Raw genomic sequence first — 70,638 nt, 5'->3', positions numbered from 1 at the left:
AAATTTTGTAATTCCATCATATTAATTTACCTTTAATGTGTAAGTCTTTTTCTGACAAAACATCCCAAGCTCTGAGCGCACGTGTCACATTTAGTCCAAACTCCTCGCTGGCCCTCGGCGGTAAAAGCGCGGGTATCCATCCACATTTTTGCACCAAAACAGGCTAATCGACATAAACGCCGGCATTAAATATGCGGATATCTCCCGAAGATTTATGCGTCAAAATCAATTCTGCTTCCACCAGAATGTCATCTTTCAAAATTTGTCCGAAACGAAACTGCATATCAACCGTGGAGTATTTCCTTATGGTGCCTGCGAAAGATAACAAAGTAAGTCACAGTCAGTATTTTCCGGCCCGGCATCGGTGCACTGCACACACTCCCTGTTCTATTCTTTGATCCATGGTCGCGGGGAGATCATCACACCCTTTAGCGATTAAAATTCGTGGTTTGGTACCTCTTAGGGTGCTTAAATGTAAAATTACTTTCGTCAAAGGCATGGTGGTACCTTTTTGGGGGTATTGAAGTGAAAATATGAGAGGAAGTTAATGCCAGTCAATTGATTTGGTACCTCTTATAAGGTAAAAAAGTGTTGAGACCACGCCTATAAAACATTTCTGGTACCTTTTTTAGGGGTTCCTTTTAAAATTTCAGACGATCACCGCCGTCACTTTTCATATGGCATTCTCTACCCCCAACTCCGCCCTCCTCCACCCCTTGAGGAGGATACTTTGCTTTGGTCTTATTCATAACTAAGAAAAAGAAGAAAATACACTTAAAGTTCATGATCGATTCCTTGTACTTTCCTACCTAGCAAAAGATGAGGAATGTCTCGTCGGTGGACATATTCAAGGAGTAACACTGCAACAGCGAAAAAGGTAAAATTTGCCTTTTTCTGCGGTGGACCTTTGTGTAAACAGCTTTAGTCACGGGCGTTTTAGAGGGCCGGACAAAAGCGCTCACGTTTTTCTCAGAAACAATCGTTTCACCTTTGATATCAAAACTTCTTTCTGAAAAGTATATGCGTGTTTAAAAATATATTTATTTACAGCTCTTGTAACCCATCGAAATAGAAACATATGGTCAGAGATATTAAAAACTTAATAAAATAAATTGAGTTAAGAAATATCTCTATATTTAGAAAAATCGCTTGTCTGTCACGCGCCGTTTTCATTTAGGGTTTTTTTTCGAAATCATTAGGAGATTCATTATTCAAGTAATATCTGCAACACAATTTTATGAAAAGGTGCAATTTTCTGAGCAAGTTCCAAAAATATTAAGAATGACGGCTTTGTTTGGTTGTTTACTTTTGAATGTTTGTTTCCATTGTTTCAGAAATTGACTTTGACAGTTCCTGCCCGCCCATAATTCCTAACTTGTTTGACAGATGTGAGTGCAACGAATAATCCGAAAGCATGAAGTTTAAGTTGATTTTCTTCTTTTCTGTGGTCTCTGCGACTGTTGCAGTAACAAACACAACATACCGCGACCATGGATCAAAGAATAGAGCAGGGAGTGTCTCACAACATTCCAAGGAGATTGGGAGGTTTCCGCTTCACTCTTACATGAAACAAATTTACTACACTCGAGCTCGAGGCAATAGAAATGGAAGTTTTACGGTTTCAGTACGAAACCAGAAGATTCTCGCTACTTCAATTCGTGGTTTTCAACCAGAAATGAACGGTAGGTTTCCTTTCGCACGTTCAGTAAATAAGGTTGTTGTTCCATTGCCGTTAAGAACCATCGCCATTATCTTGTTAGTGGTGACTTTTTCATTTGGTGTTCATAAATAGGAAATTCACTCCTGAAAAGTTTTATTTCTAAAGTGGGATGAAAATGTACTGTGTTTAATCTGTGTTTCCTCAACCGAGAGTATTACATGTAAATAAAGTTAGCATGCTCTAAAATTGTCGTTTGGATTAAATTAAATCAATGGTCATAATTCGCTCCTCGTTTTACACGGTTGGAAATGTGTCAACATTGCTATTCTGTTTTCCAGCCAATGTGTTTCTTCAGTAATTTGTGTGTAAAATATGTTCTTCGTCAACGTTATTGCAAGTACGGATTTTCTCGGGCGAACACGGATGCAAACCTTTCTTTGATTTGGTAATGCTCCATGTTTACACGCCAGATAAGACAGATGTCACGATAAAAAGTAAAAACTTCTGGAAATTTACACAATTAAGTCGCGAATAGGTATTAAACATTTAGGAAACACAAACTTGTGCATACTTAACCTTAGGCGAGTGCGTGTTTATAGGGCCCTGAAACCGGAAAGAGCGGAGCGTTGCCATTTTAAATGAATGTCGGTGTTCTCCAACACGTCTTTAACATATCTAAATAGTCTAAATACGACAGCATCTTTCATGGAAGCAAAATTTGCTTCTGAAAAGGCAAAACATTTACAATTTCTTTCCACAAAACATGTGGGAAGGACTTAAATTGGGAATATTTTGGAAGGCTATGTTGCCTATAAAAAATGGAGCATTTTAATCTCACAAAAATATTCTGTGATGCATCCATAGGAGATCGGAAAATAATTGTTGGCACATATTTTATTATCTTTCGCAGGCACCAGAAGAAAATACTCCGCGGTGGATATGCAGTTTCGTTCCGGACAAATTTTGCAAGATGACATTGTGGTGGAAGCAGAATTGATTTTGACGTCTAAACGTTCGCGAGTGAGCCGCAAATTTAATGTCAGCGTATATGCTGATCAACCTGTTTCAGCGCCAATTGACAACATGTGGATAGATTCCCGCGCTTTGCCGCGGAGAGCCAACGTGGAGTTTGGACTAAATGTGACACCTGCGCTGAGAGCTTGGAGTCTTTTGTCAGAAAAGATTTACACTTTTAAGGTAATTTAACTTAATGGGATTACAAAATTTTAAATAAACAAGCAAAAGAAGGAAGAAACAGAGTGAATTTTTAGTGTTTCTTCAAGGGTCTAGGCAGTCATCAAAGCTATTTTAATTAGCTATTTTACTTGAGCTTTGAGTTGAGAGGCTGTGAACAAGTATGACACGTTTTCTTAACAGCATCTAACGGCTTCAGGGTGCCATAACTTACTATAGTTTCCTTGAAGCAATAAAATAATTGAGATGATTTCTGGGCATTGGAAATTTAAGGGAAAGGTTGCAAATTCTTTGAGTGAATAGTGCACATGAAGGTCAGAATCTGCAATTCAAAGCTATCGAAGTCAAACACGTTTGTGTTAGAGTGTTGATAACTTTGATACCAGTTTCCATAAATGTTTAGGGCTGGGGCTGGAGGGGGTCTGGGCTGCACCCTCCCACCCTGGCAACCCCCCTCCCCCACCCCCACCCACACACATTATTATGAAGAATTATGAAGAAATCAATTTTTTTAATTTTTTTTTGGGGGGGAAAACTGGTATGGTATATTTTCATCATATCAATTAGACATAATTATTATGATGAAAATCTGCTACCCAAATGCCATACCAATAAAGAGTAAAAAACCAACCGTACGCTTTGTAAAGAAGAAAAGGATCGAAGGAACACTTGTTTACTAATAAAAGAGCACGTAGAACTTATCAATTACTTTCAATCCACCCAAAAGTGGTACTGAGTTTAGCCTGCACCCTACGATCTGATAAAAGTAAATATCAGATACACTGTTGACAGAAACTTAACATAAAAAAAAGAAAACTTCAGGAAAGCAATGTCCACAGAGAAAAAAGAGTTGAGTTGCCAAACAAAAATTTAGAAAAAAATATTGAAAAAGGGCCAATAGCATCAGGGCGCAGTTATTCAAAGCCCGATTAAGCTAATCCTGGATTAACGTGAACTTTGATTTGAGTTTAATACCTAATCAATAAAGATTCTTCCAAAAGATTTTTGTCCTTCAATATATAGACTTAGACTTCTCTTTACCTTCAGCATGACATCAGCCTTTAAACCAATTTTTTACGAGCGTGATGAAGACCTTGATTAACTTGTAATCGTGGATTAGCGTTAATCGGCTTTCGAACAACTGGACCCAGGTCTATTGATAATTTTTGACCAGCTTAAAGACTGTAATGAACCATCTATGACAACCATGAAGACATAATTCAGTTTTTGTACTCTACGTTCCAGAAAGCACTGATTTAAGACAGTTAAATAAGTGAAAAAATAATAACCCAAAGAATTTCAAGAATTTCAAAGATTAGGGAGTGCGTTCGGTGATCTCGATCCCAGGCTCCCTCTCTCTCTCTTTTGCCAAGTTGGTGCTGATGTCATTTGCGGGGCCAGATACGCATTCCAAAATCTATTTATTCATTCGTTGATCGATTGATTGTCCCATACAATCTAGACTCCAAACGCAATAATGAGTGCGTTCTTTTAACGTCGAACGCAATTAGTAGATGTTAGGTTATAGAGTTGCCAATAAGTCGAGCTCAGGAAAATTTTTTTTTAAGAAAAACTAGATACAGTCCACACACCTGCGCTTGGGGTATCGAGGAGCGCGAGCAAGATGGGAAGTTAGGGTTCAACTTTCATACCAGTTGCTGTTTGACCAGCAGTGAGAGACAAAGGATTTTGTGACATTAGACCTTGAAAAATTTATACGGGTGCTTAGTAGTTTACGATCCCATGAGGCCCATGCAGCTCTATCTATCCCTATAACGTTTGCAATAGCTATTGCAATATGACAATTTAAATATAGAAACAGGCAAGGGGCCAAGAAATACTCATTAAAGAAAGCTCCATCAAAAAAAAGCTCTACTGTATTCATATGAAAGTTTCATATGAATAAGAGCTACAAAGACATGAAAGCTCCGTCCCTGTGCACCAGCGGCCAGCAGGTTTCATTTTGGTAAATTAGGTTCAACACAACCCCCTTTCCAGTGAAAAAAGTTTGCTCGTACGCTGATCTGGCTGTTTTTACGAAACCGTACACTTTTTACACGGTCATTTTGGGGTTGTAAAAATTAGAATTGGCAGAAAAGGTGGTCCACTATAACTCCCTTGAATACCTGTTAATGAATTCACTATCCAGCAACTTGAAACTCTTGTAAATTCGGAATTCCAATCATTACGTGGAATCTAAAGTCCAAGAATTTATTAGATTACCTTTTGAGGGTAAGGGTTACAATTTTATGTTGGAGGAATGCCTGATTAAGGATATGTTCTTATATCCCTAGTTGAAGGTGGAAAACATCCATAAGAACAGCAACGATACAGCTTCCATGTTAAATTTTTGGAGGTGTTTCAAACATGGTTATGAACATGGACCTTTCCTGGTGCTGTACACACAATCCAAGAACCCACAAAGCAAAGATGATACTTGGAAGTTGGTGACAGTCAATCCACACGCATTTTATCCCAATCCAGTGAATACTACTGAGGCCAGGAACAGCAGCGACATTACACAGAATCGAAAACATCCTGGAAAAGGTGATGGCAGGTATCCACGGAATCCAACCCTGATATGTTACCAGGTGTCATTTGCGATCAAAATGAGAGACTTTTATAGTAATGTGATCCTGCCAAACATTGGTTTTCTTAACTACTGTGATGGTTACTGCCATTTCCCAATCCAAAATCACTTGACACCCACCATCCATGCCGTCATCTGGGCATTGTGGTGGAAAAGGAATAGCGCCAATTCGTATCCACCAAAGAAGCCACTGTGCGTTCCTACTAAGCTGGATTCACTAACGATTATTCTTTCTGACCCAGAAACTGGGCAGCTTATACAGAAAGAGTGGCTGGAATTTTCAGCCAAAGAGTGTGGCTGTCGTTAATATTACAGTAGTTGACTGCTGGCGTTGTGTTAAATGTCTGTCAGCTTAAAACCCCACTTTTACAGAGGTTTTCCCAAAGAAAGGGGGTGGAGTTAAACAGTTCACCCTCCTATACCCAAGAGACACTAAATTTGAACGAATCATACAGAACTTTTAAAAATACCAACTAAAGAGCTCGAAATATTTTTCTTATCGTTGTATTGGTTAAAGGACGTTGTTACCGAAAAGGTCCATTTAAACGTGCCCAAAGGATTTCACCCTAGCTCCAAAGCACCTTCCACAGCTTAATCAATAGCCGTTAGGTAAATTGAATTCCTTTTTAGTGAATGAATTTGAGGCTGTTATCTGCTGATTAAGACTAAAAGCTCAATCAAATTTTGATCTCAGTAGTGAACGGTCCAGTTTTGCCTTAATTGTTCAACAACTTCTGTTAATCTTGATTAGAGCGAACCTACGTAACAGGAAGACACAAGAAAGAGGCACATCTTGTGTTTCTATCGTGAAGTCCACTTTATACGCACCTATCCAATCACAAACGACAAGAGATAGGCTGTAATAGAAATTACAAATTATCCTGAGAAAAAAAAAAAAACAAACAACGGACAGTTTCCCGTCGCGGTTCTCAACAAGTGGAAGCTCACTAATACGCCGCCATGTTGACTCTTACCTCATACTTTCACTGTTCTGGGAAATTTAATGTTGTGTTCCTCAAGAAAGATCCTCGCAGTTATTTACGCAACGCAAGTAGTTGCGAAAAGAAAGCCCTAAAAACATTCAGGCCTGAACGGGATATGTGTTTCGAGTCCCGTTCAAACTTGAATTTTTTTTTAGGTTTTCTTTTTGCAACTGCTTAAGTTGCGTAAATAATTGAAAGGGTCTTTCTTCTATTTAATATTTCATCCGCAGTCCAAATATATGTTTGTATTCCCCTTTTCACTTTGTTGAGGTCGGCTTCACTCTAGCGTCATAAAAAGATGGACATAACGGCACAGAGAAAGCATCAGCTTTTTCTTCATGTCGTTATGAAAACGTCATTAGGTTTCTGCTATATCGTTAAGTTGTTCACACTTGTGACAAAACATTGGCATGAATGTTTTTTGTTGTTGTTTTGACGGCCTTGGGCTTATGTCGTTATGTAGCGTGGTAGTTAGTGCCAGACTTACTAACAGACCTCGTACAATACGTACGTGATGAACTGTTGTCGTCCATCTCAGTTCCAATTAAGGCCTTAATCGTGAGTTCTGTGTTAAAAGTATTTAGTAGCTGCAATAGTATTGATGAGAAGTTGGTTTGGAGTTTGTTCTTAGGATAACGAGGTCGCTTCTTTTTCAAAACGTTTTGTTGAGTTCACATGGAAAAAAGAAGTGATTAGGGAAAAGAAATGTGTTCAAAGGTTTGGAAGTAAACAAGTCAATAAACTAAATGAGGTACGTTTAGGGTGACAAGAAGGGAAAGTGTGACTGCAAGGGATTTTTTTAAGGTAATTTAACTTTGCGAGTTAGATACTTCTTGAATTTAGTGTTTTTCTTATTCTTATCGAATACGCTAAAATTGTTACTTTTTAAGAATCTTTGACACGTACAATAACAAAGAAAGCCAAGCCAGACATACAAAAATAAAGTGTAGATGTTTATCTTATTTACTTCGCTTTTTGTTGTCAGTTTGTTTTCTGTCCTGTTTGTTTATTTTTCCTGAGCAATATACCTAGCACGCTGTGTATAATTAAACCGTTTTACTTAAGATAGGTTATTAAATTAAAATGGATACTTTGCCAGGTCGTACGTGGAAAGAAAGAAACTTTCGTCCACAACTAATTAATCCAGTATTTCTCTGCCATTCCGGGAGAAAGGAGGGGGGGGGGGGGGGGGGGGATGCAGTGGACTCGGAATTTTTGGTCGGGGGCGTGTGGCTCGGTTTTCCAAACCATGATCCTATTCCAGACCAAAGTATGTAATTTAAAATACAGACCCATTTTCATTCTTTCAGACCAAGCTGTTTCAAATCGATACCCTATTTTAGACACAACCGCTTCAAACCCATACCTTTGGCGCCTCACATACCTATGTAGCTTATATAGGGAAATAAACACCCCCCCCCCCCCCCCACCCTTACCCTCCACACACACCCAAGTGGGGTCTGCAATATTTAAACCAACACTTCAATGTTAGGCCAGCTGAGGTACCTTCTTCGCTTAGACATTGCTTAACGTTCGTTTTCCGTAAGTTGGGAAATAATGTGATGCTTATTAAAATAAGATCATTGAACTTTAAAGTATTAATGAATCAATATTTTGCTCGACTCAGTTTCCTACTTGACTTGGAAACAAAAAAAGAGAAAAAAATATGGCGACAAACGATATCTCATTATTTAGAGCGTTAACTTTACTTTAATTGTTCAACAACGTTTAAACCGCTCTAAAAAAAAAAAGACATGAAAAAATGCTTCTTGCCATTCGTTGGACATTCATTGTTACTTAGCTTTTTGTCGCCCCTGAAGAAGGTTAGTTTTTGTCTAACCGAAATATTGGGCAATAAAGTTATTTTAGCTGTCCGATCAGCTTTGCATTTAATTTTACATTCATTGTTACGTTGGATGTTTTTTTCCCCGAAGTTTTACAGCGGTTACCAATAACACGCGACCTACTGTCTTCAAAAGAGTTGGATATAGTTACGTTTTGTTGGACGTCAAAAAAAGAAAAGCCGTTGAAATTATTTTGAATGCTGGCTAGATTCCAAGGTAACCCGGCAGGAAACTAAGAATGTTACCTCGCTAAGAGAAGGTAAACTTTATTTAAATTGCCAGATCAAGGGAAAATGAAAGGTGTTTTTAAATTAAAAGTTTTAGTTTTCACAGCTGCACGTGATAATTTGCCCACTTGCACAAATCGCTGATTTTGCAAAATTATTACGGTAGCGATTAAAATTGTTTTTTTTTTTTTTTAATACGGCTCCATCTAAACCGAATGCCCCTTCTTTTAGATAAACTGGCCTGGAAATCAACTTTCATAAAGTTTACCATGTATAAGCGGATAAAACTGCCAATTTCTTTGTTCTGTTGCCTTCAAATGTTCTCAGAATTCAAAATAATTTCAATGGCTTTTCTATGATTGACGTCCACCAAAACGCAACTTTATCGGAGTTTTTTGAAAGCGATAGGCCGCGTGTTATGGTAACCGCTTTAACAGCTGACATTTTGCTGTCGTTTGTGGTTAACTCTATTGATTCTGCGTTCTGAAATTTCGCTTCGAATTTCATGTTATGTCATCGTTTGTTCATCTGTATTTCAATTAAGATTATGCATAATAAAAAGAAAGTTATCAGAATTCGATTAATTTATCACGGTGACGATCATTCTACGTACGTTTGCGACTGCTGAATCGAAAGCTCTACCATGGGCGTTCTTCTCGTTCAATTGCTACTAATTTTATACGCCCTGAAGTTAAGCACTGCAGACTGTCAAGGGAAATGTGAGCAGAGTAGTGGCAGCTTTGGCCAAACAGGAATAAAACATCGTGCCATACTGGGTCACAGCTTTAAGAACTTCACCGTGAAGAAAACGTTTGACTGTCATGTGAAATGCTTCGATGAGAGATGCAGGTGCCAAGCATATCAAATGTGGAACAATCGATGTGAGTTACTGGATGAAGACAGGAGTTCGGCTCCAGATGATTTCGCCAATAAATGGGGATACTCCTACTTTGATATGGATAATGAGTTTGTAAAACAGGTAAGGGATATGAATTCCATATTTAAGAATTAGATCATGGGCCGACCTTTCTTATGAATAAAAAGTCAACGAGGTGTCTTCGAGTTGTAAATGTGCTGAAAGAAAAGCAAAATTCGTATTTAAATTGTAAAAGCTAAGTGGCACTGAGTTGTGGCAAACTAAACCATTTACGGTGTATCTTCAAAAAAAATAATGAAGAGAAATTTTACAACATTTCACAACATTCACGACACTCACGAATTAACAGAACGTAACGATGAATGTTTCTTAAACAGTAATTTTGTAGTATACATATGTCAATGTGCTTATGCAAATTTTTAACTAGCAAACTAGTGTACCAAAATCAGTTCGGCTAAATGGTCCAGGGCTTAGTTCCTCAGTTGAAATGTAGGAGGTTTTCTCTTAAAATTAAACCGAAATATTGGAGGGTCACTTTCCAACTTTTGTTAACGATTCTTATAAAATTTAAATTCAGACTTCTGGTCATTTGAGTAGCAATATGACAGTTATAACGTGGCGCTAGCGCTTATACCGCATACGTCTTCAAAAACGTTTTTAAATGGATGGTAAATTGGAAAATGGAAGAAAATGTCTTACAAGTTACAGGTGACTTCGCCTCCATTTGAAAACAAATTTTCGTTGGAGAAAATTTTATCTAAGTTCCAGAGTAAACATTTCTCGTTAAAAATGGCAGCTCTGTAAACAGCTATTTTCCTAAACGTGAGTTGAATAACTTTAAAATTCCATTTTAAAATAACACTCTGAAGGCAAGTTTATCAAAGCAATGCCCACCTATTCGGCACGCACTAGGCGCGTAATGTTTTGCAAATAATTTTATTTGTGGCAATGGAAACTAGGCTTACTTTGTACGTTGTGCTAGCAGATTTTCGAGAAATTTTAGTGAAGTTCACGAAAACATTTAACAATTATTCCACAAGCGCGCGTTGGATATTTAACAATTAGATTATGAGTTCGAAATTTCTATCGCGTGTTTGCCCTCATCAACTATCACGCGATAGAAATCTAATTGTTTTAGTAAAACTCTAATAGTCGTTCAAAACTTAAAAACAAGCTAAGACAGGTTCTAAACACCAATGAAATACCAGTTGAGCCTTCGCGCGACTGAACGTGATATCTTCACACGTGAAAAGATCGCCGCTGCTATGGTTACATGATAAACCGCGCCTTTGCAATGATTTGGTATTTCGTTGGTGTTTATATAATAAACAGAACATTAAATGGCCGCTTGGAGGTACAAAATTTCTCTTCTCGTGTTGAAAAATATTTTACTCGTTCGCAGCGCTCACTGGTGAGATATTTTTCAACAATTGAAGAAAAATTTCGTATCTCCGCGCGGTCATGTAATATCCTCTATAAATAAGTCACGCCAGGCATTACTTACTCAACTCACTGTCTATTTTTAAAATAAATAGATCCCAAGTTGCCGTGCGCCTGTTCAGTAATAGATCACAGGTGACGTCAAAATGTGAAAAGAACAACACGAGTTGGAGGCGAGAGTGTCACTGATGTTCTTACCGCAATTTGACGTCTTCGGTGATCTATTACGGAACAGCCGGACGGCAACTTGGAATCTATTTGTTTTAGACAATTAACAGAAAGGAAACATGACAAACTTGCCTCGCAGCGCTTGGCTGTTCGATTTGTGCCAGTTCAGGCATTTTCAAAGTCACCAACGCTACTTTCTGTGTCGGCTTCTTCTTTTCTTCTTTATCGTACTTGTAAACAGCTGCTTCCTCTAACTTTATTCCGAGGCCTTCGCTTACTCAAAGCAGAATAATCGAGTAAATATTTTCAAAACTGTGAGTCTTTTCGTTGCGATAACATCTGCTTTGGAGATTTGTTTCGGGCAATTTTGTTTTAGGCAATTTCAAATAGACAAGAACACTGTACTTTCGCCTTAGTTTCTTCTTTTTCTTGTTTGTAAAAAGCTCCTACCAACCTTTTCTAGAGGCCTTCACTTGCTCAATTCGAAATAATCTCGCAAACATTTTCAAAACCGCGCGCCATGTTGGACAAAACAAAGAAAACAATTTTCCCGTGACGTCATCCGTGTCTGTACTCTAATAGATCATAGACAACGACCAATCACAGCGCGCATAGTATTCATTGCATTTTATAAAACAGAATAGGTAGTGAGTAGCGTAGCCAATAAGAGAGCAGCATTAGTGATAGAACACTAGTAGATTTATATTAAGAGATGATAGATCGCCAACGAGGCGCGTAGCGCCGAGTTGGCTATAATCATATCATATCCAACAAGCGCGCTATTGGAATAATAGTTTTTTTTTTTTTTTTAAAAACAATTAAGAAATATTGCTAGATCTTGCTGATTTCACTTTGCAAGTACAACCAGAAGATAATTTAATGGCCGCTATTTCTCGGGCATGGTATAATAGTTCATATACCATGACCGCTGAGCCAATCAAATGCCTGGAATTGCATTATAGAATGATCCAGATTTTAATCATAAGTGTTATTTGGTCATTTTACTCTCGTTTTTTTGTTTCTTTTTTTTTTTCTGTAAAATTTATTGTTTCGAGGAAACAAAAGCAAAAGGAAAACTGAACTTGAAATAGATTTGAAAAAATTCAAATGTCAAGCAACTCGAGCCCTAATAGCGGAGTGACATATCTGGGGTGTTCAGTAATGAAAGACTGAAGGCATTTTTGTTTGATTATGTTGCTGGTACTTCACATTTATGTCGTATCTAGAGTTACAATCATGAACATGTGCAAAATGAGCATTATACAACCATTTGGGTACCTTTTTGGGTTAACCGAGCATCTCAGTGGACTGACAAATAAGCTAAAGCATGTCAATGGGGAACCAAAACCATAATCTATAAAAGCCTTATACAAATGCAATCTATCTCGAACTTTTTATCCATAAATACAAGAAATTCGTAAGCCTATTGACCTATGAAATAGTCGATAAAACATCACGTGCAATGGTTTTAAATCCCGATAAAACCTCGTCCTAATTAGTATGCGATGTTTAATGTTTTTCCCGCATGCTAATTTCCAACGTTCACAAAAGCATCATTGTTATGAACTCTCTTGACACACGCTTTTCCAGGAATATTTTTGAAGCCGTTCAATAAACTCGCAGCACGTGTTTTATTGGGTCTAAAACCACTCGGCTGCGCCTCGTGGTTTTAAATCCCAGTAAACCACTGCTGCTCGTATTTTAAAAATTACATAATTTTGCGACTTGTTATTTGATTAATTTACCTACCATCATCCCTATGGCTACTTGTTGGTGTCTTAATTATGTCACAGAAACTGATTAAAATGTGTTCCGTCTTATCTTTAAGATTTCAGTGAACAACGCATGCCCAGATCAAACATGCAGTAACCAATGTTGTAACCAAAGTCCGTGCGCCCATGGAGGCACGTGCACTGAGCTATGCGACCACGCCAAACACAAGTTCAACTGCACTTGTACCGCGGAATACTATGGTAAGCTTTGTAAGAAACGTAGACCTACATCTTGTAAGGATCAACTTGAAAAGGACAGAGGGAGCCAGCCTGGTCTGTATCTTTTGTTTGATTCAACGAGCAAGTCATTGTATGAAGTCTTTTGCGATTACACGTCTGAAAACGGATTCATTTGGAATCTGATCGAGTCTTTCAGCTTGGCTAACAACCACGAGTTTGCAAACAAGCCATTTTATAAAGACTACCCTGTCAATCAGAATTCCTTTACCTGGAATAAGTTTCGCTTATCGTGGTCAAGGATGAAATCCATAGCTAGCCACTCCACGCATGTGCGCGCCACATGTAACTTTAACACTGATGGACTTAATTACACTGATTACTTAAGAGCCAAACTGAGTGATATTGACGTCATGAGTTTGAATTTCGACGGATGCAAAAGGTATGAATACATCAACATCAGGGGCTATAATTGCCATAATTGCACGGCCGACTTTGTTCAAAGAAATAAATGGCACGCACACGTCGACTCCTACTACGGATCTCAGAAAGGTTGTCAGTTTAACAGTTCCCTCGAAGGTGCTGTGAAGATGAAGCATGGCGAAGATAACTTCGGATGGTACAATGTAGTTAATCGTGTACATAGATGTTCAGCAAGCGCTAATTCTACAACTCAGTGGTGGATTGGAGAACAGTAAAAGTTAGCTGCACCCAGCTGCACGTCAAACGAGGATTACACTGGAGGCAAGAAGTGGATATTTAGTTTTTATATATTAACAGACTAAGTGAGAAATTTATCAATGGCTAGAGGCAATAAACGTTAAATGCTACAATTTGTTGAACATGTTATGTACTTTCAATAGAGCCCGTTAAATAAAATGCAAAATGTGCACACGCCAAGGGAGAGGCAGGATTCTAAACACTATATTATCATCTCTCGCTCTAAGGAAATTCTTCCAAAATTCTTCCAATCGGCATGCACAGGTAAAGAGAATAGCTAGACAAAAGGTTGTAAAAGTAAATTAATTAGTATCTGACGACGGTTTATTTAACAACTCGAAAAAAAGAAGCGTAATGTTCAAGAAACTGCAGTACGGCTTTAACTGGCAAATTTTGTCTTGCAACTACTTTTTGCGCAATATTGTAAAGATAAAAATACGCGTAGTGTAATGAAGTTTCATGACTCAACTTATGGCGTTTAGCAAGAGAAGAAACAAACAGAAATTAAGATAAAGAAAGGGAAAAGAAGAATAGGAGTGAACAAGAAGTTAGCTTTAGAGACAAACTTTCTTGTGTTGGGGAACTGCTGAAGGATAGAAATGTATAAGAACAACAAGGCAGACATCAGTGCAGACCAAGTAATGATGGAAACTGCCATAAGACTAACGGAGAAATTGCGCAATGAATTGGCTGAAGTCAGAAAAAAGAATTGTGGAGTCGTAAACGTAAGCTTCTTGACCAAAGTTTCCATGAGGGGGTGAGGCATTCTACCCCAAAAAGTCAAATAAGCCATTCAATTCGGCAAAGAGCAAGAAGATACATAACTAGTAATGAAAGAGTCGTGAAATTGACGAAATGCTTTTCCAGCAAAGCTTCCTGAGTAAACTGGTGGTTAAGCAAAAACAACACCGAAATGCCATGTATTATTAAGCAAGGCTGTTTTCTTGTAATTGTTATTGTTGTATCAGTTAGTTTTTTTGTGCTTGCACTAAAGATCAATATGGTAAAATTATCCTACATTTTGGAAAAGAAGTGTCTTTTTGTCTTATAAAATACGACATGGAAACCACTTAATTGATACCCTGCTTCAAAAATTCATTTCTAATTCATAAGCCCATTGACCTATCAAATGGTCGATAAAACATCACGTGCAGTGGCCTTAAAATCCGGTAAAACCTCGTCCTTATTAGTATGCGGTGTTCAATGTTTTTCTCGTTTGCTAATTTCCAACGTTCACAAAAGCATCATTGTTATGAACTCTCTTGACACACGCTTTTCCAGGAATGTTTTTGAAGCCGTTCAAGAAACTCGCAGCACGTGTTTTATTGGGTCTAAATCCCGATGAAACACTGCTACTCGTGTTTCAAACATTACTTAAGTGTTCTGCTTGGGTGCTCCTGACAGTTCAGAACTTTCTTCACTTATTTACTTGTTTAACATGGCGCGTATAAAAATTAAATTATTTAACTTTACAGTGTTCAGTAATCATTTAGCAATTTTTAATTTTGTACGATTTTATGATTTTTTCTCGACCCAGTTTCCTACTCGACCTGGAAGCAACAAGAGAAAAAAGATAACTAAGTTGTTATTAAATCAAAATATGACGGCAAGCGTTATCTCTCAACATTAGGAGTTCTAACATTTAATTAATTTTTTAAAAACGTTTAACGTTGATAAAAAAATATGAAAAATGCTCTTCTGCTAGTTTTTTTATTTATTATTTTAATTATTTTTTTTCAAGTTTTAACATTGTCAGTTCAGCGATTTTTTTCCCATCTTTTGCTCTGCTGTCGGAAATTTCGCTTCAAATTTCATAAAGTCATAGTTTGTTCAACGGCAGGTGAAAATTGTATGTAAATAAGCTAGATTTAAAATGCCTTGGCTCAAGCAAACATATATCTTCTGTAATTGAATTAAGATTATGGATCATGCGGCAAGGAAAATATCAGAATTAATTCGACCTATCAAAGTAACGATCATTCTATGTCCCTTTAAGACTGATAAATCGCAAGCTATACCATGGAAGTCACGACGGGTGTAATTCACGTTTTATTGCTACTCATTCTGCACGCCCTGAAGTTAAGCACTGCAGACTGTCAAGGGAAATGTGAGCAGAGTAGTGGTAGCTTTGGCCAAACAGGAATGAAACATCGTGCCATACTGGGTCACAGCTTTAAGAACTTCACCGTGAAGAAAACGTTTGACTGTCATGTGAAATGCTTCGATGAGAGATGCAGGTGCCAAGCTTATCAAATGTGGAACAATCGATGTGAGTTACTGGATGAAGACAGGAGTTCGGCTCCAGATGACTTCATCAATGAAAATGGATACACCTACTTTGATATGGATAATGAGTTGGTGAACCAGGTAAGGGATAAGAGTTCCATATTTAACAATTAGATCATAGGCCGACTTTTCTGTAAACGAAAAGTCAACGAGGTGTTCTGGAGTTGTAAATTTGCTGAAAGAAAAGCAAAATTCTCATTTAAATTGTGAAAGTGAACCTACAAGCAGGGTGTATCTCCAAACAAATAATAAAGATTTTACTTTTACAGGGCATAGAATACAACATTCGCGACATTCAAGAATTAACAGAGCGTAATGGGAAATGTTACCTTATTAATCAGTAATTAGAAGAAGGCATACGTTAGTATGCTTATAATTATACAAAACTTTAAGTTGGCCAAACAGCACCAACATTTCGACGAAAAAGACCAGGACTTAGTTCCTCAGTTCAAATGTGCAAGGGTTCTCTTTAATTGATTAAACCGAAATATTGGAGTGTCATTTTCCAGCTTTTGTTATCGGTTCTTATGAATTTAAATTGAGACTTCTTGTCATTTGAGTAACGATGTGACAATAGTATATAGCGCTGGCTCTTATACCTTATTCATCTTCAAAAGCGCCATTAAATGGATGGTAAATTGGAAAACGGAAGAAAATGTCTTACAAGTTATAGGTAACGTTGCCTCAGTTTGAAAACAAGTTTTCGTTAAAGAAGATTTTATTGAAATTTCAGAGCAAATATTTCCCCGAATAAAAATGTGTTTGGCAGGTCGGTAAACAACTTGTTTCCTGAATATAAAGTTGAATAAATTTGTTAATTTCATTTAAAACGATACTCCGAAGGAACATTTATGAAAACAAAGCCGACATTATTATCACTTGTCAATAGTCGGCTTAACACAGACTTCGCGCGCTTGAAGTTGCGAGGACGTCACTCAAGCAAATAAAAAATTACAACAAAACTAAGACTAAGAGTTTTGCAAATGATTTTATGTATAGCAATGACAACTAGGATTTGTTGAATTTGTGGCGTCACGGCAAACATAAATATATGATACCGACCGAGGGCACAGATTTTCTCTATACGGACTGGGTTTTTAGTTTTTAAGATGATCGTCGCGCTGTCACTCTTTAGTTAAATTTTGCTTATCCAGAAAGCCGTACGTATAAACCTCAGAGAAAAAGGCTAGACTAACGAAAAAACAGACTTTGAACATCTCCTGGAGTAACAAATGAAAAAAAAAACCTGTGATATTTTATAGCAAGCAGTACAGAAATAAACTAAACAACCTGAAAAATTCGCACAATCAAGCGAATAAATGTTCTGCGCAAGCTTTGTTTTGATGAAAATGAACCACATTTCAGATTTTTACATTCAGTTTAACGAAAGTTATTAAAAAAAGACTTTTAGTGCAAAATACTCACACATCTTACTCTTTTCCTTTATATCTTATTATTTTAAGCATTTGTGTTTGTTCTCTGTCAAGATTGTCACAAATCAATGCTAAAATTAGAGAAGTGTGTGCAAGAAGAATTTGTCAGGGTTTATAGCAACCATACACTGTGCTGCGAGGCGTTTGTTTGACTATTTAAGCAAAGAATCATTTTTGTGACGAGATTAGAAAATAAAACTCCAAGGTAAATGATGAACATGGATCGCAAAACTAAGTTTAAAAGACTTGTCTGCAGTTAGCATTATTATTAAGCTTAAGTCAAATGACGAACCAACACTGCAAAAAAAACTACAAAACAGCAAACTAAACAAGTCTTGTCAACAAAATGAACTGAATGCTCACCTCTTTGGATAACAACCAATCCTTTTATTCCATTTCTGAGTTTTTCGTTCCTTTTATAACATTTAGTGAGCAAAAAGTTTGTCTTAAAGAGAAAAAGAATTCAACGTTTCGTCGCGCAGGATCGAAGTAAAAATGACCACTTCAAGATTTCCCGCGTGTTGTTACCGTGACCGTGGTCAGAGATTGGAAAAATCTGCCACTCACGGACCCACACAGATTTTACGGCTTTCAGGATACCGCTTGCTCACAAAAGAAAAAGAAAAAATGAGAAAAGCAACTTACTATCTCCGCTTCCACAAGGTGCAGCGAACCCACTGAAACGGCAAAATGCTGTCTTTACGGCTGGCATACGTCATCAGTCGCTGTCTTTTACGTTGAACTTTGCTTATTCTGCACCTTCGTTTTTGTTTTCTTTCTCTCTCCCTTCTCTTATTTCTACCGCTTGTCGAAATATCCAACGAGTACATGATTTTATAGCTTTCTTCAAAAATTTTCCTTTGTTTTTTTTTTTTTTCTAAAAGCCAGGTGGCCACGCAACTTCCCGCCGGAAAACACGCGGGTTGCAGCACAGGGTTAACTTGAGCGTGGCATTTCACAATTGCTTACATAAGGGAGCGGACGTACGTACGTACGTACGCACCCATGTACGGCCGGATGGAAGTGACATCATAACCAAAAAAATTTTTCGCACTCATGGGTATGCCAATTTCTCTTAGCTATGGGGCTCCGCACGCGCCTTCGGTGCGTGGACCTTCGCGATAATAAGCATTCTACAGTGGACTGACAAATAAGCTGGAGCATGTCAGTGGAGAACCAACAGAATAGTGCAGGAAAGTCTAATAAAAACGCAATTTGTTTCGAACTTTCTATCGATGAATAAAGAACAAAACGCTCATACTTTTCCTGTTTGTATATTTCTGCGATTCATAGGTTGGTTGACTTATTCCATTATTATTCCAATCACTACTTGTTGCTACCTTAATTATCCCACAGAAACTTATTAAAATGTGTTCCACGTATTATCCTTTAGATTTCAGTGAACAACGCATGCTCAGATCAAACATGCAGTAACCAATGCTGTAACCAGAGTCCGTGCGCCCATGGAGGCACGTGCACTGAGCTATGCAACCACGCCAAACACAAGTTCAATTGCACTTGTACCACGGAATACTATGGTAAACTTTGTAAGAAACGTAGACCTACATCTTGTAAGGATCAACTTGAAAAGGACAGAGGGAGCCAGTCTGATCTGTATCTTTTATTTGATTCAACAAGCAAGTCGTTGTATGAAGTCTTTTGCGATTACACGTCTGAAAACGGATATATTTGGAATCTTATCGAGTCTTTCAGCTTGGCTAACAAAATCGAGTTTGCAAACAAGCCATTTTATAAAGACTACCCGGTCAATCAGAATTCCTTTACCTGGAATAAGTTTCGCTTATCGCAGTCCCGGATGAACTTCATAGCTAACCATTCCACGCATGTGCGCGCCACATGTAACTTTAACACTGATGGACTTAATTACACTGATTACTTAAGAGCCAAACTGAGTGATATCGACGTCATGAGTTTGAATTTCGACGGATGCAAAAGGTATAAATACATCAATATCAGGGGCTATAATTGCCATAATTGCACGGCTCACTTTGTTCAAAGAGATTATTGGCACGCACACGTTGACTCCTATAGCGGATCTCAGAGAGGTTGTCAGTTTAACAGTTCCCTCGATGGTGCTGTGAAGATGAAGAGTGGCGAAGATAACTTCGGATGGTACGAAACAGTTAATCATGTACATAGATGTTCAGCAAGCGCTAATTCTACAACGCAGTGGTGGATTGGAGAACAGTAAAAGTTAGCTGCACACAGCTGCACGTCAAATGAGGATTACACTGAAGGCAAGAAGTGACGTCAAGTGGATAATAAGTTTATGTCTATTAATAGACGAAGTGAGAGAAATGCGACTGGTTAGAAGCAATATGTGGTGGTCATTTTTTGACCATCTCAAATATTTCAGATTGAGCTTGTTAAATAGAATGTAGAATATGCACATACCAAGGAAGAACCAGGTATCTGAATGCCCGTTTGTATTATCATCTCTCCGTCTGAGGAAAATCTTTCAATAAGTATGCGCAGCTCAACAGAATAATAATGACCGTATTAATAACAACCGTTTATTACTCACCATTGAGTTAAAAACTGAATTACAAGGATAAAATACAAGCTTCAACAGAACAAAGATCTTTCATCCGCAGTTCATATATTTACATTTATTTAATAATACTATAATTATATACAACGCTATGATATGAAATAAGTCCATTTACCAACTGCCCTTGATGAAAGGTAATAAATGAGCTGGAACGCTTTGCGCGGCACATGTTCCTATTGTTACATTCTTCGGTATTACAGACCGTCTGTGACCTAAAGTTGTGGCCGTGGGTCTGCTCTGCTATTGAGTAGTAGCTAGCTAGCTAGACAAAAGGATATAGGAAAAAGGTTGTAACTCCAAGACTTAAAAAACTAAATATTCAAGAAATTGCGAACATTTTAAACTAATAGGTTTGTCTGCTTGTTTTTGAGGTCACTAGTTTGTTACACAAAATTGTAAAAATAGAAATTGAAATAAAAATATAAATGCACATAGTGTTTAGTTTGAAGACTTAGCTTATTTTATTTATCAAAGAAAGCTGGGGTAAGAAGCAGAATGGGAAGGGAAGTACGGTGGACCTCATAGGGACATGCTGCAATTAAAAAAGGCTGCTGCAAATTTAAAAAAGTTGCTGCAAATTTATAACGGTTGCTGGAAATTTATAAAAGTTGCTGCAAATTTATGAAGGTTGCTGCAAATTTATAAAAGTTGCTGCAAATTTATAAAGGTTGCTGCAAATTTGTAAATGTTGCTGCAAATTTATAAAAGTTGCTGCAAATTTATAAAAGCTGCTGCAAATTTTTAAACAAGTTGCTGCAAATTAAAAAAGCGTTGCTGCAAATTAAACCACAGAAAATATGCGCACGCACATTCCAGTAATTCTCCTGCGTACTCTGGGACTCTGTAAAACGAGGATACGGGACGGGCAGATGCGGACGGCGGATGACGGATGGCGGATGGGGCTTTAAAAAATAGAAAAGAAAAGAAAATAGGATGTTGATATCGTTTAATTTATTGGTTAATTGTCACCTTCCAAGAAATGCTAGCTTTGGCTATTTTGTTTCTTAATTTGAATTAATTTATATCTTATTGTAAGTCAAACAGCGAAAACGCTATAGAATGATTTTTCTTGTTTTTCAACAAAATCAGTCTGAGTTTGCAGTGGAACTCCGTACATTAGTACGACACACCATCCGGCAAAACAACACGTTCACATTCATGAACATTAACCGGATAAACTGATTAACGGGAAAAGTACTGTATGAGCTCTTGTTAGGCATTATAGATTGGAAGTCGTGGTTATTGTTTGAACGGACCGATCGATACAAGTTATTAAAAAAATTATTTTAAGATGTCCAAAGATTTCCCTGGCTGAGGTCTGAGTAAAGTAAACAAGTGTGGAGAGTCATAAACATGAGCTTCTTGACCAAAGTTTGCATGAAAGGGAGGGGCATTTCCCCAAAAAATAACAAGGAAAAATTGTTAGATTGAATAAACTTTTTCCAGCCAATCTGATTAAAAGTAAACTGATGGCTAACCAAAAAGAACACAGAAATTCCATGTATTTGTTTTTTGTTTTTGCAAGGCTGTACACTAGCGATTGTTTGTATCTATCTTTTGTGGTTGCAATTTTTCTGGCTTTAGAATGGGAGTTTTAGTATTTTTACCATTTTCTGCTTTGCCCAATTTGTAGATTATCCGTAATTTAGCCTAGGGCCTACCAGGAGTGTTAAAATAAATTACTATCTCTTTTCTCAATTTAACATTAGTTTAGATATAATATTTAGAACAGTCAGCTGGCCCCATAAGATGCTAAAACTGTCTATTTGTGGAAAACGTTGACGAGGAGTGGAAAGGAATGTAACTTTTTTGTGTCCTATATTTTCAGAATTTTCCTAAAAATTGTCCTTTATTTTGGAAAAGAATTGTCCTACACTACTATAAAATATGAATCTAAAACCACTTGACACCCTGCTTAAATGTTCTGGTTGGGTGCTGCTGGCAGTTCAGGACTTTCTCCACTTATTTATTTGTTTAACGTCTGTGGTAGGGTGAAAAACTAACGTGGCAGTTATAAAAGTAAAATCCTTCACAGTGATCATGAATTTGTTGGTCGACCCGACCAGTGGAAACAGAAAAAAATTAAATGAACGGCTAAGTTGTTATCTAATTAAAATATGACTGCAAACCTTTTTTTTTTCTTCAATATGTACACTGCTAATTCAAATAATTTTTCAAAAACGCTTTATAGTTAATAAAGACATATGAAAAATGCTTCTTGCTACTTTCTGAACATTCATTTTTACGTTTAATGGTTTGTCCAAAGCTTTCAAAGTGTCTTTTCAGTGATTTTTTACCATCGTTTGCGGTCGGTTCTCCTTTTCCGAAATTTCGCTTCGAATTTCATGCACCCATAGTTTGTTGAACGGCAGGTGAAAATTATATGTAAATAAGATTTTAAGAGCCTTGCCTCCAGGAAACATAAATCTTCTGTATTGTAAGTAATATTATGCATCATACAAGCAAAATTTCATAATTAATTTTGACTTATCACGGTAACGATCATTCTATGTACCTTAACGACTGATTAATCTAATGCTATACCATGGAATTATCAATGGGCGTTCCTCTCGTTCTATTGCTACTCATTTTGCACGCTCTGAAGTTAAGTGCTGGAGATTGTCAAGGGAAATGTGAGCAGAGTAGTGGTAGCTTTGGCCAGACAGAAATGAAAAATCTTGCCATACTGGGTCACAGCTTTGAGAACTTCACCGTGAAGAAAACGTTTGATTGTCATGTGAAATGCTTCGATGAGAGATGCAGGTGCCAAGCATATCAAATGTGGAACAATCGCTGTGAGTTACTGGATAAGGACAGGAGTTCGGCTCCAGATGACTTCATCAGTGAAGATGGATACACTTATTTTGATATGGATAATGAGTTTGTGAACCGGGTAAGGGATAGTTAGATCAACGGATGTTTTGTACAGTTGTAAGTACTTGGGAGCTTAGGCATACGACGACGGTAACGGCAACGACAACGCGGTCGGTTGAATGGCGCAAAAACAATCGCTCTGCACATGCGTTTTACATTTTGGTACATTTCTTTTCCGTCCTCTGCAAAACAACAGCGTGGAATGACCACATTTAAGGTTTTGTGAAGAACGTGAACGCACGACGGTGAATTTTTCATTTTCTTTCTTAACTTGTACACCACTCTTTTCAATTTGATTCCTGGGTAATTCGGCATTTTTGTAAAAGTTAAGCGAGTTGAAATAATCGCAAAGTAGCACAAATGAAATAAAGATATATTTTTAGGTGACGTTTTCGTTGCCGTTGCCGTCGTCGTTGCTTAAGCTCCCTAACATGGCTGATAGAAAACGAAATTATTACTCAAATAGTACGCATGTGTAAGTGAACAAGCAAGCGGTGGTTGTGACAAATAAAAAGATTTAGGCTGTATCTTCCAAAAAAAAATAAATAATGAAAAGAGATTTTTACTATTTCAGGGCATAGAGACGAGAAATTCAAGAATTAACTAGAACTGAACGAGAAATATTTCATAATTAGTAGTTTACACTTTTAGTTTGCTAATGCAAAATTTATCTAGCCAAACTTTACAAAAAGTTCGTCTTAAAAGCCCAGGGCTTAAATCCTCAGTTGAATAATGGGAGGTTTTATTTTATTATACCAAAATATTGGAGGGGCATTTATTTCCCAGCTTTTGTTACCAATTCTGATTAATTTAAGTGAAAACTTATGTCCATTTCAGTAGCAATCATAACATAGTTAATTACACAGCATTAGAGTTTGCAAAGATGTTCAAAAGAACTGTCAAACGGAAGAGAAATTAAAAAGAGAAAAACAATCGGAACAGACGGCTGCAATATCGCCTTAACTTTACCATCACTTGACAACAGTGGTTCGTTAATAAATATATTATTAAAGTTTCAGAGTAAACTTCTCCCACTAACATGCCTTTTGCGCTCCATAAACAGGCTAGTTGTCCCGTGAACATTGAGTTGAATAACAAAATTCGTTAATTCCATCTGGTGTGAATACTCACACCTGCAACCTACGCAAAGTTGAAGTTGGAAGGACGCCACTCAAACAAGTAAAAGACAACCCAAGAACTAAATGTTAAGGTTGTGAAAATTATGTGATTTTTGTTTTTAACTTGGCTTTTTTACATTATGCTAGCAGTTAGTGAAGCAAAATATTAAAGTGCACCTAACCCCAATTTTTGTTTTCGCTTAAATAAATCTTTGCACCTGTTCGAAACGTATTGAGCCTTTTTGCGCCTTTTTTCGACCAAATCTTGACTTTTTATAGGCTGTAAAAGTTACGAAATCTAGCCATCATTTGTCCCATGACCGAGCTAGTAAGGGGCATGGGTCTATTCCTTACTTGACGTCACAAACTGCTTTGCATGCATTTTCACAAAGACTTGATACAATGCAAATCAGTTTGTGACGTCAAGTAAGGAATAGACCCATTCCCCTTACTAGCTCGGTCATGGGACAGATGATGGCTAGATTTCGTAACTTTTACAGCCTATAAAAAGTCAAGATTTGGTTAAAAAAGGCGCTAAATAGCGCAATATGTTTCGAACAGGTGCAAAGATTTATTTAAGAGAAAAAAAACATTTTGGGGTTAGGTGCACTTTAAGCATCATTCGAGCATTTTAGTGGTGTTTTTGTTCTGGAATATTAATTGTTTTAGAGAAAACAAAAGCAAAATGAAAACTAAACTTCAAATCGAGTTGCAGTAATCGAACCGCCAAGCACTCCAGCCTTAACAGCCGAGTGACGGATGCCAGATGTCAGTTGCATTAGGTTTGAAAAGTCGAATTAAAGGCGGCCATGTTTCCTTCTGTATGTTGTTCTTAATTCACTTCTTTGTCGTTTCTAGAGTAAACACCGTTATTAAAAAGGCGAAACTTATAAAATATATTCTCCGAGCATTTTAGTGACTTTTGGGTTAACCGAGCATTTGACCGGAAAACAATAAGTGGTAACATGTCAGTAACGAACCAAAACCATAATGTACAAAAGCCTAACAAAAACACTATCTGTTTGTTACACGTCTGAAAACGGATTCATTTGGACTCTGATCGAGTCTTTCAGCTTGGCTAACAACCACGAGTTTGCAAAAAAGCCATTTTATGAAGACTACCCTGTCAATCAGAATTCCTTTACCTGGAATAAGTTTCGCTTATAGTGGTCATGGATGAACTCCATAGCTAGCCACTCCACCCATGTGCGCGCTACATGTAACTTTAACACTGATGGACTTAATTACACTGATTACTTAAGAGCCAAACTGAGTGATATCGACGTCATGAGTTTGAATTTCGACGGATGCAAAATGTATGAATACATCAATATCAGGGGCTATAATTGCCATAATTGCACGGCCCAATTTGTTCAAAGAAATAAATGGCACACACACGTTGACTCCGATCACGGATCTCAGAAAGGTTGTCAGTTTAGCAGTCCCTTCGCTGGCGCTGTGAAGATGAGGAGTGGCGAGGATAACTTTGGATGGTACGAATCAATTAATCACGTACATAGATGCTCAGCAAGCGCTAATTCTACAACGCAGTGGTGGATTGGAGAACAAGAAGTGTAGGCAAGAAGTGACGTGAAGTGGATATTCAGTTTATGTATATTAATAGACGAAGTGAGAGTAATACGACTGGTTAGAAGCAATATGTGGTGGTCATTTTTTTGACCATTTTAAATATTTCAGATAGAGCCTATTAAATAGAATGTAGAATGTGCACATACCAAGGAAGAATCAGGTATCTGAACGCCTGTTTTATGTTATCATCTCTTGGTTTTAGGAAATTATTCCGATAAGCATGCGTAGCTGAACAGAATAATAATGACCGTTTATTAGACACCATTGCTGTTAAAAACTTAAAGGGAGGGGTTCACATTTCAGCGCATCAGCATGAATTTAAATGCTTTTTTCTTTTTCTTATCAACTTAATGTCCTTAAAAGTCTTACTTACATGTACTTCAGTAATCAAATGTTATAATTAGTCCAAGCAAAATGAATGATGACCAAAATTCACAGAAAATGCTAGTGGATTGTACTCATATTGTCAATATTAAAATTAGTGTTGACCCGTGACCCGTAGGATGCTCTGAAGCCAAACACAAACGTTTCTCTTCTAGCAAAAGGGACCTTTTATGTGAGCAAGACGTTAGCATAAGAGGCAAACTTTCTTGTATTGGGGAACTGCTGAAGCATGGAAATGAAAAGCTTAAGGATTCCACCAATAAGAAGAACAACGCAGACATCATTGCAGACTAGCTAGTGATAGAAATTAGCTCAAGACTAAGTGAGAAACTTTTATTGTTAAAACAATGAATCGGCTGATCCATCAGAAGAAAGCAAAGAAATGCGGAGAGTCGTAAACGTAAGCTTCTTGACCAAAGTTTGCATGAGAGGGTAGGGGCATTTCCCCCAAAATAACAAGTAATGGAAAAGTTGTCAGATTGAAGAAACTTTTTCCAGCCAAGCTTATTAAAACATTATCTATTGCTACTCATTTTGCACGCTCTAAAGTTAGGCACTGCAGATTGTCAAGGGAAATGTGAGCAGAGTCGTGGTGGTTTTGGCCAAACAGGAATGAAACATCGTGCCATATTGGGTCACAGCTTTAAGAACTTCACTGTGAAGAAAACGTTTGATTGTCATGTGAAATGCCTCGATGAGAGATGCAGGTTCCAAACATATCAAATGTGGAACAATCGCTGTGAGTTACTGGATGAAGACAGGAGTTCGGCTCCAGATGACTTCATCAATGAAGATGGATATACTTTATGTTTTGATACGTATACGGAGCTTGTATGTTGTTCTAACTTAATTCACTTCTTTGTCGTTTCTAGAGTAAACACCCTATTTAGAATATAATATAATTATATACATTGCTATAATACGAAATAAGTCCATTTACCCACTGTGCCCTTGATGAAAGGTAATAAATGAGCTAGAACTCTTTGTGCAGCACAAGTTTGTTACCTGTTTGTTACATGCGCTGGTATTACAGACCGTCTGGTAGTAGCTAGCTAGGTAGCTAGACAAAAAGTTGTAGATGAAAGGTTGAAAAAGTAATGACGACGGTTTGTTTTACCAACTCCAACACTTAAAAAACGAAATATTCAAGAAATTGCAAATATTTTAAACTGACAAATATAATTTTTAGTTTGAAGACTCAGCTAATATTTTTTTTATCAAAGAAAGCTCGGGGAAGAAGCAGAATGGGAAAGAAAGGCAAATTAAAGAAGAGGAGAAAGCAGAAGGTGCAAAACGAAAGCAGGGAATGTATGCTCTGATGGGAAAAATACTTCTCTTCTGCCAAAAAAGAAACCTGTTTAGGAAGGCAAGAAGTTAGAATCAGAAACAAACTCTCTTTTGTTGGGAACTGCTGAACGACAAGGCAGATATCAGTGCAGAACTAATGATAGAAACTACCTCAAGATTAAGCGAGAAAAGTACCAATGGATTGGCTAAAGTCAGAGAAAAGAAAAGAAGTGTGGAGAGTCTTAAACATGAGCTTCTTGACAAAAGTTTGCACGAGAGGGAAGGGCATTTCCCCCAAAAATAATAAGTAAAGGAACAATTGTTAGATTGTGGAGACTTTTTCCGGCCAATGTTATTAAAAGTAAAGTGATGGCTAACAAAAAACAACACAGAAATTCCATGTATTTTTCTTTTTTTCGCAAGGCTGTACACTAGCGATTGTTTGTATCTATCTTTTGTGGTTGCAATGTTTCTGAGTATAGAATGTGAGGTTTTAGTCTTTTTACCATTTTCTGCGTTGCCCAATTTAATTATCCGTAATTCAGCCTAGGGACTGCCAAAAGTGTTTAAATAAATTACTTTCTCTAATCTTAATTTCACATATAATATTTAGAACAGTCACCTGGCACCATGAGATGCCAAAGCTGTCTATTTGTGACGAGGAGTGGAAAGGAATGTAACTTTTTTGTGTCCTATATTTTCAGAATTTTCCTTAAAATTGTCCTTTATTTTGGAAAAGAAATGTCCTACACTACTATAAAATATGAGTGGAGGCGCGGTGGTGTAGTGGTTAGCGCGTCAGACTTTCGATCGGACGGTCGGAGGATCTGAGGATCGTTGGTTCGAGGCCAGGTTGGTCTCTTCATTGCTGTGTTGTTTCCTTAGACAAGAAACAGGTGTATAAATGGGTACCGGCGATATACTCGCTGGGGGTAATCCTGCGATGGACTAGCATCCCATCCAGGGGGAGCAGCAATACTCACAGTTGCTTCATGCTACAGAAACCGGGCTAAGCTCCTGCCGTGTGGGCCCCTTAGGCTCTTGTGTGATTTTACCTTTACCTTACTATAAAATATGACTCTAAAACCACTTGACACCCTGAGTAAATATTCTGGTTGGGTGTTGCTGGCAGTTCTCCACTTATTTATTTGTTTAACGTTTGTGGTAGGGTGAAAAATAACGTGGCACTTATAAAAATAAAATCCTTCACAGTGATCATGAATTTTTTGCTAAACTCAGCCTCCTACTCGGCCTGGAGCCCGTTTCTCGAAAGTCCCGGTCACTTATCGGGCCCGTTAAGTCCCCGATAAGTTTACAGGTGTTTCTCGAAACTCCCGTTATTTACGATCCCAGTAAATTTCCCGGTAACTTGCCCGGTAATTTACGGGAGTTCATGACCTCCTGTAAACTTACCGGGAAATCGCAAATGTTGCGACACTAAACAAAATGGCGGCCGGAGGCGGACTTTTTTGTTTAGTTAGAAGACCTCGGTCTTGTCAAAGACGACTAATTCTGGCCGACATGGCTGACTGTGAAGTCATAGAAAGATTCAGGCTTTTGCGAGCGAGAATCAAGTGGCTCGTGAATGAACTTGGAGACGAATTGCGGAGAAATAAAGCGAGAAGCTGCCCGCTGGCTCCGGAAGCAAACGTGAATACAGGCGTAGTACTATTATTGTTGTTGTTGCTGTAAGTGTTGTTTTAGATGTTTGAAAAGCGCTTAGGGTGTTTGCATATGGGCGCTATATAAATTTGAAATTATTACTATTTTATTGTTATAAATTATCAACCAACGGCGGAAGAAAAAATAAATATTTTGTCATGTAAACACGGCTCACTCGCCGCACATTATTACTTCGAAATGGCTTCCTTTTTAGCATAAAATGGGTTCCTGTCATTCAAAATTAATCCTACCGTAAGCGATATTGTTTGCTTTCTTGTAATGTGCAGAATTTTCATAAGAAAGAGGAAGTTAGAAATCTGACATGCTGCACTGAGATAAATGTAAACATAACCATTGATATAAACAGAGCGATCGCGATGAGAGTCGAATTGTGCGCCGTCCTCAAAATACACAAATGCAGTGTTTGCTGCATTAGCTAGAGGGATGAAGAATAAGAAGCTTACACACGATAGATAAACGAGAATAAAGAACTTAAAAATCGTTCTACTTTTCGCAAAATAGTTTCAGTCGCATTTCAATTGATCGAGCCTTGTGGTAGTATACAAAAGCCGATTTCGGATCATTGAAAATAGTGCTTGATGTCTGCCGGAGAAGTCACGATCAAATCACGCCAGTCAACTATAGCAATTGAATTTTAAAACTTGTATAAGATCCTTCCTTATTCCAAATATTCTCTATACTAAGGCTGCTAAAAATAAATTTGTATCAGTACAAACTGTTGAAATAGGCGTTGAAATAGGACATCACGCAGACACTGTTTCCCCGGCGATCGCCATAGCTTGCTTAGCTTCATCTCTTCTACAACTTTGAAGGAATTACATACTGATCCTGACTATTAGTTTGATGCTCACAACAAGAATTCATGATGATAACATTCATAATCCTTTTCAGGTTCTATTTTGCATCAGGGAGTTTCCTGAAAGTAATTGCCGATACCATGCACGATGCAAAATAGTGATCTCTCTTGGTTGCTCCCCTTTGATAAAACGAAAAAGTTAAACTTAGAACGTATTGTATTGTCCTTCAAAAAGCATGAAGACAATCCTGTCTCATCCATAACCGTGCTTTTCTCAAATGAATCGAATGGATTGGTGTAGTCCTAAGTCGTTCTCCTTCTCTTGCGAACGAGCGTGAAGCGCGCAAGAGCCTGGCAATGGCTTCTATTTTACCGGGCCCGGAAATTACCGGGAAAGTTTACGGGTGCTTCGAGAAACGCATTATCGGGCCCGGTAAAGTTTCCCGATAACGGCCCCGATAAGTTAAGGGGCCCGGAAGTTACCGGGACTTTCGAGAAAACGGGCCCCTGGAAACAGAAAAAAGAAATTAAATAAACAGCTAAGTTGTTATCTAATTAAAATATGACGGCAAACCTTTATTTTTTTTTTTTATCAATATTTAGAGTGCTAATTCAAATAATTTTTCAAAGACGCTTTTATAGTTAATAAAGATTTTTCCAACCTTTAAAAGTAGTTTTTCAGTTTGTTGGTCATCTTTTGCGATCAGATCTCATCTTCCGACATTTCGCTTCGAAATTCATGCACCCATAGTTTGTTCAACGGCAGGTGAAGTTTATGTTAATAAGACTTTAAAGGCCTTGCCTCCAAGAAACATAAATCGTCTGTATTGTAATTAATATTTTGCATCATACAAGGAAAATGTCAAAATTAATTTTGACTTATCACGGTAACGATCATTTTATGTGCCTTAACGACTGATGAATCCAAAGCTATACCATGGAATTATCAAAGGGTGTTCTTCTCGTTCTATTGCTACTCATTTTGCACGCTCTGAAGTTAGGCACTGCAGACTGTCAAGGGAAATGTGAGCAGAGTAGCGGTACTTTTGGCCAAACAGGAATAAAACATCGTGCCATACTGGGTCACAGCTTTAAGAACTTCACCGTCAAGAAAACGTTTGACTGTCATGTGAGATGCTTTGATGAGAGATGCAGGTGCCAAGCATATCAAATGTGGAACAATCGCTGTGAGTTACTGGATGAAGACAGGAGTTCGGCTCCAGATGACTTCATCAGTGAAGATGGATACACTTATTTTGATATGGATAATGAGTTTGTGAACCGGGTAAGGGATAGTTAGATCATGGCGCCGACGTTTCTATGAATGAAAAGTCAACGGGTGTGTTGTCCAGTTGTAAGTACTGGAGCTTAAGCAACGACGACGGCAACGGCAACGACAACATATGGCTACTAGAAAGCGAGATTCTTATTTAAATTGTACGCATGTGCAAGCAGTTGTTGCAGATTTTTGAGTATACATTTTCAAAATATAAAGTAATGAAAAGATATTTTTACTATTACAGGGCATAGAGACGAGAAATTCAAGAATTAACTAGAACGGAACAACAATTATTTCATAATCAGTAATTACTACGAAGTATACACTATTTGTGTGCTTATGCAAAGTTTTAACTAGCTAAACTACACAAAAAGTTCGTATAAAAAGCCCAGGGCTTAAATCCTCAGTTGAATGATGGGAGGATTTCTTTTATTACACCAAAATATTGAAGGGTCATTAATTTCCACGCTTTTGTTACCGATTCTGATGAATCTAAGTTAAAACTTCTGCCCATTTCAAAAGCAATATCACAATAGTTAATTATACAGCACTAGCGCTTGCAGAGATGTTAAAAAGTGCTTTCAAATGAAAGATAAATTTAAGAAAAACGGCGGAAGAAAAGTCATAGGTACAAAGAAAAAAATCAGAAAAGAAACAAACAAGCAATCGTAAAAGACGGCGGGAATATCGCCTTAACTTCGCCATCACTTGACAACAGTGTTTCGTTAGTAAATATATTATTAAAGTTTTAGAGTAAACTTCTACCACTAACCATGCCTTTGGCGCTCTATAGACGGGCTAGTTGTCTCGTGAACATTGAGTTGAATAACAAAATTCGCTAATTTCATCTGGTGTTAATACTCACACCTGCAACCTACGCATATTTGAAGTTGGAACGACGTCACTCAAACAAATGAAAGACAACCTTAAAGATTAAGTTCCGCTTTTTTTTTTTTTAACTTGGCTTTTTTACATTATGCTAGCAATTAGTGTTTCGTTAGTAAATATATTATTAAAGTTTTAGAGTAAACTTCTACCACTAACCATGCCTTTGGCGCTCTATAGACGGGCTAGTTGTCTCGTGAACATTGAGTTGAATAACAAAATTCGCTAATTTCATCTGGTGTGAATACTCACACCTGCAACCTACGCATATTTGAAGTTGGAACGACGTCACTCAAACAAATGAAAGAAAACCTTAAAGATTAAGTTCCGCTTTTTTTTTTTTTTAACTTGGCTTTTTTACATTATGCTAGCAATTAGTGAAGCCAAATATTAAGCATCATTCAAGCATTGTAGTGGTGTTTTAATATTGTTCTGGAAAATTAATAGTTTTAGAGAAAAAAAAAAGCAAACGATTGGAAATAATTGAATTGCAAAGCACTAACGCCTTAACAGCCGAGTGACAGATGCCAGATGTCTGTGTCAGTTGCGTTAGGTTTGAAGATTCATTTTTAAGAAGGCCATGTTTATTTGTGTATGTTGTTCTTGAGTCACTTCTTTGTCGTTTCTAGTGTATATACCCTAATTGGAACGGCGAAATTTATAGAATATACTATCCATACAAAAGCCTAACAAAAATACTATCTGTTTAGAACTTTTTGTCTATAAAAAAAGAACAAAAAGCTTATGCTTTTCCTGTTAATAAAATTTTCGATTCCTACTTTGATTGATTTACTTGACCATTATTCCAGTAGTTACTTGTTGCTACCTTTATTATTCCACAGAAACTTATTAAAATGTGTTCGTCTTGTCCTATAGATTTCAGTGTACAACGCATGCTCAGATCAAACATGCAGTAACCAATGCTGTAACCAGAGTCCGTGCGCCAATGGAGGCACGTGCACTGAGCTATGCGACCACGCTAAACACAAGTTCAACTGCACTTGTACCGCGGAATACTATGGTAAGCTTTGTAAGAAACGTAGACCTACATCTTGTAAGGATCAACTTGAAAAGTACAGAGGGAGCCAGTCTGGTCTGCATCTTTTGTTTGATTCAACTAGCAAGTCATTGTATGAAGTCTTTTGCGATTACACGTCTGAAAACGGATTCATTTGGACTCTGATCGAGTCTTTCAGCTTGGCTAACAACAACGAGTTTTCAAACAAGCCATTTTATAAAGACTACCCTGTCAATCAGAATTCCTTTACCTGGAACAAGTCTCGCTTATCGCAGTCTCGGATGAACTTCATTGCTAGCCACTCCACGCATGTGCGCGCCACATGTAACTTTAACACTGATGGACTTAATTACACTGATTACTTAAGAGCCAAACTGAGTGATATCGACGTCATGAGTTTGGATTTCAACGGATGCAAAAGGTACGAATACATCAATATCAGAGGCTATAATTGCCATAATTGCACGGCCCACTTTTCTCAAAAAGATAATTGGCACGCACACGTTGACTCCCATCATGGATCTCAGATAGGTTGTCAGTTTAACAGTCCCCACGCAGGCTCTGTGAAGTTACCACGGGGCGAAGATAACTTTGGGTGGTACGAAACAGTTAATCATGTACATAGATGTTCAGCAAGTGCTGATTCCACAACGCAGTGGTGGATTGGAGAAGAATAAAGAAGAGGATTCTTAGTTTCTCTCTGTTAACAGGCTAAGTGAGAAACGTACCACTGGTTAGAGGCAATAAGCGCAAAATGCTACCATTTGTTGACCACATGTTAGATTCCGAATAGAGCCGTTTAAATAGAATTTAGAATGCGGAATACCAAGGAAGAACCAGGTGTCTGAGTATCCATTCAATACCCAGCTGAAGAGAAAAGCTTGGTAATTAGTGTTAGGCGACGATCTGATCAGAAACTGCGAGGAATGTAATATCCAAGAAATTGTAAATAGTTTAAACTGGCAAATTTGTCTGCTTGTTTGAGGTAAATAGATTGTTGCACAAAATCTTACAAAGGGAAACTGTTTTTTTAGCCTTGGGGCTCTTACATTTGACAACATAATATTGTATTTAATCTTAATTATTATCCAAGTTAGTTACAGTTGTTTGTGTATCTACATGTATCTGTGATGCATTAAGCAAAATAAATTGTATTGACTGTATTATTGTATTTAGTGTTAAGACTAATTAGTCTTAGCACTCTTTGTTACTTGTAGCCAAAAATGCAGGAGGAAGAACCAGGACAACCAGCTAAGCAGCAATCACTGCTGTAGTAGTAGTAATAGTAATTAATAATAATAATAATAATAATAATAATAATAATAATAATAATAATAATAATAATAATAATAATAATAACAATAATAATAATAATACCAACAACAACAACAACAACAACATTAATAATAAGCAATCGAAGTTGAGCGAATGTGGGGGCTCAAAACAACAACAGTCCTGGTGGTTTTGGGAACCCGTGGCACCATCAAAAGGACATGGAAAACTACACCAACAAAATCCCTGGCAACATCAACATTCATGAACTCCAGAAAATAACTCTTCTTTCTACAGCCCACCTTCTTAGGTGGGTCCTCTGAATCAAGTAGAAACCCTTTTGGCGTCCCTAAGTCAGATATTATATATCTTATATAATAATAATAATAATAATAATAATAATAATAATAATAATAATAATAATAATAATAATAATAATAATAATAGTAATAACCTTTATTGCTAATTTGTATTCGCATGTTGAGCTTTCAGTAAGCCACTACAAATTTCTATTTTCATGTTACTATGTTTTTGTTGAATGCAATGGCGGGAATAGACACGATAATGATGAAAATGATTATTGGCAATGCTTGGTTTTAGTTCCGCGCTTTGTACGTTGTGTCACATATTTAAGTGCTACTTTGAATGGCCAAAAAACATATTTGAATCAGTGGGATCGATAAAATAATGGTTCAGTTTTGTTAACAATAACCCTACTAGTGCACAGAAACTAATATTAATTATGTTTTACTGCGAATGACTCGGATAGAAAGGGATAACAACTTTCAAAAGTTGGCCAGTTTTTCCAAGTTCCCAACAACAAAGTGCTTGGGAAAGTACAGAAGTAATAGAGAGTAACCTTAAGGGTAAAATGTTGAGCTTCAGCCGCAAATTTTTGTTTACACTGTAAAATGATGAAAAGATGAAAAGTCAACTGGCTACTAGTTAATATAGTAAGCTTTAATTTATGTCATCCTCCTCAAACCCTTTGTAACATCAAGGATCTTAAACATTTTTTGAAAACAAGCAAGTTAGGCCAATTCACTGTTCATTGTTCGAAAAAAAAGGGCAGCAGGAAAATAAAACAACAGGCAGCGACAAAAATAAACGATGATAACAGAACTGAGCTTAAGTATCATATTATCTAATTCAATTCACAAAAGTAAGCACATGCTTTTGATCGTAGCATTGAGCGTTTAATATAGTATAGAGTTGGTCCGTTCTCGATAATTCTCTGTTAAAAGAGTGACAAATATTCACGTCGCTTTCCGCTTATCATTTCGGTGCCGATCCAGCCGTCTAAACCAAACGGCGCGTAAGCGACCGCACAAGCTGAATCTGTAAAAATCCACTGAAGAAGACATTAAAGTCGAAACCGGTCCAGAAAATTGCTCGTTTTGGTTGAGACGGCTGGATCGGCATCCAACCATAAGTGTCCATTCTTAAATTCGAGTGAGAAACCACAATAGAAAGGCTCCGTCACATGAGAGAGAAGCGGGCTAGACCTAGACACCTTCTCCAGGCAAGAGAGTTTCCGTGCAAATTCTTTAATCGCCTTGGACGTCTTCATTTCTAAGCGCGCGCGCGTTCTCAACACAAACAAGAGAAAACTCCAGCACACGCGAGATTTTGCAAGATGTATAATATTTCAGTCAAACGTCTGTAATTTATTTTTTGTCGGGGATTTAGCTGCTGTCCGTATTATCGGGGTGTCCGTAACAGTGAGGTGTAACCTTACCATCCCAGGCAACGTACAATGAGGAGATAAAACAATGGATTTATCCCTTCCCACTCATACCGCCGTTTTCTCTATTTGCTGTCCAGTTGTAAACAACAACATTTCATGTTTCAAACATTTCATCATTCCCAAAATATGCTACAATTAAAAACTCACAAAATAAAGTATTGCAATAGTCTTCACTGCTCTTTTTTGATCACACTCATTAAGGTAAACATGCATTTACCACGATTGAGGTTTTCACTTTTTACAAGTTATAAACAAGGAAATTTCAATACTGTGCCACGTACAATGGTCTTCTCAAGAGCTCCTTATAGATTGTTCAATAATGCCTCATATCGGATGATTACGTCTCCGACCAAAACCTAACCCACCCGTCGTTTGGTCCACCCAAGCCTGGTTTTTCAAACTTTAAAACCTCAAGTTGAATAGTTCCATTTTATTTTGACTCCGTGAACACAAATCTAGATTATCATTATCCATATTTTGTCTGTCCCTGTAAATTAATACCGTATTTATTCGATTAACCGCCCTGTGCGCTTATTTAATTTGGGGCCAACGAGGGCGAGCGCTTATTGTTTTTAAAACATTTTCAACAAGAGAATAGCGAAACAAGGGATAACAAGTTTATTTCGTTTCAACAAGAGAAAACAAAGTACAAAAGCTAAAATGAACAAGCCATAAACAATTAATTTATAAGTTCATTGACTACCGTAGCTTAAACCAATTTTAGAACATGTACACAACTGACGTGCCTCATACTTCACGCTTGGCTAGTACAGAAATGTTTTTTGTTGTTGTTGTTGTTGTTGTTGTTGGGAGGGAGTGGGGCGGGCGATTACTAAGTTTTGGGGCTTTCAGGGTGGGCGCTTATTCGAAGGTGGGTGGTTAATTGAATAAATACGGTATCTTATACAGGATGTGGCCAGCGTTTCATTTTGTGTTTAGACGCTATAAAGGTATACTAAACGTTTGCTCTGTTTCTTCCTTCTATTCCTTGTTTATTTAAAATTATGTAATTCCATTATATTAATTTTCCTTTAACGTGTAAGTCTTTTTCTGACAAAACATCCCAAGCTCTGAGCGCCGTGTCACATTTAGTCCAAACTCCTCGCTGGCCCTAGGCGGTAAAAGCGCGGGTATCTATCCACATTTTGGCACCAAAACAGGCTAATCGACATAAACGCCGGCATTAAATATGCGGATATCTCCCGAACATTTAGACGTCAAAATCAATTCTGCTTCCACCAGAATGTCATCTTTCAAAATTTGTCCGAAACGAAACTGCATATCAACCGTGGAGTATTTCGTTGTGGTGCCTGCGAAAGATAACAAAGTAAGTGACAGTCAGTATTTTCCGGCCCGGCATCGGTGCACTGCACACACTCCCTGTTCTATTCTTTGATCCATGGTCGCGGGGAGATCATCCCACCTTTTAGCGATTAAAATTCGTGGTTTGATACCTCTTAGGGTGCTTAAATCTAAAATTACTTTTGTCAAAGGCGTGGTGGTACCTTTTTGGGGGTATTGAAGTGAAAACATGAGAGGAAGTTAATGTCAGTCAATTGATTTGGTACTTCTTATAGGGTAAAAAAAAATGTTGAGACCACCCCTATAAAACATTTCTGGTACCTTTTTTTAAGGGCTCCTTTCAAAATTTCAGACGATCACCGCCGTCACTTTTCATATGGGATTCTCTACCCCCAACTCCCCCCTCCCCCACCCCTTGAGGAGGATACTTTGCTTTGGTCTTATTCATAACTGAGAAAAAGAAGAAAATACACTTAAAGTTCACGATCGATTCCTTTTACTTTCCTACCTAGCAAAAGATGAGGAATGTCTCGTCGGTGGACATATTCAAGGAGTAACACTGCAACAGCGAAAAAGGTAAAATTTGCCTTTTTCTGCGGTGGACCTTTGTGTAAACAGCTTTAGTCACGGGCGTTTTAGAGGGCCGGACAAAAGCGCATACGTTTTTCTCAGAAACAATCGTTTCACCTTTGATATCAAAACTTCTATCTGAAAAGTATATGCGTGTTTAAAAATATATTTATTTACAGCTCTTGTAACCCATCGAAACAGAAACATATGGTCAGAGAAATTAAAACTTTAATGAAATCTTTTGAGTTAAGAAATAGCTCTATATTTAGAAAAATCGCTTGTCTGTCACGCGCCGTTTTCAATTAGGGTTTTTTTTCGAAATCATTAGGAGATTCATTATTCAAGTAATATCTGCAACACAATTTTATGAAAAGGTACAATTTTCTGAACAAGTTCCAAAAATATTAAGAATGACGGCTTTGTTTGGTTGTTTACTTTTGAATGTTTGTTTCCATTGTTTCAGAAATTGACTTTGACAGTTCCCGCCCGCCCAAAATTTCGCAACTTCCACATCTTTTTGTTTGACAGATGTGAGTGCAAGGAATAATCCGAAAGCATGAAGTTTAAGTTGATTTTCTTCTTTTCTGTGGTCTCTGCGACTGTTACAGTAACAAACACAACATACCGCGACCACGGATCAAAGAATAGAGCAGGGAGTGTCTCACAACATTCCAAGAAGATTGGGAGGTTTCCGCTTCACTCTTACATGAAACAAATTTACTACAATCGAGCTCGAGGCAATAGAAATGGAAGTTTTACGGTTTCAGTACGAAACCAGAAGATTCTCGCTACTTCAATTCGTGGTTTTCAACCAGAAATGAACGGTAGGTTTCCTTTCGCACGTTTAGTAAATAAGGTTGTTGTTCCATTGCCGTTAAGAACCATCGCCATTATCTTGTTAGCTGTGACTTTTTCAATTGGTGTTTATAAATAGGAAATTCACTCCTGAAAAGTTTTATTTCCAAAGTGGGATGAAAATGTACTGTGTTTAATCTGTGTTTCCTCAACCGAGAGTATTACATGTAAATAAAGTTAGCATGCTCTAAAATTGTCGTTTGGATTAAATTAAATCAATGGTCATAATTCGCTCCTCGTTTTACACGGTTGGAAATGTGTCAACATTGCTATTCTGTTTTCCAGCCAATGTGTTTCTTCAGTCATTTGTGTTTAAAATATGTTCTTCGTCAACGTTACTGCAAGCACGGATTTTCTCGGACGAACACGGATGCAAACCTTTCTTTAATTTTCTAATGCGCCATGTTTACACGCCAGATAAGACAGATGTAACGATAAAAAGTAAAAGTTTCTGAAAATTTATACAAGAAAGTCGCGAATAGGTATTAAACATTTAGGAAACACAAACTTGTGCATACTTAATCCTAGGCGAGTGCATGTTTATAGGGCCCTGAAACCGGAAAAGCGGAGCGTTGCCATTTTAAATGAATGTCGGTGTTCTCCAACACGTCTTTAACATATCTACGACAGCATCTTTCATGGAAGCAAGATTTGCTTCTAAAAAAGGCAAAACATTTACAATTTCTTTCCACAAAACATGTGGGAAGGACTTAAATTGGGAATATTTTGGAAGGCTATGTTGCCTATGAAAAAATGAAACATTTCAATCTCACAAAAATATTCTGTGATGCATCCATAGGAGATCGGAAAATAATTGTTGTCACATATTTTATTATCTTTCGCAGGCACCAGCAGAAAATACTCCACGGTGGATATGCAGTTTCGTTTCGGACAAATTTTGCAAGATGACATTGCGGTGGAAGCAGAATTGATTTTGACGTCTAAACGTTCGCGAGTGAGCCGCAAATTTCATGTCAGCGTATATGCTGATCAGCCTGTTTCAGCGCCAAACGACAAGATGTGGATAGATTCCCGCGCTTTGCCGCGGAGAGCCAATGTGGAGTTTGGACTAAATGTGACACCTGCGCTGAGAGCTTGGAGTCTTTTGTCAGAAAGGGTTTACGCTTTTAAGGTAATTTAACTTAATGGGATTACAAAATTTTAAATAAACAAGCAAAAGAAGGAAGAAAGAGACTGAATGTTTAGTGTTTCTGGAAGGGTCTAGGCAGTCATCAAAGCTATTTTAATTAGCTCTTTTACTTGAGCTTTGAGTTGAGAGGCTGTGAAGAAGTATGGTACGTTTTCTTAACAGCATCTAACGGCTTCAGAGTGCCATGACTTACTATAGTTTCCTTGAAGCAGTAAAATAATTGAGATGATTTTTGGGCATTGGAAATTTAAGGGAAAGTTTGCAAATTCTTTGAGTGAACAGTGCACATGAAGGTCAGAATCTGCAATTCAAAGCTACCGAAGTCAAACACGTTTGTGTGAGAGTGTTGATAGCTTTGATACCAGTTTCCATAAATGTTTAGGGCTGGGGTTGGAGGGGTTCTGGGCTGCACCCTCCCACCCCGGCAACCCCCCTCCCCCACCCCCACCCACACACATTATTATGGAGAATTATGAAGAAATCATAATTTTTTAATTTTTATTTTTAGGAGAAAACTGGTATGGTATTTTGGGCAGCGAATTTTTATCATAACAATTACACATAATTATTATGATGAAAATCCGCTACCCAAATGCCATACCAATAAAGAGTAAAAAACCAACCGTACGCTTTGTAAAGAAGAAAAAAGGATCGAAGCCACACTTGTTTACTGATAAAAGAGCACGTAGAACTTATCAATTATTTTCAATCCACCCAAAAGTGGTACTGAGTTTAGCCTGCACCCTACGATCTGATAAAAGTAAATATCAGATACGCTGTTGACAGAAACTTAACAACAACAACAACAAAAACTTCAGGAAAGCAATGTCCACAGAGAAAAAAGAGTTGACTTGCCAAACAAAAATTTAGAAAAAAATATTGAAAAAGGGCCAGTAGCATCAGGGCCCAGTTGTTCAAAGCCAGGTTAAGCTAATCCTGGATTAACGTGAACTTTGATTCGTGTTTAATACCTAATCAATGAAGATTCTTCCAAAAGATTTTTGTCCTTCAATATTAACTTAGACTTCTCTTTACCTTTAGCTTGACGTCAGCCTTTAAACCCGTTTTTAACGAGCGTGATGAAGACCTTGATTAACTTCTAATCATGGATTAGCGTTAATCGGTTTTCGAACAACCAAGCCCAGGTCTGTTGATAATTTTTGACCAACTTAAAGACTGTACAAACCATCTATAACAACCATGAAGACATAATTCAGTTTGTATACTCTAAGTAAAAAAATAATAACCGAAATAATTTCACGCATAGGTCGCAGACTAGTAATAATCAAAGATTAGGGAGTGCGTCCGATGATCTCGATCCAAGGGTCCCTCTCTCTCTTTTGCCAAGTTGGTGCTGATGTCATTTGCGGGGCCAGATACACATTCCAAAATCTATTCATTCATCCGTTGATCGATTGATTGTCCCATACAATCTAGACTCCAAACGCAATAAGGAGTGCGATCTTTTAACGTCGAACACAATTAGTGGATGTCAGGTTATAGAGTTGCCAATAAGTCGAGCTCAGGAAATTTTTTGTAAGAAAAACTAGATACAGTCCACACACCTGCGCTTGGGGTATCGCGGAGCGCAAGCAAGGCGGGAAGTTAAGGTTCAACTTTCATACCAGTTGCTGTTTGACCAGCAGTGAGAGAAAAAGGACTTTGTGACATTAGACCTTGAAAAATTTTATACGGGGTGCTTAGTATTTTACGATCCCGTGAGGCCCATGCAGGTCTATCTATCCCTATAACGTTTACAACAGCTATTGCGATATGACAATTTATATATAGAAACAGGCAAGGGGCCTAGAAATACTCATTAAAAAAGCTCCATCTAAAAAGCTCTACTGTATTCATATGAAAGTTTCATATGAATAAAAGCTACAAAAACATGAAAGCTCCGTCCCTGTGCACCAGTGGCCAACAGGTTTCATTTCGGTAAATTAGGTTCAACACAACCTCCTTTCCCGTGAAAAAAGTTTGCTCGTACGCTGATCTGACTGTTTTTACGAAACCGTACGCCTTTTACATGGTCATTTTGGGGTTGTAAAAGTTAGAATTGGCAGGAAAGGTGGTCCACTATAACTCCCTTGAATACCTGTTAATGGATTCACTATCCAGCAACTTAAAACTCTTGTTAATTCGGAATTCCAATCATTACGTGGAATCTAAAGTCCAGGAATTTATTGGATTACCTTTTGAGGGTAAGGCTTACAATTTCATGTTGGAGGAATACCTGATTAAGGATACGTTCTTATATTCCTAGTTGAAGGTGGAAAATATCCATAAGAACATCAACGATACAGCTTCCATGTTAAATTTTTGGAGGTGCTTCAAACACGGTTATGAACATGGACCTTTCCTGGTGCTGTACACACAATCCAAGAACCCACAAAGCAAAGATGATATATGGAAGTTGGTGACAGTCAATCCACACGCATTTTATCCCAATCCAGTGAATACTACTGAGGTCAGGAACAGCAGCGACATTACACAGAATCGAAAACATCCTGGAAAAGGTGATGGCAGGTCTCCACGGAATCCAACCCTGATATGTTACCAGGTGTCATTTGCCATCAAAATAAGAGACTTTTATAGTAATGTGATCTTGCCAAACATTGGTTTTCTTAACTACTGTGATGGTTACTGCCATTTCCCAATCCAAAATCACTTGACGCCCACCATCCATGCCGTCATCTGGGCATTGTGGTGGAAAAGGAATAGCAATTCGTATCCACCCAAGAAGCCACTGTGCGTTCCTACTAAGCTGGATTCCCTAACGGTTATTCTTTCTGACCCAGAAACTGGGCAGCTTATACAAAAAGAGTGGCTGGAATTTTCAGCCAAAGAGTGTGGCTGTCGTTAATGTTACTGTAGTAGTTACAACTAGTAGTTGACTGCTGGCGTTGTGTTAAATGTCTGTCAGCTTAAAACCCCACTTTTACAGAGGTGTTCCCAAAGAAAAGGGGGTAGAGTTAAACAGTTTACCCTCCTATACCCAAGAGAGGCTAAATTTTAACAGAAACTCATTCAGCGATTTTAAAAATACCAACTAAAGGGCTTGAAATATTTTTTTATCGTTTTATTGTCTAAAGGACTTTGTTGCCGAAAAGTTCCATTTAAACAGACACTAAGGATTTCACCGATAGCCCCAAAGCACCTTCCACAGCTTAATTAATAGCAGTTAGGTAAATTGAATTCCTTATTAATTAATGGATTTGAGGCTATTATCTACAGATTAAGACTAAAAGCGCAATCAAATTTTGATCTCAGTAGTGAACGGTCCAGTCTTGCCTTAATTGTTCAACAACCTCTGTTAACTCCTTAGAGCGAACCTCTGTAACAGGAAGACATAAGAAAGAGGTACATCTTGTGTTTCCATCGTGAAGTCCACTTTATACGCACCTGTCCAATCACAAACGACGTGAGATAAGCTGCCATATAAATTACAGATTATCCTGAGAAAAAAAAAAAACGGACAATTTCCCGTCGCGGTCCTCAACCAGTGGAAGCTCACTAATACGCCGCCATGTTGACTCTTACCTCATACTTTCACTATTCTGGGAAATGTAATGTTGTGTTCCTCAAGAAAGATCCTCGCAGTTATTTACACAACGCAAGTAGTTGCGAAAAGAAAGCCCGAAAAACATTCAGGCCTGAACGGAATATGTCTTTCGAATCCCATTCAAGCTTGATTCTGTTTGAAACTGCTTAAGTAGCGTAAATAATTGCGAGGGTCGCTCTTCTATTTAATCTGATCTGCAGTCCAAATATATGTTTGTATTCACCTTTTCACTTTGTTGAAGTCAGCTTCACTCAAGCGTCATAAAAAATGGACATAACTACACAAAGAAAGCATCACTGCGGTTTTTCTTCATGTCGTTATGGAAAGTTCATTATGTTTCTGTTATATCGTCAAGTTGTTCACACTGGTGACAAAACATTAGCATGAATGTTTTTTGTTGTTGTTTTTCCTTGGGCGTTATGTTGCTTGGTAGTTAGTGCCAGACTTACTAACAGACTTCGTACAATACGTACATGATGAACTGTTGTCGTCCATCCCAGTCCCAATTAGGGCCTTAATCGTGAGTTTTGTGTTAAAAGTATCTACTAGCTACAATAGTATCGATGAGAAGTTGGTCTATGGAGTTTGTTCTTAGGATAACGAGGTCGCTTCTTTAGCAAAACGTTTTGTTGAGTTCACATGAAAAAAAGAAGTGATTAGGGAAAAGAAATGTGTTTAAAGGTTTGGAAGTAAACAAGTCAATAAACTAAATGAGTTGCGTTTAGGGTGACATGAAGGGAAAGTGTGACTGCAAGGGATTTTTTTAAGGTAATTTAACTTTGCGAGTTGGATACTTCTTGAATTTAGTTTTTTTCTTATTCTTGTCGAATACGCTATAATTGTTACCTTTTTAAAAATCTTTGACACGTACAATAACAAAGAAAACCAAGCCAGAAATACAAGAATAAAGTGTAGATGTTTATCTTATTTACTTCGCTTTTTGTTGTCAGTTTGTTTTCTGTCCTGTTTGTTTATTTTTCCTGAGCAATATACCTAGCACGCTGTGTATAATAAAACCGTTTTACTTAAGATAGGTTATTAAATTAAAATGGACACTTTGCCAGGTAGTACGTGGAAAGAAAGAAACTTTCATCCACAACTAATTAATCCAGTATTTCTCTGCCATTCCGGGAGAAAGGAGGGGGGGGGGGGGGGTGCAGTGGACTCGGAATTTTTGGTCGGGGGCGTGTGGCTCGGTTTTCCAAACCATGATCCTATTCCAGACCAAAGTATGTAATTTAAAATACAGACCCATTTTCCTTCTTTCAGACCAAGCTGTTTCAAATCGATACCCTATTTTAGACACAACCGCTTCAAACCCATACCTTTGGCGCCTCACATACCTATGTAGCTTATATAGGGAAATAAACACCCCCCCCCCCGGCCCCCGCCCTTACCCTCCACACACACCCAAGTGGGGTCTGCAATGTTTAAACCAACACTTCAATGTTGGGCCAGCTGAGGTACCTTCTTCGCTTAAACATTGCTTAACGTTCGTTTTCCGTAAGTTGGGAAATAATGTGATGCTTATTAAGATAAGATCATTGAACTTTAAAGTATTAATGAATCAATATTTTGCTCGACTCAGTTTCCTACTTGACTTGGAAACAAAAAAAAGAGAAAAAAATATGGCGACAAACGATATCTCATTATTTAGAGCGTTAACTTTACTTTAATTGTTCAACAACGTTTAAACCGCTCTAAACAAAAAAAGACATGAAAAAATGCTTCTTGCCATTCGTTGGACATTCATTGTTACTTAGCTTTTTGCCGCCCCTGAAGAAGGTTAGTTTTTGTCTAACCGAAATATTGGGCAATAAAGTTATTTTAGCTGTCCGATCAGCTTTGCATCTAATTTTACATCCATTGTTACGTTGGATGTTTTTTTCCCCGAAGTTTTACAGTGGTTACCAATAACACGCGACCTACTGTCTTCAAAAGAGTTGGATATAGTTACGTTTTGGTGGACGTCAAAAAAAGAAAAGCCGTTGAAATTATTTTAAATGCTGGCTAGATTCCAAGGTAACCCGGCAGGAAACTAAGAATTTTACCTCGCTAAGAGAAGGTAAACTTTATTTAAATTGCCAGATCAAGGGAAAATGAAAGGTGTTTTTAAATTAAAAATTTTAGTTTTCACAGCTGCACGTGATAATTTGCCCACTTGCACAAATCGCTGATTTTGTAAAATTATTACGGTAGCGATTAAAATTGTTTTTTTTTTTTTTTTTTTTTTTTTTTTTTTTTACGGCTCCATCTAAACCGAATGCCCCTTCTTTTAGATAAACTGGCCTGGAAATCAACTTTCATAAAGTTTACCATGTATAAGCGGATAAAACTGCCAATTTCTTTGTTCTGTTGCCTTCAAATGTTCTCAGAATTCAAAATAATTTCAATGGCTTTTCTATGATTGACGTCCACCAAAACGCAACTTTATCGGACTTTTTTGAAAGCGATAGGCCGCGTGTTATGGTAACCGCTTTAACAGCTGACATTTTGCTGTCGTTTGTGGTTAACTCTATTGATTCTGCGTTCTGAAATTTCGCTTCGAATTTCATGTTATGTCATCGTTTGTTCATCTGTATTTCAATTAAGATTATGCATAATAAAAAGAAAGTTATCAGAATTCGATTAATTTATCACGGTGACGATCATTCTACGTACGTTTGCGACTGCTGAATCGAAAGCTCTACCATGGGCGTTCTTCTCGTTCAATTGCTACTAATTTTATACGCCCTGAAGTTAAGCACTGCAGACTGTCAAGGGAAATGTGAGCAGAGTAGTGGCAGCTTTGGCCAAACAGGAATAAAACATCGTGCCATACTGGGTCACAGCTTTAAGAACTTCACCGTGAAGAAAACGTTTGACTGTCATGTGAAATGCTTCGATGAGAGATGCAGGTGCCAAGCATATCAAATGTGGAACAATCGATGTGAGTTACTGGATGAAGACAGGAGTTCGGCTCCAGATGATTTCGCCAATAAATGGGGATACTCCTACTTTGATATGGATAATGAGTTTGTAAAACAGGTAAGGGATATGAATTCCATATTTAAGAATTAGATCATAGGCCGACCTTTCTTATGAATAAAAAGTCAACGAGGTGTCTTCGAGTTGTAAATGTGCTGAAAGAAAAGCAAAATTCGTATTTAAATTGTAAAAGCTAAGTGGCACTGAGTTGTGGCAAACTAAACCATTTACGGTGTATCTTCAAAAAAAATAATGAAGAGAAATTTTACAACATTTCACAACATTCACGACACTCACGAATTAACAGAACGTAACGATGAATGTTTCTTAAACAGTTATTTTGTAGTATACATATGTCAATGTGCTTATGCAAATTTTTAACTAGCAAACTAGTGTACCAAAATCAGTTCGGCTAAATGGTCCAGTGCTTAGTTCCTCAGTTGAAATGTAGGAGGTTTTCTCTTAAAATTAAACCGAAATATTGGAGGGTCATTTTCCAACTTTTGTTAACGATTCTTATAAAATTGAAATTCAGACTTCTGGTCATTTGAGTAGCAATATGACAGTTATAACGTGGCGCTAGGGCTTATACCGCATACGTCTTCAAAAACGTTTTTAAATGGATGGTAAATTGGAAAATGGAAGAAAATGTCTTACAAGTTACAGGTGACTTCGCCTCCATTTGAAAACAAATTTTCGTTGGAGAAAAGTTTATCTAAGTTTCAGAGTAAACATTTGTCGTTAAAGTGGCAGCTCTGTAAACAGCTATTTTCCTAAACGTGAGTTGAATAAATTTAAAATTCCATTTTAAAATAACACTCTGAAGGCAAGTTTATCAAAGCAATGCCCACCTATTCGGCCCGCACTAGGCGCAGTTGACGTAATGTTTTGCAAATAATTTTATTTGTGGCAATGGAAACTAGGCTTACTTTGTACGTTGTGCTAGCAGATTTTCGAGAAATTTTAGTGAAGTTCACGAAAACATTTAACAATTATTCCACAAGCGCGCGTTGGATATTTAACAATTAGATTATGAGTTGGAAATTTCTATCGCGTGTTTGCCCTCATCAACTATCACGCGATAGAAATCTAATTGTTTTAGTAAAAATCTAATAGTCGTTGAAAACTTAAAAACAAGCTAAGACAGGTTCTAAACACCAATGAAATACCAGTTGAGCCTTCGCGCGAGTGAACGTGATATCTTCACACCTGAAAAGATCGCCGCTGCTATGGTTACATGATAAACCGCGCCTTTGCAATGATTTGGTATTTCGTTGGTGTTTTTGTAATAAACAGAACATTACATGGCCGCTTGGAGGTACAAAATTTCTCTTCTCGTGTTGAAAAATACTTTACTCGTTCGCAGCACTCACTGGTGAGATATTTTTCAACAATTGAAGAAAAATTTCGTATCTCCGCGCGGTCATGTTATATCCTCTATAAATAAGTCACGCCAGGGACTACTTACTCAACTCACTGTCTATTTTTAAAATAAATAGATCCCAAGTTGCCGTGCGCCTGTTCAGTAATAGATCACAGGTGACGTCAAAATGTGAAAAGAACAACACGAGTTGGAGGCGAGTGTGTCACTGATGTTCTTACCGCAATTTGACGTCTTTGGTGATCTATTACGGAACAGCCCGACGGCAACTTGGAATCTATTTGTTTTATAAAATTAACAGAAAGGAAACATGACAAACTTGCCTCGCAGCGCTTGACTGTTCGATTTGTGCCAGTTCAGGCATTTTCAAAGTCACCAACGCTACTTTCTGTGTCGGCTTCTTCTTTTCTTCTTTATCGTACTTGTAAACAGCTGCTTCCTCTAACTTTTTTCCGAGGCCTTCGCTTACTCAAAGCAGAATAATCGAGTAAATATTTTCAAAACTGTGAGTCTTTTCGTTGCCATAACATCTGCTTTGGAGATTTGTTTCGGGCAATTTTGTTTTAGGCAATTTCAAATAGACAAGAACACTTTCGCCTTGGTTTCTTCTTTTTCTTGTTTGTAAACAGCTCCTGCTAAACTTTTCTCGAGGCCTTCACTTGCTCAATTCGAAATAATCTCGCAAACATTTTCAAAACCGCGCGCCATGTTGGACAAAACAAAGAAAACAATTTTCCCGTGACGTCATCCGTGTCTGTACTCTAATAGATCATAGGCAACGACCAATCACAGCGCGCATAGTATTCATTGCATTTTATAAAACAGAATATATAGCGAGTAGCGTAGCCAATAAGAGAGCAGCATTAGTGATAGAACACTAGTAGATTTATATTAAGAGATGATAGATCGCCAACGAGGCGCGTAGCGCCAAGTTGGCTATAATCATATCATATCCAACAAGCGCGCTATTGGAATAATAGTTTTTTTTTTTTAAAAAAACAATTAAGAAATATTGCTAGATCTTGCTGATTTCACTTTGCAAGTACAACCAGAAGATAATTTAATGGCCGCTATTTCTCGTGCATGGTATAATGGTTCATATAACATGACCGCTGAGCCAATCAAATGCCTGGAATTGCATTATACAATGATCCAGATTTTAATCATAAGTGTTATTTGGTCATTTAACTCGCGTTTTTTTTTTGTTTCTTTTTTTTTCTGTAAAATTAATTGTTTCGAGGTAACAAAAGCAAAAGGAAAACTGAACTTGAAATAGATTTGAAAAAATTCAAATGCCAAGCAACTCGAGCCCTAATCAGCCGAGTGACACATCTGGGGTGTTCAGTCATGAAAGACTGAAGGCATGTTTGTTTGAGTATGTTGCTGGTACTTCACACTTATGTCGTTCTAGAGCTAAAACCGTAAATAGACCTGTGAATGTATAAAATCATGAACATGTGTAAAATGAGCATTATACAACCTTTTGGGTGACTTTTTGGGTTAACCGAGCATCTCAGTGGACTGACAAATAAGCTAAAGCATGTCAATGGGGAGCCAAAACCATAATCTATAAAAGCCTAATACATGTCCAAATGCATACTTTTCCTATTAATTACAAAAATCGTTAATAATTCGTAAGCCTATTGACCTATCAAATAGCCGAGAAAACATCACGTGCAATGGTTTTAAATCCCGATAAAACCCCGTCCTAATTAGTATGTGGTGTTTAATGCTTTTCGCGTATACTAATTTCCAACGTTCACAAAAGCATCATTGTTATGAACTCTCTTGACACATGCTTTTCCAGGAATATGTTTGAAGCCGTTCAATAAATTCGCAGCACATGTTTTATTGGGTCTAAAGCCACTCGGCTGCACCTCGTGGTTATAAATCCCAATGAACCACTGCTGCTCGTATTTTAAACATTTTGCGACTGCTCATTTGATTCATTTACTTGACCATCATCCCTATGGCTACTTGTTGGTGTTTTAATTATGTCACAGAAACTAATTAAAATGTGTTCCGTATTATCTTTAAGATTTCAGTGAACAACGCATGCTCAGATCAAACATGCAGTAACAAATGCTGTAACCAAAGTCCGTGCGCCCATGGAGGCACGTGCACTGAGCTATGCGACCACGCCAAACACAAGTTCAACTGCACTTGTACCACGGAATACTATGGTAAGCTTTGTAAGAAACGTAGACCTACATCTTGTAAGGAGCAACTTGAAAAGGACAGAGGGAGCCAGTCTGGTCTGTATCTTTTGTTTGATTCAACGAGCAAGTCATTGTATGAAGTCGTTTGCGATTACACGTCTGAAAACGGATTCATTTGGACTCTGATCGAGTCTTTCAGCTTGGCTAACAAAATCGAGTTTGCAAACGAGCCATTTTATAATGACTACCCTGTCAATCAGAATTCCTTTAGCCGGAATAACTTCCGCTTATCGCGGTCAAGGATGAACTTCAGAGCCAGCCACTCCACGCATGTGCGCGCCACATGTAATTTTAACACTGATAGACTTAATTACACTGATTACTTAAGAGCCAAACTGAGTGATATTAACGTCATGAGTTTGAATTTCGACGGATGCAAAAGGTATGAATACATCAATATCAGGGGCTATTATTGCCATAATTGCACGGCCCACTTTGTTCAAAGAAATAAATGGCACGCACACGTCGACTCCTTTAACGGATCTCAGAAAGGTTGTCAGTTTAAAAGTCCCCTCGAAGGCGCTGTGAAGATGAAGCATGGCGAAGATAACTTCGGATGGTACGAAACAGTTAATCGTGTACATAGATGTTCAGCAAGCGCTAATTCTACAACGCAGTGGTGGATTGGAGAACAGTAAAAGTTAGCTGCACACAGCTGCACGTCAAACGAGGATTACACTGGAGGCAAGAAGTGGATATTTAGTTTTTATATATTAACAGACTAAGTGAGGAATTTACCAATGGCTACAGGCAATAAACGTTAAATGCTACAATTTGTTGAACATGTTATGTACTTTCAGTAGAGCCTGTTAAATAAAATGCAAAATGTGCACACGCCAAGAGAGAAGCAGGATTCTAAACACTATATTATCATCTCTCGCTCTAAGGAAATTCTTCCAAAATTCTTCCAATCGGCATGCACAGGTAAAGAGAATAGCTAGACAAAAGGTTGTAAAAGTAAATTAATTAGTATCTGACGACGGTTTATTTAACAACTCGAAAAAAAAAACGTAATGTTCAAGAAACTGAAGTACGGTTTTAATTGACAAATTTTGTATTGCAACTAGTTTTTGCACAATATTGTAAAGATAGAAATACGCGTACTGTAGTGAAGTTTCATGACTCAACTTATGGCGTTTAGCAAGAGAAGAAACAAACAGAAATTAAGATAAAGAAAGGGAAAAGAAGAATAGGAGTGAACAAGAAGTTAGCTTTAGAGACAAACTTTCTTGTGTTGGGGAACTGCTGAAGGATAGAAATGTATAAGAACAACAAGGCAGACATCAGTGCAGACCAGGTAATGATGGAAACTGCCATAAGACTAACGGAGAAATTGCGCAATGAATTGGCTGAAGTCAGAAAAAAGAAGTGTGGAGTCGTAAACGTAAGCTTCTTGACCAAAGTTTGCATGAGGGGGTGAGGCATTCTACCCCAAAAAGTCAAATAAGCCATTCAATTCGGCAAAGAGCAAGAAGATACATAACTAGTAATGGAAGAGTCGTGAAATTGACGAAAGTTTTTTTCCAGCAAATCTTCCTGAGTAAACTGGTGGTTAAGCAAAAACAACACCGAAATGCCATGTATTATTAAGCAAGGCTGTTTTCTTGTAATTGTTACTGTTGTATCATTTAGTTTTTTTGTGCTTACACTAAAGAACAATATGGTAAAATTATCCTACATTTTGGAAAAGAAGTGTCTTTTTGTCTTATAAAATACGACATGGAAACCACTTAATTGATACCCCGCTTCAAAAATTCATTTATAATTCATAAGCCCATTGACCTATCAAATGGTCGATAAAACATCACGTGCAGTGGCCTTAAAATCCGGTAAAACCTCGTCCTTATTAGTATGCGGTGTTTAATGTTTTTCTCGTATGCTATTTCCCAACGTTCACAAAAGCATCATTGTTAGGAAGTCTCTTGACACACGCTTTTCCAGGAATGTCTTTGAAGCCGTTCAAGAAACTCGCAGCACGTGTTTTATTGGGTCTAAATCCTGATGAAACACTGCTACTCGTGTTTCAAACATTACTTAAATGCTTTGGTTGGGTGCTCCTGACAGTTCAGAACTTTCTTCACTTATTTACTTGTTTAACATGGCGCGTATAAAAATTAAATTATTTAACTTTACAGTGTTCAGTAATCATTTAGCAATTTTTAATTTTGTACGATTTTATGATTTTTTCTCGACCCAGTTTCCTACTCGACCTGGAAGCAACAAGAGAAAAAAGATAACTAAGTTGTTATTAAATCAAAATATGACGGCAAGCGTTATCTCTCAACATTAGGAGTTCTAACATTTAATTAATTTTTTAAAAACATTTAACGTTGATAAAAAATATGAAAAATGCTCTTCTCCTAGTTTTTGGACATTTATTGTTACGTTTATTTTATCTTTATTTTTATTTTTTTTTTTAAGTTTTAACAGTGTCTGTTCAGCGAATTTTTCCCATCTTTGGCTTTCTATTCTGCTGTCGGAAATTTCGCTTTGAATTTCATAAAGTCATAGTTTGTTCAACGGCAGGTGAAAATTATATGTAAATAAGCTAGATTTAAAATGCCTTGGCTCAAGCAAACATATATCTTCTGTAATTGAATTAAGATTATGGATCATGCGGCAAGGAAAATATCAGAATTAATTCGACCTATCAAAGTAACGATCATTCTATGTCCCTTCAAGACTGATAAATCGCAAGCTATGCCATGGAAGTCACGAAGGGTGTAATTCACGTTTTATTGCTACTCATTCTGCACGCCCTGAAGTTAAGCACTGCAGACTGTCAAGGGAAATGTGAGCAGAGTAGTGGTAGCTTTGGCCAAACAGGAATGAAACATCGTGCCATACTGGGTCACAGCTTTAAGAACTTCACCGTGAAGAAAACGTTTGACTGTCATGTGAAATGCTTCGATGAGAAATGCAGATGCAAAGCATACCAAATGTGGAACAATCGCTGTGAGTTACTGGATGAAGACAGGAGTTCGGCTCCAGATGACTTCGTCAATGAACATGGATACACTTACTTTGATATGGATAATGAGTTGGTGAACCAGGTAAGGGATATGAGTTCCATACTTACCAATTAAATCATAGGCCGACTTTTCTGTAAACGAAAATTCAACGAGGTGTTGTGGAGTTGTAAATTTGCTGAAAGAAAAGCAAAATTCTCATTTAAACTGTGAAAGTGAACATACAAGCAGGGTGTATCTCCAAACAAAAAATGGAGATTTTACTTTTACAGGGCACAGAATACAACATTTGCAACATCCACGGATTAACAGAACGTAATGGGAAATGTTTCCTTATTAATCAGTAATTAGAAGAAGGCATACGTTAGTATGCTTATACAAAACTTTAACTTGGCCAAACTGCACCAACATTTCGACGTAAAAAAACCAGGACTTAGTTCGTCAGTTGAAATGTGTGATGTTTCTCTAACTAATTAAACCGAAATATTGGAGGGTCATTTTCCAGCTTTTCTTAACGTTTCTTATGAATTTAAATCGAGACTTGTGGTCATTTGAGTAGCGATGTGAGAATAGTATATAGCGCTGGCGCTTATACCGCATATATCTTCAAAAGCGCCATTAAATGGATAGTAAATTGGAAAACGGAAGAAATTGTCTTACAAGTTATAGGTAACGTTGCCTCCGTTTGAAAACAAGTTTTCGTTAAAAAAGATTTTATTGAAATTTCAGAGCAAATATTTCCCCGAATAAAAATGTGTTTGGCAGGTCGGTAAACAACTTGTTTCCTGAATATAAGGTTGAATAAATTTGTTAATTTCATTTAAAGCGATACTCCGAAGGAACATTTATGAAAACAAAGCCGACATTATTATCACTTGTCAATAGCCGGCTTAACACAGACTTCGCGCACTTGAAGTTGCGAGGACGTCACTCAAGCAAATAAAAAATTACAACAAAACTAAGACTTAGAGTTTTGCAAATGATTTTATGTATAGCAATGACAACTAGGATTTGTTGAATTTGTGGCGTCACGGCAAACATAAATATATGATACCGACCGAGGGCACAGATTTTCTCTATACGGACTGGGTTTTTAGTTTTTAAGATGATCGTCGCGCTGTCACTCTTTACTTAAATTTCGCTTATCCAGAAAGCCGTACGTATAAACCTCAGAGAAAAAGACTAGACTAGCGAAAAAACAGACTTTAAACATCTCCTGGAGTAACAAATGAAAAAAAAAAAAAACAACCTGTGATATTTTATAGAAAGCAGTACAGAAATAAACTAATCAACTGGAAAAATTCGCACAATCAAGCGAATAAATGTTCTGCGTAAGCTTTGTTTTGATGAAAATGAACCACATTTCAGATTTTTACATTCGCTTTTAACGAAAGTTATTAAAAAAGACTTTCAGTGCAAAATACTCACACATCTTACTCTTTTCCTTTATATCTTATTATTTTAAGCATTTGTGTTTGTTCTCTGTCATAATTGTCACAAATCAATGCTAAAATTAGAGAAATGTGTGCAATATGAGTTTGTCAGGGTTTATAGCAACCATACACTGAGTTGCGAGGCGTTTGTTTGACTATTTAAGCAAAGAATCATTTTTGTGACGAGATTAGAAAATAAAACTCCAAGGTAAATAATGAACATGGATCGTAAAACTGAATTTAAAAGACTTGTCTGCGGTTAGCATTATTATTAAGTCAAATGACGAACGAACACTGCAAGAAAAACTACAAAACAGCAAACTAACCACGTTTTGTCAAAAAAATGAAATGAATGCTCGCCTCTTTGGAGAACAACCAATCCTTCTATTCCATTACTGAGTTTTTCGTTCCTTTTACAACATTTAGTGGGCGAAAAGTTTCCTTTAAAGAGAAAAAGATTTCAACGGTTCGTCGCGCCGGATCGGAGTAAAAATTACCACTTTAAGGTTTCCCGCGTGCTGTTACCGTGACCGTGGTCAGAGATTGGAAAAATTTGCCACTCACGGAACCACAAAGATTTTACGACTTTCAGGATACCTACCGCTGGCAAAAAAAAAAAAATGAGAAAAGCAACTTACTATCTCCGCTTCCACAAGGTGCACCGAATCCACTGAAACGGTAAAATGCTGTCTTTACGGATAGCATTCGTCATCAGTCGCTGTCTTTTACGTTGAACTTTGCTTATTCAGCACCTTCGTTTTTGTTTTCTTTCTCTCTCCCTTTCTCTTATTTCTACGCTTGTCGACATATCTAACGGGTACATGATTTTATAGCTTTCTTCAAAAATTTCCCTTTGTTTTTTTTTTTTTTTTTCAAAAAGACAGGTGGGCACGCAACTTCCCGCCGGAAAACACGCGGGTTGCGGCACAGGGTTAACTTGAGTGTGGCATTCCACAATTGCTTACATAGGGAAGCGGACGTACGCACCCATGTACGGACGGATGGAACTGACCTCATAACCAAAAAAATTTTCGCATTCATGGGTATGCCAATTTCTCTTAGCTCTGAGGCTCTGCACGCGCACCTTCGGTGCGTGGACCTCCGCTATAATAAGCATTCTACAGTGGGCTGACAAATAAGCTGGAGCATGTCTGTGGGGAACCAACATCATAGTGTGGGAAAGCCTAATAAAAACGCAAGCTGTTTCGAACTTTTTATCGATAAAGAAAGAACAAAACGCTCATACTTTTCCTGTTAATATAATTCCGCGATTCATAGTTTGGTTGACATAGTCCATAATTATTCCAATCACTACTTGTTGCTACCTTAATTATCCCACAGAAACTTATTAAAATGTGTCCCGTCTTATACTTTAGATTTCAGTGAACAACGCATGCTCAGATCAAACATGCGTTAACCAATGCTGTAGCCAGAGTCCGTGCGCCCATGGAGGCACGTGCACTGAGCTATGCAACCACGCCAAACACAAGTTCAACTGCACTTGTACCGCGGAATACTATGGTAAGCTTTGTAAGAAACGTAGACCTACATCTTGTATATGGCGCGTTTTTAGTGTCAAAATTCAAACTATCAATTCAAACATTCGATCCTTCAATTCAAACATTCGATCCTTCAATTCAAACATTCAATCCTTCAATTCAAATCTGCAATTATTCGGTTCAAACTTTCGATCCTTCAATACAAACATTCAATCCTTCAGTGCAAATATGGAATGGGTCGATTCAAACATTCCATCATTCAATCCAAATATGGAATTGTTTGTTTCAAACATTCGATTCTTCAATCCAAACACCCTTTTCTTCAATCCAGAGATGCCATTCTTCAAGTTAAACATGCATTCATTGTATTGCCTGGCCTATCATTCAGTTCAAGCTTGCATTTCGTCGATTCAAACATGCCATTTTTCAATTCAAACATTTGATCATTCAATCCAAACGTGCATTTCTTCAATCAAATCCTGAAACTCAAACACTACACCATAAATTCCGCGTTCAATTTCGATAGAAAAAGCTGAAATCCTGCTGTTGAAACATTCTGCACTTTAATTTTAAGATATGAAATCCAGATTATAAATTCAAACATAGCCTCACTATGTAGTTGTGCAGTGGCTCGATTCAAACATTCACTTCGGCGATTCAAACATTCACCTCGGTGATTCAAACATTCAGCTCAGCAGTCCAAACTTTCAGTTCCTCTCCAGTAGTCTGGAACCGAGGGGACTCTGTAAAACAAGGATACGGACGGGCGGATGCGGACGGCGGATGGCGGACGGCGGATGGGGCTTTAAAAAAAAAAAAAAAAAAGAAGAAGAAGAAGAAGTGGAAGAAAATAGGATGTTGATACGGTTAAATTTATTGGTTAATTGCCACCTTCTAAGAAATGCTAGCTTTGGCTTTTTTTAAATTTTATTTTTATTTTTTTTAATTTGAATTAATTTTATATCTTATTGTCAGTCAAACAGCGAAAACGCTGTGGAATGTTTCTTCTCGTTTTTCAACCAAATCAGTCTGAGTTTGCAGTGGAACTCCGTACATTAGTACGACACACCATCCGGCAAAACAACACGTTCACATTCACGAACATTTACAGGATAATCTGATTAACGGATAAAGTATTGTACGAGCTCTTGTTAGGCATTATAGATTGGAAATCTTTGTTATTGTTCGAACAGAGAGATCGATACAAGTTATTAAAAAATTATTTTAAGACGTCCAAAGATTTCCCTGCGTCAGATTTGCGAACGTGTCAGAGCAATTGGATAAAACCTTATACGCCTGGCCTCAGTTGTTCAAAGAGCGGATAGTTTTATTCACTGGATAGGTTGCTATCCAGCAGATGAAATGCGTGCAAGATTTTCCCAATAGCACTATAATTTATGGATAGAGTAGAAACATATGTCAAATTTAAGTATGGGATTGTGTGGAAAACTTGCCAAAAGGCGTTACCGGTAGTTGGAGTACATTTGCTCCGCTGGATAGCGACTTATCCGGTGGATAAAGTTATCCACTCTTTGAACAACTGGGGCCTAGTTTACTCAGCAGTGGAACACCAATTTTCAAGTCCGCTTCTTCAGGAGAAAAGCGAAACATTTCTCAGCGTAGTTGAACGCGGAGTCGACCGATCGCGAAAGCTTCAAAGCATCAACCGGTTTGTTTGACAAATTCTGCTTTCTTTATTACATTTTTTTTACATTCCTGTCTCATTAATATTCATATTTTCGATTATCCGGACATTTTATTCAAGTTCCAACGAGTCCAGATAATCGAGGTTCGACTGTACCAAGTTCACGGAGAAGACGACCCCTGACCTGACTGGGGACTGAAGGCCGCCGCCGAGGCAACCGGAGGAAAACCAGAAACTGACCGAAAAAAACATGTTTTTCTGTCAGATAAAATAATCTGAATGTTCCAAGATGAGAAAAACCAAAATCCGCAATGAATATCAAAACCGAAAAGACGCAAAACCCGATCAAAAAAAGCCCCCATATTGCAAGGAAAATTTCGCTTGTGTACAAATTTAAAGGGAAGAAAATGACACGTTCAGAAATCCTACGCCGGGAAATCTTTGGACATCTTAAAATAATTTTTTAATAACTTGTATCGATCTGTCTATTCGAACAATAACCACGATTTCCAATCTTTAATGCCTAACAAAAGCTCGTACAGTACTTTACCTGTTAATCAGATTATCCTGTAAATGTTCATGAATGTGAAGGTGTTTTTTTGCCGGATGGTGTGTCGTACTAATGTACCGAGTTCCACTGCAAACTCAGACTGATTTGGTTGAAAAACGAGAAGAAACATTCCATAGCGTTTTCGCTGTTTGACTGACAATAAAATATAAAATCAATTCAAATTAAAAAATAAATAAATAAAAATAAAATTAAAAAAAAAAAGCCAAAGCTAGCATTTCTTAGAAGGTGACAATTAACCAATAAATTTAATCCGCCGTCCGCATCCGCCCGTCCGTATCCTTGTTTTACAGAGTCCCCTCGGTTCCAGACTACTGGAGAGGAAATAAAAGTTTGGACTGCTGAGCTGAATGTTTGAATCGCCGAGGTGAATATTTGAATCGCCGAAGTGAATGTTTGAATCGAGCCATTGCACAACTACATTGTGAGACTATGTTTGAATTTATAATCTGGATTTCATATCTTAAAATTAAAGTGCAGAATGTTTCAACAGCAGGATTTCAGCTTTTTCTATCGAAATTGAACGCGGAATTTATGGTGTAGTGTTTGAGTTTCAGGATTTGATTGAAGAAATGCACGTTTGGATTGAATGATCAAATGTTTGAATTGAAAAATGGCATGTTTGAATCGACGAAATGCATGCTTGAACTGAATGATAGGCCAGGCAATACAATGAATGCATGTTTAACTTGAAGAATGGCATCTCTGGATTGAAGAAAAGGGTGTTTGGATTGAAGAATCGAATGTTTGAAACAAACAATTCCTTATTTGGATTGAATGATGGAATGTTTGAATCGACCCATTCCATATTTGCACTGAAGGATTGAATGTTTGTATTGAAGGATCGAAAGTTTGAACCGAATAATTGCAGATTTGAATTGAAGGATTGAATGTTTGAATTGAAGGATCGAATGTTTGAATTGATAGTTTGAATTTTGACACTAAAAACGCGCCATACTTGTAAGGATCAACTTGAAAAAGACAGTAGGAGCCAGTCTGGTCTGCATCTTTTGTTTGATTCAACGAGCAAGTCATTGTATGAAGTATTTTGCGATTACACGTCTGAAAACGGATTCATTTGGACACTGATCGAGTCTTTCAGCTTGGCTAACAACCACGAGTTTGCAAACAAGCCATTTTATAAAGACTACCCTGTCAATCAGGATTCCTTTACCTGGAATAAGTTTCGCTTATCGCAGTCACGGATAAACTTCATGGGTAGCCACTCCACGCATGTGCGCGCCACATGTAACTTTAACACTGATGGACTTAATTACACTGATTACTTAAGAGCCAAACTGAGTGATATCGACGTCATGAGTTTGAATTTCGACGGATGCAAAAGGTATGAATACATCAATATCAGGGGCTATTATTGCCATAATTGCACGGCCCACTTTGTTCAAAGAGATTATTGGCACGCACACGTTGACTCCTATAGTGGATCTCAGAGGAGTTGTCAGTTTAAGAGTCCTCTGGAAGGCGCTGTGAAGATGAAGAGTGGCGAAGATAACTTTGGATGGTACGAAACAGTTAATCGTGTACATAGATGCTCAGCAAGCGCTGATTCTACAACGCAGTGGTGGATTGGAGAACAGTAAAAGTTAGCTGCACCCAGCTGCGCGGCAAATGAGGATTACACTGTAGGCAAGAAGTGACGTGAAGTGGATATTCAGTTTATGTATATTTATAGACGAAGTGAGAGTAATACGACTAGTTAGAAGCAATATGTGGTGGTCATTTTTTTGACCATTTTAAATATTTCAGATAGAGCCTATTAAATAGAATGTAGAATGTGCACATACCAAGGAAGAACCAGGTATCTGAACGCTTGTTTTATATTATCATCTTTCCGTCTTAGGAAAATCTTCCAATAAGCATGCGCAGCTCAACAGAATAATAATGACCGTATTAATAACAACCGTTTATTACTCACCATTGAGTTAAAAACAGAATTACAAGGATAAAATACAAGCTGTGAAAATGAACACTACTATAATAATACTCAAACAGAACAAAGATCCTCGCAGTTACTACGTAACTGCGTAGTGACTGCGAGGATCTTTCTTCTGTTTGATCTTTCATCGGCAATTCAAAATGTATGTTTCATATATTTACATTTACTTATTCATCCTTCAGGAGTATATTACGAACTCATAATATGACGTGTTCCCAGTTAGCTTGATAGCTCAGTTGGTAGAACACTGCACCGGCATCGCAGAGGTCGTGGGTTCGAATCCCGTTCAAATAAGCCTGAATTTTTTTCAGGCTTTCTTTTCGCAACTGCTTTAGTGTGACGTGGATCTCTCCCTTGTGAGGCACGATTTAAAAGGGGACTGTACAAAACCCTTCCCGCAAACCCACTAAGTAATACAAGACTAAGTAATACAACAAATTTAATTAATTTAGTATACATAAACGCTTAGTAAACACAATAAACGGTAACGTAAAAAAAAACTTTCTTAACCTAATTAATTATCTTAAACTAAATTACTTATTTCAGTTCAGTTCAGTCCTTCCTTGTCCTTGAAGTCTTCTCCAGGCACAAACAAATTGCTACTTCAACCACTCGCATAAACAAACCGCACCAACAACCGTTCACAAACCTCTGCTTCTTCTCTTCTGGCGCCTTTTCTCTTCTTTGTTCCCGTCTTGTTTGACTCCGCCGCACTCAGTTTTAATTTCTATGCACACGCCTTGAAATCTTGTTCACTCGCCGCCGCTGACAAAAGGGTTTATGTCAAGGAAAACACGGCCGGCTCCTGCCAATGGCTCTTGACAGTGACTTGAACAATTTCGCCTTCGACCTTGCAATACAAACTTTTTTGCTTCTCCTTACTTCTTCTTACTTCTCTGTCCTTTTTCTCCTTCCAAGAATAACAACCAACTACACAACAACAACCTTGACCTCTATTTAAATACTGAACACAATTACGACACTACAAAAAAGATTCCAGAAAACGCTAACTACAAGATGTACAATAAATGCTGATTACACAATAAGATACAAAATATACGATAACGGGAATAATAATAGTTAGTTAGATTACATTGAAATTTACAATACTACACACCATTTTCTAAGACAATAACTACTAATATACTAGTGACATTTTTTGACTGATAAAAATACGACGAATTAAGACTACAAATAATTAACAATAAACCTAACGAATTTAGATAATGAAAAAGAAACGACTAAATTTCTACATGCAAACACGAAACATGAAAATGCAAACATGAAATGAAAACAACAAAAACATGAATAATATGAATTTTGTGACATTTAGTTGCGTAGTAACTGCGAGGATCTTTCTTCTGTTTGATCTTTCATCCGCAGTTTAAAATGTATTTTTCATATATTTACATTTATATAATAATACTATAATTATATACAACGCTATGATATGAAATAAGTCCATTTACCAACTGCCCTTGATAAAAGCCAATAAATGAGCTGGAACGCTTTGTGCGGCACATGTTCCTGTTGTTACATTCTTTGGTATTACAGACCGTCTGTGACCTTAATTAAGTTGTGGCCGTGGGTCTGACTCTGCTGTTGGGTAGTAGCTAGCTAGCTAGACAAAAGGTTGTAGAACAAAGGTTGTAAAAGTAAATGACGACGGTTTGTTTTACCAACTCCAACACTTAAAAAAAGAAATATTCAAGAAATTGCAAATATTTTAAACGAACAGGTTTGTCTTCTTTTGTTTTTGAGGTCACTAGTTTGTTACACAAAATTGTACAAATAGAAATTGAAATAAAAATAGAAATGCACATAGTGTTTAGTTTGAAGACTGAGCTTATTTGGGAGAATGGGAAGGGAAGGCAAAAAAAGAAGTGAAAGCAGAAGGTGCAAAAAAAAAAAAAGCAGGATGGACGCTCTGAAGGAAAAAAGTTCTTCTTTCTGGCAAAAATAACAAGAAGTTAGAATCAGAAACAAACTTTCTTGTGTTGGGGAACTGCTGAAGGAAGCCACCAATAAAAGCGGAGAAAGCAGTGCAGACCAGCTAATGATAGAAACTACCATAAGACTAAGCGAAAAAATTAACAATGAATTGGCTGAGGTCTGAGAAAAGTAAACAAGTGTGGAGAGTCGTAAACATGAGCTTCCTGACCAAAGTTTGCATGAGAGGGAAGGGCACTTCCCCCAAAAATGACAAATAAAAATTGTTAGATTGAATAAACTTTTTCCAGCCAATCTTATTAAAAGTAAACTGATGGCTAACCAAGGCTGTACACTAGCGATTGTTTGTATCTAGCTTTTGTGGTTGCAATTCTTCTGACTTTAGGATGGGAGTTTTAGTATTTTTACCATTTTCTGCTTTACCCAATTTGTAGATTATCCGTAATTTAGCCTAGGGGCTACCAGGAGTGTTAAAATAAATTACTATCTCTTTTCTCAATTTAACATTAGTTTAGATATAATATTTAGAACAGTCAGCTGGCACAATGGGATGCTAAAACTGTCTATTTGTGGAAAACTTTGACGAGGAGTGGAAAGGAATGTAACTTTTTTGTGTCCTATATTTTCAGAATTTTCCTTAAAATTTTCCTTTATTTTTGAAAAGAATTGTCCTACACTACTATAAAATATGTCTCTAAAACCACTTGACACCCTGCTTAAATGTTCTGGTTGGGTGCTGCTGGCAGTTCAGGACTTTCTCCACGTATTTATTTGTTTAACGTTTGTGGTAGGGTGAAAAAGAACGTGGCAGTTATAAAAATAAAATCATTCACAGTGATCATGAATTTGTTGGTCGACCCACTTTTCCTGCTCGACTTGGAAACAGAAAAAAATTAAATAGACAGCTAAGTTGTTATCTAATTAAAATATGACGGCAAACCTTTTATTTCTTCAATATGTACAGTGCTAATTCAAATAATTTTTCAAAGACGCTTTTTACTTAATAAAGATATATCGATTTGAAAAATGCTTTTTGCTACTGAACATTTATTGTTACGTTTAATGGTTTTTTCAAAGCTTTCAAAGTGTTTTTTTTTTCAGCGATTTTTTGCCATCTTTTGCGGTCGATTTTTCTTTTCCGAAATTTCACTTCGAATTTCATGAACCCCGTGGTTTGTTTAACGGCAGGTGAAATTTATGTTAATAAGATTTTAAAAGCCTTTCCCCAAGAAAACATATGTCTTCTGTATTGCAATTAATGTTATGCATCATACAATGAAAAATTTCAGAATATACTTACTTACCACGGTAACGATCATTCTATGTATCTTAATGACTGATGAATCTAACGCTATACCATGGAATTATCAAAGGGCGTTCTTCTAGTTCTATTGCTAGTCATTTTGCACGCTTTGAAGTTAGGCACTGCAGACTGTCAAGGGAAATGTGAGCAGAGTAGCGGTAGCTTTGGCCAAACAGGAATGAAACATCGTGCCATACTGGGTCACAGCTTTAAGAACTTCACCGTGAAGAAAACGTTTGACTGTCATGTGAGATGCTTTGATGAGAGATGCAGGTGCCAAGCATATCAAATGTGGAACAATCGCTGTGAGTTACTGGATGAAGATAGGAGTTCGGCTCCAGATGACTTCATCAGTGAAGATGGATACACTTATTTTGATGTGGATAATGAGTTGGTGAACCGGGTAAGGGATAGTTAGATCAACGGATGTTTTGTACAGTTGTAAGTACTTGGGAGCTTAAGCACACGACGACGGTAACGGCAACGATAACGCGGTCGGTTGAATAAGCAAAAACAATCGCTCTGCACATACGTTTTACATTTTGGTACATTTCTTTGCCGTCCTCTGCAAAACAAGAGCGTGAAATGACCATATTTAGGGTTTTATGAAGAACGTGTACGCCACTCCTTCCAATTTGATTCCTGGATAGTTCGGCATTTTTGTAAAAGTTGAGTGAGTTGAAATAATCGCGAAGTAGCACAAATGAAATAAACGTTTTCGTTGCCGTTGCCGTCGTTGTTGCTTACGCTCCCTAACATGGCTGATAGAAAACGGAATTATTATTCAAACTGTACGCATGTGTAAGAGAACAAGCAAGCGGTGGTTGTGACAAATAAAAAGATTTAGGCTGTATTTTCCAAAAAAAAATATTAATGAAAAGAGATTTTACTATTTCAGGGCATAGAGACGAGAAATTCAAGAATTAACTAGAACTGAACGAGAAATATTTCATAATCAGTAATTAGCAGTGTACACTTTTAGTGTACTAATGCAAAATTTATCTAGCCAAACTTCACAAAAAGTTCGTCTTAAAAGCCCAGGGCTTAAATCCTAAGTTGAATAATGGGAGGTTTCATTTTATTATACATAAATATTGGAGGGGCATTAATTTCCCAGCTTTTGTTACCAATTCTGATTAATTTAAGTGAAAACTTATGCCCATTTCAGTAGCAATATCACATGGTTAATTATTCAGCACTAGAGTTTGCAAAGATGTTCAAAAGAGCTGTCAAACGGAAGAGAAATTAAAAAGAGAAAAACAATCGTAAAAGACGGCTGCAAAATTGCTTTAACTTTACCATCACTTGACAACAGTGGTTCGTTAATAAAAATATTAATAAAGTTTCAGAGTAAACTTCTCCCACTAACATGTCTTTTGCGCTCCATAAACAGGCTAGTTGTCTCGTGAACATTGAGTTGAAAACAAAATTTGTTAATTCCATCTGGTGCGAATACTCACACCTGCAACCTAAGCAAAGTTGAAGTTGGAAGGACGCCACTCAAACAAATATAAGAGAACCCAAGAACTAAATCTTGGGGTTGTGCAAATTATGTTTTTTTTTTAACTTGGCTTTTTAACATTATGCTAGCAGTTAGTGAAGCCAAATATTGAGTATCATTCGAGCATTTTAGTGGTGTTTTTGTTCTGGAACATTAATTGTTTTAGAGAAAACAAGAGCAAAATGAAAACTAAACTTCAAATCGAGTTGAAGTAATCGAACCGCCAAGCACTCCAGCCTTAACAGCCGAGTGACGGATACCAGATGTCAGTTGCGTTAGGTTTGAAAAGTCGAATTAAAGACGGCCATGTTTGCTTGTGTATGTTGTTCTTAATTCACTTCTTTGTCGTTTCTAGAGTAAACACCCTAATTAAAAAGGCGAAACTTATAAAACATATTATCCAAGCATTTTAGTGACTTTTGGGTTAACCGAGCATTTGACCGGAAAACAAGAAGTTGTAACATGTCAGTAACGAACCAAAACCATAATGTACAAAAGCCTAACAAAAACACTATCTGTTTAAAACTTTTTATCGTCTTATCCTATAGATTTCGGTGTACAACGCATGCTCAGATCAAACATGCAGTAACCAATGCTGTAACCAGAGTCCGTGCGCCAATGGAGGCACGTGCACTGAGCTATGCAACCACGCCAAACACAAGTTCAACTGCACTTGTACCGCGGAATACTATGGTAAGCTTTGTAAGAAACGTAGACCTACATCTTGTAAGAATCAACTTGAAAAAGACAGAGGGAGCCAGTCTGGTCTGTATCTTTTGTTTGATCCAGCAAGCAAGTCATTGTATGAAGTCTTTTGCGATTGCACGTCTGAAAACGGATTCATTTGGACTCTGATCGAGTCTTTCAGCTTGGCTAACAACAACCAGTTTGCAAACGAGCCATTTTATAAAGACTACTCTGTCAATCAGAATTCCTTTACCTGGAATAAGCTTCGCTTATCGTGGTCACGGATGAACTCCATAGCTAGCCACTCCACGCATGTGCGTGCCACATGTAGGTTTAACACTGATGGACTTAATTACACTGATTACTTAAGAGCCAAACTGAGTGATATCGACGTCATGAGTTTGAATTTCGACGGATGCAAAAAGTATGAATACATCAATATCAGGGGCTATTGTTGCCATAATTGCACGGCCCACTTTGTTCAAAGAGATAAATGGCACGCACACGTTGACTCCTTTTACGGATCTCAGAAAGGTTGTCAGTTTAAAAGTCCCCTCGAAGGCGCTGTGAAGATGAAGAGTGGCGAAGATAACTTCGGATGGTACGAATCAATTAATGACGTACATAGATGCTCAGCAAGCGCTAATTCTACAACGCAGTGGTGGATTGGAGAACAGTAAAAAGTTAGCTGCACACAGCTGCGCGGCAAATGAGGATTACACTGTAGGCAAGAAGTGACGTGAAGTGGATATTCAGTTTTATGTATATTAATAGACGAAGTGAGAGTAATACGACTGGTTAGAAGCAATATGTGGTGGTCATTTTTTTGACCATTTTAAATATTTCAGATGGAGACTATTAAATAGAATGTAGAATGTGCACATACCACGGAAGAACCAGGTATCTGAACGCCTGTTTTATGTTATCATCTCTTGGTTTTAGGAAATTATTCCAATAAGCATGCGTAGCTGAACAGAATAATAATGACCGTTTATTAAACACCCATTGCAGTTAAAAACTTAAAGGGAGGGGTTCACATTTCAGCGCATCAGCATGAATTTAAATGCTTTTTTTTTTCTTATCAACTTAATGTCCTTAAAAGTCTTACTTACATGTACTTCAGTAATCAAATGTTATAATTAGTCCAAGCAAAATGAATGATGACCAAAATTCACAGAAAATGCTAGTGGATTGTACTCATATTGTCAATATTGAAATTAGTGTTGACCCGTGACCCGTAGGATGCTCTGAAGCCAAACATAAACGTTTCTCTTCTAGCAAAAGAGACCTCTTTATGTGAGCAAGACGTTAGCATAAGAGGCAAACTTTCTTGTATTGGGGAACTGCTGAAGCATGGAAATGAAAAGCTTAAGGATTCCACCAATAAGAAGAACAACGCAGACATCATTGCAGACTAGGTAGTGATAGAAATTAGCTCAAGACTAAGTGAGAAACTTTTATTGTTAAAACAATGAATTGGCTGATCCGTCAGAAGAAAGCGAAGAAATGCGGAGAGTCGTAAACGTAAGCTTCTTGACCAAAGTTTGCATGAGAGGGCAGGGGCATTTCACCTAAAATAACAAGTAATGGAAAAGTTGTCAGATTGAAGAAACTTTTTCCAGCCAAGCTAATTAAAACATTATCTATTGCTACTCATTTTGCACGCTCTAAAGTTAGGCACTGCAGATTGTCAAGGGAAATGTGAGCAGAGTCGTGGTAGTTTTGGCCAAACAGGAATGAGACATCGTGCCATATTGGGTCACAGCTTTAAGAACTTCACTGTGAAGAAAACGTTTGATTGTCATGTGAAATGCCTCGACGAGAGATGCAGGTGCCAAGCATATCAAATGTAGAACAATCGCTGTGAGTTACTGGATGAAGACAGGAGTTCGGCTCCAGATGACTTCATCAATGAAGATGGATATACTTTATGTTTTGATACGTATACAGAACTTGACATGTTGTTCTTAATTCACTTCTTTGTCGTTTCTTGAGTAATTACCCTAATTAGAATATAATATAATTATATACAATGCTATAATATGAAATAAGTCCATTTACCCACTGTGCCCTTGATGAAAGGTAATAAATGAGCTAGAACTCTTTGTGCAGCACAAGTTCCTGTTTGTTATACATGCGCTGGTTTTACAGACCGTCTGGTAGTAGCTAGCTAGCTAGACAAAAAGTTGTAGATAAAAGGTTGTAAAAGTTTATGACGACTGTTTGTTTTACCAACTCCAACACTTAAAAAACGAAATATTCAAGAAATTGCAAATATTTACAGTCAACCCAGGTCACGCGTGAACAGTATTTCCAAGAATGAAATGAACATTCGAATTTCTCTTTGTAATGTCCGACGTGTGAATGGAATGTTGGGCATTTCTCTGGAAATCGTTCCGAAAAAGACGCATTAACTGAAAAAAAAAAAAAAAAAGATTCAAAATACTTGGGAAACAATTGCTATTCTTGAAATATTCAATTTTGCAGTGTAAAGAAAAATTCATAGCTTTATACCGTCAATAAGCTAGGGAAATTTATACGGGAACTCTGAAATCTCGTTGGCGATTTTCAAAACTGACATGTAAATTTCAAAACTCCGTTCAAATTTCAAAAATATCGTTCACGCGTGACCTGGGTTGACTGTAAACCTGACAAAATATAGTTTTTAGTTTGAAGACTCAGCTAACATTTTGTTTATCAAAGAAAGCTCGGGGAAGAAGCAGAATGGGAAAGAAAGGCAAATTAAAGAAGAGGAGAAAGCAATAGGTGCAAAACGAAAGCAGGGAATGTATGCTCTGAAGGGAAAAATACTTCTCTTCTGCCAAAAAAGAAACCTGTTTAGGAAGGCAAGAAGTTAGAATCAGAAACAAACTCTCTTGTGTTGGGAACTGCTGAACGACAAGGCAGATATCAGTGCAGAACTAATGATAGAAACTACCTCAAGATTAAGCGAGAAACGTACCAATGAATTGGCTAAAGTCAGAGAAAAGAAAAGAAGTGTGGAGAGTCTTAAACATGAGCTTCTTGACAAAAGTTTGCACGAGAGGGAAGGGCATTTCCCCCAAAAATAATAAGTAAAGGAAAAATTGTTAGATTGTAGAGACTTTTTCCGGCCAATGTTATTAAAAGTAAAGTGATGGCTAACAAAAAACAACACAGAAATTCCATGTATTTTTCTTTTTTTTGCAAGGCTGTACACTAGCGATTGTTTGTATCTATCTTTTGTGGTTGCAAAAGTGGTTAGTTCAACTGGCGTGATTTGATCGTGACTTCTCCGGCAAACATCAAGCACTATTTTCACCGATCCGAAATCGGCTTTTGTATACTACCACAAGGCTCGATCAATTGAAATGCGACTGAAACTATTTTGCGAAAAGTGGAACGATTTTTAAGTTCTTTATTCTCGTTTATCTATCGTGTGTAAGCTTCTTATTCTTTATCCCTCTAGCTAATGCAGCAAACACTGCATTTGTGTATTTTGAGGACGGCGCAGAATTCGACTCTCATCGCGATCGCTCTGTTTATATCAATGGTTATCAATGGTCATCAATGGTAATGGTCATCAATGGCAATGGTGATCAATGGTCAATGGCAATGGTCATCAATGGTTATCAATGGTAATATCAATGGTCTTTCTTATGAAAATTCTGCACATTACAAAAAAGCAAACAATATCGCTTACGGTAGGATTAATTTTGCATGACAGGAACCCATTTTATGCTAAAAAGGAAGCCATTTTGAAATAATAATGTGCGGCGAGTGAGCTGTGTTTACATGACAAAATATTTATTTTTTTCTTCCGCCATTGGTTGATAATTTATAACAATAAAATAGTAATAATTTCAAATTTATATAGCGCCCATATGCAAACACCCTAAGCGCTTTTCAAACATCTAAAACAACACTTACAGCAACAACAACAATAATAGTACTACGCCTGTATTCACGTTTGCTTCCGGAGCCAGCGGGCAGCTTCTCACTTTATTTCTCCGCAATTCGTCTCTAAGTTCATTCACGAGCCACTTGATTCTCGCTCGCAAAAGCCTGAATCTTTCTATGACTTCACAGTCAGCCATGTCGGCCAGAATTAGTCGTCTTTGACAAGACCGAGGTCTTCTAACTAAACAAAAAAGTCCGCCTCCGGCCGCCATTTTGTTTAGTGTCGCAACATTTGCGATTTCCCGGTAAGTTTACGGGAGGTCATGACCTCCCGTAAATTACCGGGCAAGTTACCGGGAAATTTCCCGGGATCGTAAATAACGGGAGTTTCGAGAAACACCTGTAAACTTATCGGGGACTTAACGGGCCACTTACCGGGCCCGATAAGTGACCGGGACTTTCGAGAAACGGGCTCCAGGCCGAGTAGGAAACTGAGTTTAGCAAAAAATTCATGATCACTGTGAAGGATTTTATTTTTATAAGTGCCACGTTATTTTTCACCCTACCACAAACGTTAAACAAATAAATAAGTGGAGAACTGCCAGCAACACCCAACCAGAATATTTACTCAGGGTGTCAAGCCGGGTTTTAGAGTCATATTTTATAGTAAGGTAAAGCTAAAGTCACACAAGAGCCTAAGGGGCCCACACGGCCGGAGCTTAACCCGGTTTCTGTAGCATGAAGCAACTGTGAGTATTGCTACTCCCCCCTGGATAGGATGCTAGTCCATCGCAGGGTTACCCCCGGCGAGTATATCGCCAATACCCATTTATACACCTGTTTCTTGTCTAAGGAAACAACACAGCAATGAAGAGACCAACCTGGCCTCGAACCAACGACCCTCAGATCCTCCGACCGTCCGATCGAAAGTCTGACGCGCTAACCACTACACCACCGCGCCTCCACTCATATTTTATAGTAGTGTAGGACATTTCTTTTCCAAAATAAAGGACAATTTTAAGGAAAATTCTGAAAATATAGGACACAAAAAAGTTACATTCCTTTCCACTCCTCGTCACAAATAGACAGCTTTGGCATTTCATGGTGCCAGCCAGGTGACTGTTCTAAATATTATATGTGAAATTAAGATTAGAGAAAGTAATTTATTTAAACACTTTTGGCAGTCCCTAGGCTGAATTACGGATAATTAAATTGGGCAACGCAGAAAATGGTAAAAAGACTAAAACCTCACATTCTATACTCAGAAACATTGCAACCACAAAAGATAGATACAAACAATCGCTAGTGTACAGCCTTGCGAAAAAAAGAAAAATACATGGAATTTCTGTGTTGTTTTTTGTT

The 70,638-nt window shown here is 37.6% G+C and overlaps 8 protein-coding genes across 8 annotated transcripts; all 8 read left to right on the top strand.

The window, feature by feature from the left end:
- Positions 1–1,417: 1,417 nt before the first annotated feature.
- LOC146461322 (bone morphogenetic protein 10-like) lies at positions 1,418–5,751 on the top strand. Its single transcript, XM_085086942.1, has 3 exons — positions 1,418–1,682; positions 2,571–2,857; positions 5,149–5,751. The coding sequence occupies exons 1-3, from the start codon at positions 1,565–1,567 to the stop codon at positions 5,749–5,751; spliced, it is 1,008 nt and encodes a 335-aa protein (XP_084943068.1). The 5' UTR covers positions 1,418–1,564.
- Positions 5,752–9,141: 3,390 nt separating this feature from the next.
- Positions 9,142–13,630, top strand: LOC146461321 (uncharacterized). Its single transcript, XM_085086953.1, has 2 exons — positions 9,142–9,477; positions 12,812–13,630. The coding sequence occupies exons 1-2, from the start codon at positions 9,142–9,144 to the stop codon at positions 13,628–13,630; spliced, it is 1,155 nt and encodes a 384-aa protein (XP_084943079.1).
- Positions 13,631–15,905: 2,275 nt separating this feature from the next.
- Positions 15,906–20,321, top strand: LOC146461320 (uncharacterized). The gene is made up of 2 exons (XM_085086951.1): positions 15,906–16,019; positions 18,765–20,321. Exons 1-2 carry the CDS (start codon positions 15,906–15,908, stop codon positions 19,581–19,583), a joined length of 933 nt encoding a protein of 310 aa, XP_084943077.1. The 3' UTR covers positions 19,584–20,321.
- Positions 20,322–30,846: 10,525 nt separating this feature from the next.
- LOC146461319 (uncharacterized) lies at positions 30,847–33,534 on the top strand. Its single transcript, XM_085086947.1, has 2 exons — positions 30,847–30,970; positions 32,723–33,534. The coding sequence occupies exons 1-2, from the start codon at positions 30,847–30,849 to the stop codon at positions 33,532–33,534; spliced, it is 936 nt and encodes a 311-aa protein (XP_084943073.1).
- A 4,645-nt stretch (positions 33,535–38,179) lies between these two features.
- On the top strand, positions 38,180–42,619 carry LOC146461318 (bone morphogenetic protein 10-like). Its single transcript, XM_085086946.1, has 3 exons — positions 38,180–38,572; positions 39,449–39,735; positions 42,020–42,619. Exons 1-3 carry the CDS (start codon positions 38,305–38,307, stop codon positions 42,617–42,619), a joined length of 1,155 nt encoding a protein of 384 aa, XP_084943072.1. The 5' UTR covers positions 38,180–38,304.
- A 3,390-nt stretch (positions 42,620–46,009) lies between these two features.
- On the top strand, positions 46,010–51,543 carry LOC146461317 (uncharacterized). Its single transcript, XM_085086963.1, has 2 exons — positions 46,010–46,345; positions 49,705–51,543. The coding sequence occupies exons 1-2, from the start codon at positions 46,010–46,012 to the stop codon at positions 50,521–50,523; spliced, it is 1,155 nt and encodes a 384-aa protein (XP_084943089.1). The 3' UTR covers positions 50,524–51,543.
- Positions 51,544–52,590: 1,047 nt separating this feature from the next.
- LOC146461316 (uncharacterized) lies at positions 52,591–59,600 on the top strand. Its single transcript, XM_085086962.1, has 3 exons — positions 52,591–52,938; positions 55,664–55,836; positions 58,958–59,600. Exons 1-3 carry the CDS (start codon positions 52,591–52,593, stop codon positions 59,598–59,600), a joined length of 1,164 nt encoding a protein of 387 aa, XP_084943088.1.
- A 3,664-nt stretch (positions 59,601–63,264) lies between these two features.
- Positions 63,265–66,077, top strand: LOC146461315 (uncharacterized). The gene is made up of 2 exons (XM_085086944.1): positions 63,265–63,612; positions 65,259–66,077. Exons 1-2 carry the CDS (start codon positions 63,265–63,267, stop codon positions 66,075–66,077), a joined length of 1,167 nt encoding a protein of 388 aa, XP_084943070.1.
- Positions 66,078–70,638: the final 4,561 nt, after the last annotated feature.

Source organism: Pavona decussata, unplaced genomic scaffold (assembly GCF_977016875.1).
Source record: "Pavona decussata unplaced genomic scaffold, jaPavDecu1.1 SCAFFOLD_199, whole genome shotgun sequence".
NCBI classification, from domain to species: Eukaryota; Metazoa; Cnidaria; class Anthozoa; order Scleractinia; family Agariciidae; genus Pavona; species Pavona decussata.
Note: the sequence above shows the minus strand (reverse complement) of the source record. Positions and strands in the feature narration are given on the sequence as shown.

Excerpts from the sequence above, each read along its gene's own strand:
- LOC146461322 (XM_085086942.1), top strand. The coding sequence starts at position 1,565 with ATGAAACAAATTTACTACACTCGAGCTCGAGGCAATAGAAATGGAAGT. Across the intron at positions 1,683-2,570 it reads TTTTCAACCAGAAATGAACG|GCACCAGAAGAAAATACTCC; the intron begins GTAGGTTTCCTT and ends TATCTTTCGCAG. Across the intron at positions 2,858-5,148 it reads AAAAGATTTACACTTTTAAG|TTGAAGGTGGAAAACATCCA; the intron begins GTAATTTAACTT and ends TTATATCCCTAG.
- LOC146461321 (XM_085086953.1), top strand. The coding sequence starts at position 9,142 with ATGGGCGTTCTTCTCGTTCAATTGCTACTAATTTTATACGCCCTGAAG. Across the intron at positions 9,478-12,811 it reads ATAATGAGTTTGTAAAACAG|ATTTCAGTGAACAACGCATG; the intron begins GTAAGGGATATG and ends CTTATCTTTAAG.
- LOC146461320 (XM_085086951.1), top strand. The coding sequence starts at position 15,906 with ATGTGGAACAATCGATGTGAGTTACTGGATGAAGACAGGAGTTCGGCT. Across the intron at positions 16,020-18,764 it reads ATAATGAGTTGGTGAACCAG|ATTTCAGTGAACAACGCATG; the intron begins GTAAGGGATAAG and ends ATTATCCTTTAG.
- LOC146461319 (XM_085086947.1), top strand. The coding sequence starts at position 30,847 with ATGTGGAACAATCGCTGTGAGTTACTGGATGAAGACAGGAGTTCGGCT. Across the intron at positions 30,971-32,722 it reads TGTGAACCGGGTAAGGGATA|TGTACAACGCATGCTCAGAT; the intron begins GTTAGATCATGG and ends TATAGATTTCAG.
- LOC146461318 (XM_085086946.1), top strand. The coding sequence starts at position 38,305 with ATGAAGTTTAAGTTGATTTTCTTCTTTTCTGTGGTCTCTGCGACTGTT. Across the intron at positions 38,573-39,448 it reads TTTTCAACCAGAAATGAACG|GCACCAGCAGAAAATACTCC; the intron begins GTAGGTTTCCTT and ends TATCTTTCGCAG. Across the intron at positions 39,736-42,019 it reads AAAGGGTTTACGCTTTTAAG|TTGAAGGTGGAAAATATCCA; the intron begins GTAATTTAACTT and ends TTATATTCCTAG.
- LOC146461317 (XM_085086963.1), top strand. The coding sequence starts at position 46,010 with ATGGGCGTTCTTCTCGTTCAATTGCTACTAATTTTATACGCCCTGAAG. Across the intron at positions 46,346-49,704 it reads ATAATGAGTTTGTAAAACAG|ATTTCAGTGAACAACGCATG; the intron begins GTAAGGGATATG and ends ATTATCTTTAAG.
- LOC146461316 (XM_085086962.1), top strand. The coding sequence starts at position 52,591 with ATGGAAGTCACGAAGGGTGTAATTCACGTTTTATTGCTACTCATTCTG. Across the intron at positions 52,939-55,663 it reads ATAATGAGTTGGTGAACCAG|ATTTCAGTGAACAACGCATG; the intron begins GTAAGGGATATG and ends CTTATACTTTAG. Across the intron at positions 55,837-58,957 it reads TGTAAGAAACGTAGACCTAC|TTGTAAGGATCAACTTGAAA; the intron begins ATCTTGTATATG and ends AACGCGCCATAC.
- LOC146461315 (XM_085086944.1), top strand. The coding sequence starts at position 63,265 with ATGGAATTATCAAAGGGCGTTCTTCTAGTTCTATTGCTAGTCATTTTG. Across the intron at positions 63,613-65,258 it reads ATAATGAGTTGGTGAACCGG|ATTTCGGTGTACAACGCATG; the intron begins GTAAGGGATAGT and ends CTTATCCTATAG.